The following is a 72,089-nucleotide window of genomic DNA, read 5'->3' on the forward strand; positions in this document are numbered from 1 at the left end:
GTGGTAAGTTCTCCCATCCTCATTTGTTCAATTTTAATTAACTACCATGTAAGTGACTTAGTCCTCTCTTAGGAAATACTGAATTGCTTTTTGGAGGGATTTTTAAATAAACTATCAAGGTTTCAGACTGAAAACTAGAAGATATCCACCCAGAATGTAAAGAGGTGAGTATAACGTCAAAGACTTCAGCAACCTTTCCCAACAACTACTGAAATTTACACAGATGTTTGCGTGTAATGGGTATACCACTGAAGAGTTTGAAAAGATACCCCATGAAACAGTTTACCATAATTGACCTTTTATTTAAAAAATTACAGGGAGCAATTTCCAGCATATTTTATAAAAGTACTGCCTGTATCAAACATTTTATATCATTATTAATTCCATTGAAGAGCTGCCTTTTTCTCTTAAGGTACTAATTCCAATTGATGGGATACATGCCCTTAAAATAGAAAGTTTCCATTATTTATTCAAATGTCAAAATTGAGACTATTGAGAAGTTTATTGCTTTATGGCTGGGTAAGATGCTAGTAGCACATTTTAGATAAATAATAGTCTTTATTAAAAACTATGAGGTCATTCTGTTTAAAACTTTCAGGATAATTCACAGAAAATAGATACATTTATTCAAATTACACATTAAAGGGCTGGGCTATTAGCTATAGACATTTATATGTGAAGCAGCTCTTTAAAGATATAAGATGCACATATAGGTCTATCTTGGTATAACATACATAATTGAAATTAATAAACCTGTAAGACCAATACTGTAATACTACATTCTGTTAGAGTCCTTAAAAAAAAATATCACACATTTAGTAGTCCATATGTGCTTGAAATATTCATATGCATGAAAAGCCTAAAGAAAAATTGCCTCTGTACATGATGATCAAAAGAAAGTAATAAATTTTTTGAAATTGCACTGTTATTTAAAACACTTTAGTACAGTCAGACCCTCCTTTGCAGCTGGCACAGTTTTTCAGGTCTAATTGGCAACCTGGGGAGGTCCCTCTGGTATCAGCGAAGTAAAGAAGGTGGTGATAAAAGACCAAGCTGATGCCATTAATCCAGGCCTTTGAATCACACTGGCATCTTCACCTGCATCTTCTCCACTGTCATCTTCAAGCCCATCATCCATCAGACGCTCCTTTCAAACAAAACAAGAAACACACTCCTAAATGACTTGAGTAGCTAGCACCAACTTGTCACAGAAAAGGAGACAGTTAAATTTTTCCCTATAGAAAGAAGGAATATGGACATGTAATAAGGAAGTGGTACATATCTGGTAAATTGAAATCTTGGTTAAGTCCAAAATGGATAAATTCCTTGGCGTTCAGGTTCAAAGGGCTAACTGCCAATTTAATACAATAAATTCTCACCATGCGCATGATTATCTTTCTAGACTCTTTTCAGGAAGAATGTTAGTTCTTCTCAATTAATTCTCAAATATGACTGACTCAGTATTATATCCTAAATTCTCCCAAATGAAACCACACCATTTATATGTCAACTTTTAGTCATGCACATTTCCACAAATTACTTATGGAACACCCCAAGATTCCTCCATCATGTAGTCCTCTTAGGGTGCTGAGGAAACATCTATATTTAAAGTATACAAAAACCTCATTAGCATACCATTTCTTCAAGTTCTAGGTTGTTTACGTTTTGCCCATCATTGTTAACTTCAGCATTATTATTGGGAGCTTGTTGCTGGCCTCCTTCTTGCCTAAAAGGAAACCATCCAGCTTGATGTCTGTTTGGTAAAGTAAGGAGAAAAGAAAAGTCACAAATACTTTTGTTTGTAACACTATAAAACATTAGTGTCCTACAAGAGAAAAATGATGAGAGCTGTAATAAATGAAAAGACCCAGTTTCTCACTTCTGGCCAAGAGCTTTCTTCTCAAAGGAATGACAGCAGAACAGGAATCAATTTAAGTCCACCATGGGCTTAACTGGCTCTATGCTAGATGTCAAGACATATCAGGTGTCATAAAATTTCTTTTTATCTTTCAAAATGAAATTCAACTATATATTTGCCTCTTAGGGAAGAAGTGGACAAGAGAAAGTTACACCACTTGTGAAAAGAAACTGACCTATACCTATAGGACTTAAAAATAAACATCCTTATGCAAGAGTATACTTGCTCAAGTTCTAAATAACTGATAGAGCATATCTAACTGAATTAACAATTTTTATAAAAAACAGTAGAGGAAAAATCTGATTTTGAACAAATCTGGTACACGTTCTTACTCAGCATAACCTGCTCTGCTTTGGGGGCCAGGTGTCTAACACCCAAGATTCACATTCTTTCACTCAACATTCACTACAGACTACCACATGCCAGATTCTGTGCTAAACAGTTTCAGAGAGTAATTAAAGGAAACCACAAAAAATTAATGAACATCACTCACAAATAAACTAGAACCATGGCTCCCATGACCATGATAAAGCGACTAAAAGAAGAATAGAAGTATACAATGCTAAGAAGAATTGCAGCTCGTGAGAACGTGTACATCCAGTCCAGCCAGTCTCGGTTGAAGTCCTCTTCATTTAGCAGTGGACCTCCCTGTGCATTCATTTGAACATTCTCATTCATGGGTTGGTTTTCTTGGGCCACTAGGTTTGGGGCTGCTTGGGGTTCTTCTCCAGGAGCATGTGCCAAATTTAGAGGCTGTGAAGCAGCAGGCTGGTCTGAGTTGGCATTTGATGTGGCCTGAGCTGAAACTGCAGCTTGACTGAAATATTCACCAAAATAAAAATTTTTTTAATTTTTATCATACAATATTTTTCAAAACTTCCTGAGGAGTCATATATAGTCTTCATAAACCTAACATGGAATATCACAATTCCTTTACCACATTTTTTAGATAAGCACAAATCCCAGTGGAAAAGTGGAGCCAAGACTGATGGTAGGAGTGGCTCTGGAAAGGCTGTGGTCTTAGCCTTGTAGTCTAAGATGTTAAGGGAGAGGTGGAAGAGACAGGAACAGCCATGGTAATCACTATCTTTTCTCTTTCACTCAATTATAAGGTAATGACCAAAATCTTTCCCCAAGCCTTTTCACTAATGGCCCCTTTTGTTATACTACATGGGGATTCCACACCCACCACCTCTCTCTTAGACCCATGTTTTGAAAAGATTTGTCTAAAAATGTACATTAATTATTACCCTGTATATCTAGTCAGTGGTAAGTGACTTGGATTAGTATTTTAAATTATTATCTAGATTCCAGATAACAACCACTCAACCCCAACCCCGACTTTTAGAAATTTCATATGTAGAACACAGGTATAGGTCCTTGTCAACTTATAAATAATTGTGCTCCTGAAGTTTGCTTATAATTTGACTGACTGAAAGATTGAATAAATGTTCTTGTAAAAAACTCCAGGTAAAATGATAATATATTTGAGATTTGCTTTACATTATCCAACAATGAATTAATAAATGTTGCAGTTGGGTGATGAGTACACAGGGATTCATTTTATTATCCTCTTTTTCATATGTTGAAATTTTTCTATAATAAAAAGTTTAAAAATCAAGATAGCAAAATAAAATAGAAGTTTCCCAGGCTACAAAAGCCTATTTAAGACAGTATGCTAATACCTTATCTCAGTTTAGGCCTTGTTAGCTTCCAAATACTTCCTACCTCATGGATATTCTAATTCAAAGGTGAGTTATTTCATCAAGGGTAAACGGTGTACCTTAGTATATTGATGACTAACAAAAGCTGCAATAAGCCCCACTTATCTTACATGGTACTTGTGAGGCTACACATGAGGCAAGGGGCATTAAGCATCTGGTAGAGTAATAAGCTCAAAGCAGTCACTTAAATTTTAACTATTACCATGGCAACAGATAAGATACAATCAGATGGCCTGGAGCCAAGGGGTTAAGCAAGAGAACATTAGGATATGAAGCTTGTAAAGCAGGTTAGTTTTATGGGGTAAGGTCTGGGGTAAGGATAAGGATACAGACTTCACACTGTTGGAAGAAAGCCATCAGATATTTCAGTGAACGACTGACTCAATTATTATGTGTTAAGCAAGGTAAACCATCAGTAGTATGATGATATACAGTAAAGAACCTAAAAGGAGAAAGAACAATTGCAGTAAAGTGAGTATAAAATAAGAAAAGATCTGGGCAAAGTACTGCAAGTAAAACAGGGTACATAAGATATAGAAGCTAGAAAACAACTCATTAACTCATCTTGGTAACTGTGAGGTGCAGGGATTAACAGATGCTGGAATCACAGCTGATGAAGGTGAAGAGCTTGAAAATGACTAAGAGGCAGTATCACTGACAATTTGGGAAGGAGAAGGCATTTAGGAGGGTGGGTATTTGGACAAGGCAAACTTCGCTACAGAAATCTTCCAACAATTAAGCGGAGATACAGGATGAAGCACAGGAGATGGTCCACAGAGAGCTAACAACTAAAGCCACAGAAGAAATCCAAGAGGACTGGCCCAGGACTGAATCCTGTCTTCCCTACCAGGCTACCACTAGGTACATGGTAAGTACACAAACACCTAACTGAACAAGGAATGTTACAATTTTTAGAAGAAGGGGAAAAATGGGCTATCAAAGAACACAAAATGAATGATCAGAAAAATAAAAGAATGAGGAGGATAACAGAATCACAGAAGCAAGGGGAGAATATTAAAGAGAAGCTAGAAATGTGAATGCACAGCAAGTCCAGAAAAATGAAGGTGGAAAAACTGTACTCGGCGCTAAGATTGCTCCATGCTGACCAGATGCAAGACTTACTAAAATACTGACAGTCCCAAAGCCTATGAGCCACAACTGAGTCCTACTTCACTATGAGCCTCCCTGACATACAATTCCTTTTATTTCCTTTTTCATTCAGCTTCCTATCTCTTCATATAGATTTGTTGCCTTCAAGTGTAACTTCCCTAAGTTTTCCCCTCTTAAACAGGTAAAATGTTAAAGAAAGGACCTGAGTTCCACTATGTATAACTGTGGGAAAGAGGAAGACAAAGACTGCTGGTTTAGCAGATGTCAACTGGATGTGAACTCTTTGTCCTTTAGTCAGTAATTTAAAATAAAGTTATCTTCTGAGATGTTTGAAAATTCCTTCTCACAATAATTTTTAAAACCCAAGGATATACACGTCAGTAAATGAAACCTCACATCAGTTTACTTCAGAAGAAAAGGAAAACACAAGCAAGTAACTTACTAGTGCAGGTAATAGTGATGGGCATACACCTGCTGCCACCACAGCATCTGCAGGGGGCTGAACACAGGGTACACTGGGAAGCCGACAGGGGCCGCCTGCCCTGGAAGCTGGCTGTCTACATTTCTGCAATAAAAGGATAAAGAAGAGTCTTTTAATGCTCCAGATGCTGAAACCATTTCTCCGACTTTTCATTTCTGAATTACAAGTCATCCACTGACAAAATGTATTTAAATCTTACTGAAAAGAAAACCACCTATTACAATGTTCTTCAAATAAGGCATGGCTTATATAAAATGACCCTGACTCCAAGAACACAGAACTAACATTTCAGCCCAATTTTAATGGGAAAACAGAGCAAATCAAATAAAGCACACAAAATGTGTGTCATGCGGAACATTTGCTATCTTCTGATTTCAGCCCAAAAATACTTACATTTTGAGTAAGTACGTTCTCCCTAAGAACCAAAGCGCTAAAATAAACTTCATGATAAAATATTTGAGGAATGGGGAAACTAACTGAATATTTTACACTGGTAATAAGACATAGCTGCTATCAGCTATAAAATAAAAAGTTAGCATAAAATATGTAAAATATTTTTAAAGAATGAAGCTCAGTGGAACATATGTATACATGCATTCTTAAAGCACATTAAACTTATATTAATTCAGTAAAATTTGTGGAAGTTCACATTTAACTTCTCTACTCAATTTCCTCATCTCTGAAATGAGGCTAATAATAGAATCTTCCTCATAGGGTTGTTAGTTTGTACTCGGTGAATTATTTTTATTTTTACGCTCCCCTACCCCTAACTCTGAACACAACTCCAAAGTGTATGATGTGAGATTTGTAGAGATGCACATACATCAATACTATAGGGATAAACATATAACTAAATGCAGAATTTGTCAATTTTCTAACTCTCCTTTTCTTATTATCTGAATTTTACCTTTAGCTGATATTAGTTGGGTCTATTCTCAGTGAGACAAGAATAATTAACAAATTCATGAACTTTAATTTTATATTCAAATGACTGTTAACATACAACTGGTAATAACTGCTTATAGAAACCTAATTTAGAAGCATTTGGGACATTAAAACTTGGAAACAGACTGTACTTTAGGCCACTTTGTGCTAGGTAACTTGGTGTATCAACTCCCCTCCACAACCTGAACTTTCCCCATCCTTGGAGGAATAACATGGTTCCCCTCCTCAGATGTTCCTTCTACCTCATGACTATAGCCTTACCACTACTCCCTAAGCTTTCCCACATCTTGAATTAAGAAGAAAAAGCAAAGAAGCCTCCATGAGAGTTCCTCCCAGCTCTTGATGAACAAATCCTGGGAGAAAAAACCTTAACCCAGCTATTCCTTTATAAAAAGATGTCAATTAGTGATCAAGCCTGGAGAGAAAGCCATGCTACTGGAGCACAGAATTATCATAAAATATTTGTATAAAGATCTTGGCATTTCCACCAGTAAACTAATACATGTGAGTGAATCTGAAAACTACCTAAATAGTATGAGCAAAAATATTAATTCATAGCCAGGTATATATTTTAACTGTTCTTAATATTCCCAACTAAGAAAAAAACCATCACTCTGAAAGTAGGGCTCCACCAATCTCTACCACTAAGAATAAATATAACCTCACACAAACCACACTTCAACTATAAAATGGGAAGACTGGACTTAGTTTTTAAAGGTCAAGGGAAGAAAAGCCTACTAACAATCACTTACAAAAAATTACTATAGCTTCCCACTTACTGCAGCCAAAAACATAAGGTGATTATCAAAAATATGTTGCCCCCCCCCAAAATTAGTAAATTCCCCTAGATGATTCCAGTATGCTTCCTCTCCCTTTCTCTCCAATAAGTTAAAGACTACAGAACTATGTAATTGCTAAGATAGATTCCAGGCCCATTCAGTTGTATAAATTATCTTTCAGACAAGATGTTATGCATTTGGCACTATCCAGAAAACAAGAAATAAAGGATTTCTTTGACACAAAATTATTAAGCTATTATTCAAATATTATGTAAGAAACATATTACATAGAAATTTAATGTATGCAGAGGATGAATCATTAAACATTATAGAGAATTATTATTTGGGCCTGGGAAAAATAATTACTAAATTAGTGATAGGGGGAAGGGAGTTTAAAGCTTCACCTTATTCTAAATATTCAAATAAGTTTCAAATGGACTAAAATAAAGAGCTAAGAGTTAAAACACAAAATCTAGAAAAAATTAGAATTGATTATTTACCAAAGCTTTGGAGGAAAAAGGACTTTCCTAACTTATAAACTGCAGAAGCAAGCATAAAAAAAGCAATCAACATATTTGACATAAAATTTAAAGAGACAGAGCTTAGAAAAAAATGTTTGCAATAAACAGTAGCATCCAGTGAAATAAGCCAGGCAGAGAAAGACAAGTATCAAATGATTTCACTCATCTGTGGAGTATAAGAACAAAGAAAAAACTGAAGGAACAAAACAGCAGCAGACTCACAGAACCCAAGAATGGACTAAAACCAAAGGAAAAGGGACTGGGGAGGATGGGTGGAAAGGGAGGGACAAGGGGAAAAAGGTGCATTATGATTAGCACATATAATGTAGTGCAGGGGTGCATGGGGAAGGCAGTACAGCACAGAGAAGATAAGTAGTGATTCTATAGCATCTTACTACACTGATGGACAGTGACTGTAATGGGGTATGTGGTAGAGACTTGATAATGGGGGGAATCTAGTAACCACAATGTTGTTCATGTAAGTGTATATTAGTGACATAAATAAATAAATAATCCAAGCACACACACACAATAAATAAACAGTAGCACCTTTTTTTATACAAAGAACTCACAGACATGGAAACAATCATTAGGACATCAAATAAATGCAAATTAAAGATAGCTTTTTTTAGTCCAGTATTGTCAAAAGGTACAAGAGCAACCCAACTCTTCCACTGCTAGCACGATAAATTAGAATAAGCCTTTAAAAAAGCAACTTTACAAGATGGCGGCATGAATAGGTAGATGAAATCTCCTCCCAAAACCATACATATTTTTGAAAATACAACACATACAACTACGCCTAACAGAGAGACCAGAGGATACAGTACAAAAGCCAGGTTACATCTACATCTGCGAGAACTTGGCATCTCACAAAGGGGTTAAGATACAAGCCACGACCCAGTGGGACCCAAGCACTCCCCCCACCCCAGCTCAGTGGCAGGAGGAGAGGAGTTGGAGAAGGGAGGGAGTGGAAGCCCAGGACTGCTGAATAACCAGCCCTAGTGGTCCGCACCTGGAGCGCAGACACACAGTGCATGGTGTGCTGGATATTAGGGAAATGGAAAAGTAAAATCTGCGAGCGGGTTCCCGCAGCCAGCTCCTCTGGAACAAAATAAAAGCAAGCACTTTTTGAAAGTCTTAGAGGGACAGGGGCCTCACAGCTGGACCGAAGCATCCTGGCACACTCAGCCCAGCAGCTGGGAATCCCAGGGAACTTCAGTTGCCCTAAACCCCTGGGTGGCAGTGCAGCTCTGAAGCCCCTTACAGCGATAAACAGCCTGCCGTTCATTCCTCCTCCCAAGTGGCCCCAGCAGAGAAGCCTGGGAGCGGCCCCGCCCACAGCAGCCACCTAGAGCCTCCTCCCCACACGCAGCAGCCTGGGCCAGGCCCGGGGCCACCACCAGCGAGCAGCTGCCCAGCACAAGCAGAGGCACGAAGGGGCACCGTTCTCACAGGAGAGCACACCTAGCGTGCTGGCCTCTCCCAGCAGGGCTCTGGGCTGCCCCGCCTGCCGCAGCTCAGGGTATTAACCCAGAGCCTGCTCCAGGTGTGCGGGTAACCAGCACGGGCAGCTGAGAAGGGCAAGGCAACCAGCAAGCAGGAAGGAACTTTGTTCTCCCAGCTGACACACGTGCTACCTGCCCACGACTACCTCTATCCCCATGAAAAGGCAGAAGAATTTGGTCCAGTCCAGAATCATCCAGACACAACCCCAGAGAGAGGGCCTAGGGAGATAAATATAACTAATCTTCCTGAAAAATAATTCAAAATAAAGGTTATAACCATGCTGATGGAGCTGCAGAGAAATATGCAACAGCTAACAGATAAGGTTGGGAGGGAGAATACAGAAATAAAACAATCTCTGGAAGGACTTAAGAGCAGACTGGATGAGGTGCAAGAGGCCGTTAATGGAATAGAAATCAGAGAACAGGAATACAGAGAAGCTGATGCAGAGAGAGATAAAAGGATCTCCAGGAATGAAAGAATATTAAGAGAACTGTGTGACCAATCCAAATGCAACAATATTCACATTATGGGGTTACCAGAAGAAGAAGAAGAGAGAAAAAGAGATAGAAAGTGTCTTTGAAGAAATAATTGCTGAAAACTTCCCCAAACTGGGGGAGGAAATAGTCTCTCAGACCATGGAAGACCACAGATCTCCCAACACAAAGGACCCAAGGAAGACAACAGCAAGACATACAATAATTAAACTGGCAAAGATCAAAGACAAAGACAGAGTACTAAAGGCAGCCAGAGAGAGAAAAAAGGTCACCTACAAAGGAAAACCCATCAGGCTATCATCAGACTTCTCAACAGAAACCTTACAGGACAGAAGAGAATGGCATGATATATTTAATGCAATGAAACAGAAGGGCCTTGAACCAAGAATACTGTATCCAACATGACTATCATTTAAATATGAAGGAGGAATTAACTCCCAGACAAGCAAAAATTGAGGGAATTTGCCTCCCACAAACCACCTCTACAGGATATTTTAAAGGGACTGCTCTAGATGAAAGCACTCCTAAGGCTAAAGAGATATCACCAGAGAAAATAAAATCACACCAAAGAAAGCAGACCAACCAAGTACTAACTAAAGGCAAACAATAAAATCAACTATTCACAAAAGCAGTCAAAGGAAACACAAAAGAGTACAGAATAAAACACCTAACGTATAAAGAAAGGAGGAGGAATAAATAAGAAGGGAGAGAAATACAGAATCATCAGACTGTGTTTATAATAGCTTAATAAGAGAGTTAAGTTAGACAGTTAGATAGTAAAGAAGCTACCCTTGAACCTTTGGTAACCGCAAATCTAAAGACTGCAATGGCAATAAGTACATATCTTTCAATGGACTGAATGTACCAATCAAAAGACACAGAGTAATAGAATGGATAAAAAAGCAAGACCCATCTATATGCTGCTTACAAGAGACTCACCTCAAACCCAAAGACATACACAGACTAAAAGTCAAGGGATGGAAAAAGATATTTCATGCAAATAGTAGCGAGAAAAAAGCAGGTGCTGCAGTAACTTGTATCAAAATAGACTTCAAAACAAAGAAGGTAACGAGATAAAGAAGGACATTACATAATGATAAAGGGGTCAGTCCAACAAGAGGATATAACCATTATAAATATATATGCACCCAATACAGGAGCACCAACATATGTGAAACAAATACTAACAGAATTAAAGGAGGACATAGAATGCAATACATTAGTTCTAGGAGACTTCAACACACCAATCACTCCAAAGGACAAATCCACCAGACAGAAAATAAGTAAGGACACAGAGGGACTGAACAACACACTAGAACAGATGGACCTAACAGACATCTGCAGAACTCTACACCCAAAAGCAGCAGGATACACATTCTTCTCAAGGGCACATGGAACATTTTCCAGAATAGACCACACACTAGGTCACAAAAAGAGCCTCCGTAAATTCAAAAAGATTGAAATTCTACCAACCAACTTCTCAGACCACAAAGGTATAAAACTAGAAATAAATTGTACAAAGAAAACAAAAAGGCTCACAAACACATGGAGGCTTAACAACATCCTCCTAAATAATCAATGGACCAATGACCAAATTAAAATAGAGATCAAGCAATCGATGGAGACAAATGACAACAACAGCACAAAGCCCCAACTTCTGTGGGACACAGCAAAGGCAGTCTAAAAGGAAAGTATATAGTAATCCAGACCTATTTAAAGAAGGAAGAACAATCCCAAATGCATAGTCTAAAGTCACAATTATTCAAAGTGGAAAAAGAACAAATGAGGCCCAAAGTCAGGAGAAGGAGGGACATAATAAAGATCAGAGAAGAAATACATAAAATTGAGAAGAATAAAACAATAGAAAAAATCAATAAAACAAAGAGTTGGCTCTTTGAGAAAATAACAAAATAGATAAGCCCCTAGCCAGACTTATTAAGAGAAAAAGAGAATCTACACACATCAACAGAATCAGAAATGTAAAAGGAAAAATCAAGATGGACCCCACAGAAATACAAAGAATTATTAGAGAATATATGAGAATCTATATGCTAACAAGCTGGAAAACCTAGAAGAAATGGACAACTTCCTAGAAAAATACAACCTTCCAAGACTGACCAAGGAAGAAACAGAAAATCTAAACAGACCAATTACCAGCAACGAAATTGAATCAGTAATCAAAAAACTACCCAAGAACAAAACCCCCAGTCCAGATGGACTCACCGTTGAATTTTATCAGACATATAGAGAAGATATAATACCCATTCTCCTTAAAGTTTTCCAAAAAATAGAAGAGAAGGGAATACTTCCAAACTCATTCTATGAAGCCAGCATCATTCTAATACCAAAACCAGGCAAAGACCCCACAAAAAAATAAAATTACAGACCAATATCCCTGATAAACACACATGCAAAAATAATCAACAAAATAATTAGCAAACCAAATTCAAAAATACATCAAGAGGATCATACACCATGATCAAGTGGGATTCATCTCAGGGATGCAAAGATGGTACAATATTCGAAAATTCATCAACATCATCCACCACATCAACAAAAAGAAGGACAAAAATCACATGATCATCTCCATAGAAGCTGAAAAAGCATTTGACAAAATTCAACATCCACTCATGGTAAAAACTCTAAACAAAATGGATATAGAGGGCAAGTACCTCAACATAATAAAGGCCATATATGACAAGCCCACAGCCAACATCATACTTAACAGTGAGAAGCTGAAAGCTTTTCCTATAAGATTGGGAACAAGACAAGGATGCCCACTCCACCCACAGTTATTCAACATAGTACTGGAGGTCCTAGCCATGGCAATCAGGCAAAACAAAGAAATACAAGGCATCCAGATTGGTCAAGAAGAAGTCAAACTGTCACTATCTGCAGATGACATGATATTGTACATAAAAACCCTAAAGAATCCACTCCAAAACTACTAGAACTAATATCGGAATTCAGCAAAGTTGCAGGATACAAAATTAATACACAGAAATCATTGCATTCCTATACACTAATGATGAACTAGCAGAAAGAGAAATCAGGAAAACAATTCCATTCACAATTGCATCAAAAAGAATAAAATACCTAGGAATAAACCTTACCAAGGAAGTGAAAGATGTATACCCTGAAAACTACAAGACACTCTAAAGAGAAATTAAACAGGACACTAAACAAATGGAAACTCATCCCATGCTCTTGGCTAGGAAGAATTAATATTGTCAAAATGGCCATCCTGCCTAAAGCAATCTACAGATTCAATGCAATCCCTTTCAAAATACCAACAGCATTCTTCAATGAACTGGAACAAATAGTTTTAAAATTCATATGGAACCACAAAAGACCCCGAAGAGCCAAAGCAATCCTGAGAAGGAAGAATAAAGCAGGGGGGATCTCGCTTCCCAATTTCAAGTTCTACCACAAAGCCACAGTAATTAAGACAATTTGATACTGGTACAAGAACAGACCCACAGACCAGTGGAACAGAATACAGAATCCAGATATTAACCCAAACATATATGGTCAATTAATATATGATAAAGGAGCCATGGACATACAATGGGGAAATGACAGCCTCTTCAACAGCTGGTGTTGGCAAAACTGGACAGCTACATGTAAGAAAATGAAACTGGATCATTGCCTAACCCTATACACAAAAGTAAATTCAAAATGGATCAAAGACCTGAATGTAAGTCATGAAACCATAAAACTCTTAGAAAAAAACATAGGCAAAAATCTCATGGACATAAACATGAGTGACTTCTTCATGAACATATCTCCCCGGGCAAGGGAAACAAAAGCAAAAATGAACAGGTGGGACTATATCAAGCTGAAAAGCTTCTGTACAGCAAAGGACACCACCAACAGAACAAAAAGGCATACTACAGTATGGGAGAATATATTCATAAATGACTGATCCGATAAAGGGTTGACATCCAAAATACATAAATAGCTCATGCACCTCAACAAACAAAATGCAAATAATCCAATTTAAAAATGGGCAGAGGAGGTGAACAGTTTTCCAAAGAAGAAATTCAGATGGCTAACAGACACATGAAAAGATGCTCCACATCGCTAGTCATCAGAGAAATGCAAATTAAGACCACAATGAGATATCACCACACACCAGTAAGGATTGCCACCATCCAAAATACAAACAACAACAAATGTTGGCGAGGTTGTGGAGAAAGGGAAACCCTCCTACACTGCTGGTGGGGAAGTAAATTAGTTCAACCATTGTAGAAAGCAGTATGGAGGTTCCTCAAAATGCTCAAAATAGAAATACCATTTGACCCAGGAATTCCACTTCTAGGAATTTAACCTAAGAATGCAACAGCCCAGTTTGAAAAAGAGATAGGCACCCCTATGTTTATCACAGCACTGTTTACAATAGCTAAGAAATGGAAGCAACCTAAGTGTCCATCAGTAGATGAATGGATAAAGAAGATATGGTACATATACACAATGGAATATTATTCAGCCATAAGAAGAAAACAAATCCTACCATTTGCAACAACATGGATGGAGCTAGAGGGTATTATGCTCAGTGAAATAAGCCAGGCGGAGAAAGACAAGTATCAAATGATTTCACTCATCTGTGTAGTATAAGTATTACACTACCATTCAGGAGTCCTAGCCATTTATCTAGTCTCACCATCATGGATCTGGAGCCTTGCCAAACACTGCAGTCCCATAACATGATATGCTTTATTCATGTTTCCTTTACTTCAGAAGTAACAAATCATAGTACCCTGGTACTCTATCTTTAGAGACAACGCAGGTCCAAACTGTATTATTCAAGATCCTACTCTCCCAGATGTGTGAAAGATACGCTGTGGCGCTGACTGCATTTGCCCCTGGAACTGCCTAACCCAAAAGGCCTGCTGTAATTGCTAAATATAAGGTAGCCATAGCAAGTGTTTTCAGTAACCTCCTCTAACACTCTAATTAACATGCAATGGTTAGCATATCTTCGTAACACATTACAGCTTCACTTTATCTCAGTGGTTACCAAGCCAGGCTGATCAGAAATTCCTGTAGAATTTTTTAAAAACTACTTACTAGACCCTATACTCTTTCAAGAACACCCCAGAAGACTAATCTGAGTAGATCTATAGGAAGACTGAGAAAAAAAAAATTTAAGTTACTTAGATCCTTCATATTCAAAGTGTGGCCTAAGCATTAGAAAGTATTAGCATCCCGGAGAGATTGTTGGAAATGTAGAATCTCAGGTCCCATGGGACCTAGTAAATCAGACCCTGCATAGTAACAAGATCCCCAGGTGATCAGCAGGAAGATTAAAGACTGAAAAGCACTACCCTAGGTGATTCTGATGTGTGACTAGCTTTCAAAAGCAGTGCTCTATAAACCCTCTTATTTCCAAAATATATAATCAGGTATATGAATAAAATTCAAATGTACTTTGACTAGTGTAGGGGGGCTACTATGGAAGTCAGGAGTAACAGATTTTGAAGAGGCCCACAGCTACCACAGTTTCACTCACCCTTGCATTACATATGGGAACTGATGACTTTGTGCTGGGTCGGTTTGTGCCTGCAGAAGGGTACGTTGCCTCAATCCTTCGGAGGAAGAACTGGCAGCTAAAGACAAGGTTTCCTGACTGGACGATGGAGTTGTTGATCCTGACTGATCTGAACTCTACAAATAAAAATGTCGTTATTTCTTCAAAGAGATCTAATTCATCACAATCATGTGATTATAGACATATTGCTAAAAAGGTATTTATGAAATCCCTCTGCAAAGACTGAATTTTAGAAATATACTGAATTGAATCTCTGCTCAGCATAATAGACATTTTCATTCTGATGAGTTTAAAAGTTTAAGCATTCAGAAAATCAAAATTGATTACTTATACAACAGTCCATTTCTCAGCTAGAAAAGGTAAGACATAGTGTAACTGAACACAAAAAACAGCACACAAAATTGTGAAGATTAAATTAATACATACAAAGCTCTTTTCACGATTCCTAACACATAGGAAGTGATCAAAAATGGCACTAATTACTGGTTCTTTTAAATAATTACTATGTGCCAGATACTGTATAACATGCAATTGATAATACAATGTCATAAACAATAAGAATCATGCTAGGAAACAGAAGATCTAGAATCTGTTATCTGGTTTCTGACATTAACAAGAAACTTAACCTTTAACTTTCACTTAGCCTCTGAGCCTCAGCTTTCCTACAAAAGAAACAAGATTACACTACATTGTCAAGATTCCTTTCAGTTATAAAATTCTACTAAGTTTATAGATACCACCACAAATGTTTTTAACAAAATAAATAAGATATCAATCAGAATTTTAAAATTCTCATGCTCTAATGATGTGAGAAACTTACAGGTTATGTAACTTTAAACAAAGACCACCCCAATTTGTTGTAGTTTGAAAAAATTTGTCAAGTGTTTTATGTAAATTTAAAGCACAATTATATTTTACATAGATCATAGTTCTCCCACTCTAAAGCTCTGGATACAACATAATTTTAAAATCCTTCCAAGTTTGTTAAAATTGCATTTTACTGTATGTCTTCCTATTGACAGGATGTCTTTCTGCATGTCTACCTTCCTAACTTCTGCTGTAGAAAAAGTCCCAAAGACACTGGTCTTTTGCAAAACTAAAAAACCTTTCTGTAAGATGTTACTCCACACAAAATAAACACCAACTATCTTATTAGGGAGTCTGACTCTTGGGGACATAAACTGGGAAAGGCTTCTTTTTTGAAAGCAAGATTCCTCACTAAATGGACCATTATAATATGGTATTCATTAAAAACTTAACAGAAGAAAGGCCTAGTCATTTGGGAGCACAGCCTAATTTCTCTAGAACTAATGATTTCTGACCTTATTAGATAATTCTTTCATGATTACATTTTTAAGACATTTTTAAATTCCACTGGAATTTCTCAGCCATAAAAAATTAAGAATTCAACTTAATTTCCCTTTGACACTTAGATTTTCATACACAAAAACGGAATATATATGCTAATGACATGAAATCATGGCTGAGGAACCACTAGACAAGTCAGATGGTTCTTTCCTCAACAAAAAGCAAACAAAGCAACAAAGACTATACACAGAACTCTGTCAGTGCCATTGTTTTGTCCATTCTTATGCAAGGAAGGAAACATATAAAGACCCTTGGGTTTACTGATAAAAGATACTTCAGTTTAATGTAAGCTAAATTCCCATGGCTGACACAAGAAAATATTTAACATTGAGACCATACTAATTACATATAGCAACAGGAGGATCTAGTTTCTTAAGTAGTTAACTAATATCTACTTGAAAATCTTTCAGCTAGTTGTCACCTCTGCCAATCATCCCTCCTTAAAGATTTGGCTAAATTTTTGTCAAGAAGGAAAGATTTAACAGTATACAAGTTCTCCACCCGAGAAGTTTAAAGCAAGCTTTCACTCATCCAATCCTTTTCTCTCACCTTCAAAGGTGTCATACAAACTTTTTATGGGAAAACAAAAACAACTTAACATGAAAGGATTTGGGACAGTGTCTTCAAACCTTGTAAAGAATGTCTATATTGAAAAGTTCAGCTATTAAAAAAAATTCCAAAACAATTTCAGACAGATGGAAAAATAAGAAGGGAGAAATAAACAACCAAGTGTCAAAGAGCTGAGTCGTTTATGTAATTTTTCCTCCAGCAACTGGAATTGACCAAGCAATCTATTTTAAGATTTGACATACTTAAAATTTAAATACTTTAATCCACCTTACATTAAAATATACTGTATTAAGTACTTTAAATATTTTTGAAACTTTACTGGCCCTAGATTTTAAATTATATACCAAATAATAATTCTGTTTTCTGTGAATCTCAATATTTAAACCCTGAAGATCGGATCTATTACTGACCTGCTATAGAGCAAATTATAACTCATGGGGAATTAGCTTCAAGGGATAACAGTGTGTACTGATCTCTAAAACGAAGTTTAAATGCCTCATTTGAGCTGTTCACAACACAAAAACCTCACAATCCAGAAGCTCCAATTGTTCTGTTTTTCACTTAGTTTTTAGGGGCAAAAACGGGTAACCGGAAAACTTAAAACATTTTATTGCTCCCAAGCCAACTCACAGAATTGCTGCTGGATGCCAATGCTTCATGATTTTCTCTACTGGTGCTGGATTTTGGAGAACTGGGAGGAGTCCGAGAAGTACATACTAGATGAACCATATGATACTCATCTTGCTAAAATTAAAAAAAAGATTATATTTAAAGGGTAGTACTGGAAAATATGCAGTTCAAAAAGTCAGTAATTAAGCTGAAATACTTAACTCAAAACTTCAGTTCCTTTCGAGCATAGCCATTTTATTTGTGATAAATTGTTATCATTTCAAAGTAAATTTACCTTTTTAGTATTTGAGGTTATTTTGAATTCAACATTTTTTCCATGCTTAAATAATAGTTTAAATACTCAGTAATTGCTATATGAAAAAATAATTACTTTGTATACCAAGGAGTCTTGAAGCAAATAGTGCTATAAAATTATGTCAATGCAATCTATTACTTCAATATAAAGACATTTAGCACCTTAAAATCAAAACTGTAATAGCCACATTGAGGCTTAGGCTTACAAACTTTGAGTAGTGAAAATATTTCCATTACTTGAGAATTTGAAGCTATAATAAAGAAACTAAAAATAACTTCATCATTATCTCATTTGCCTTAATTTTAGCAAGGTGATGTATAGTTTTTATTTTTTTTAAGTCAAAAACTTGTTTCATCTGTAAAACTTACACACAGATGAAGAGTGTATATTTGAACTAGATTCTGTATATACTCCATGCATTTCCACAAGGCTACAACTATGACTAAAGGCAAATAGTCCAATAATGATTAGGATGGCATTTTAGCTTAGTGATCTCATGAGTATATTCAAACTTAGGCATAAAGCAAGAAATAAAATAGAGAAATAAAAAATAAAGGCAGGATGGCAGAAAAGTACAAAGGATGGCTCAGTCACTTAAAAAAAAAAAGAAAAGAAAAGGAATAAAAGAATTATAAAGAAGAGGAGGTGGGAAGAAAAGAAAGATGCCAGGTTGTAAGAAAGAAAAACAAAGCTAGGAGAAACAGAATTTTTTGACTGCCTCCTAATCAACCTAGAATTGTGCTTAATTCTGAGGTGAATCCAAGAAAGGATATAAGAGCCAGCTCCACCCCTAAAGAGGCTCATGATATTGTTAAAAGATCAGACCATCTCACTAGAGTATGATTGGAGAAATAAATAAAAGTCTTTTGTACAAAACTGCAAAGCACAACTACTGCTTTAGGAGTTTAGAAAAAGAAGTTAATAGGGTTAGGATAGTAAGGAAAGGCATTCCCAGAGATAGGATGACATGAGATATGCCTAGCAAGGTAGGTAGGGGGCACCCCTGATTTACAACATCCCCTTAGCTTTGGAATACAGAATATTAAAAAGCATCCAAGAATAAGATGTTTGCCCTTAGGAATCTAGTTTCAAAGATCATATTACTCACAACTAACTCAGTATTCATTCACTTTTGGGGGATGTTTCCATAAAACATTTTACAACTGAACAGGTAAAGGTGATAGCAGCACTTGACTGAGTAAAGGGATACACTGACTTTAACAAGCACAGTTCAAAGATCTATTCAAAATGTAAACATATTGTTCAAAATGTTTTATAGAAGAGCCACAACAGTCCTTTGACTGAAGTATTTTAAGTCTTCTGGTCCAAAACCATTTTTGGCAGCACAAACCTTTTAAAAAGTATTCATGTACAAACTACCTTGAATTAAAATAATAAATAATCTATACTTTGAAGAGCATCTAGCACAAAGGTTAAGCATAAAAACAGGGTGGAAAGTGAACAGGTGGGACACAGAGGATCATTAGAGCAGTAAAACTATTCTGTCTGACACAATAATACAGGATACACGGCATTAAACATTTGTCAAAACCTACAGAATGCACAACCCCAAGAGTGGACCCTAATGTAAACTATGGGCTTTTGGGTGTCAGTACAGGTTCACCAGCTGTAACAAACGTCCCACTATGGTGTGGAATGTTAGTGAAGGAAGCTGTACATGTGTGGAGTCAGAAGTATCTGGGAACTCTATGTACCTTCCACTCAATTTTGCTGTGAACCTAAAACTTCTCTAAAAAAATAAAGCCTATTAAAAAAAAAGAGGGAAGAAAAATCTGCTGCAAATTCCACTATTTTTGAGAAAGAGATTTTTAAACCATTTTGGCAAACTGAAACTATATAATTAAAATGAAAATGGGAGCAAGTCACACTTGCAAAGCTAAAATGTCAACTGTCTAAACAGAAGGAATACACTGGTATAAGATTTTTTAAGTTTCCCACAGGTGATGATAAACATGCAGGAGAAAGTACAGATCTAAATCAGATTAGAGATATCCAGGACAACATTAGGAGTTATATCAAATACCTAAGGCAAAACATAAAAGCTATGTATTCAATTCTGCCACATCTCAAATGCAGAAAAGTTCTAAAAGTATAAATTCCACCAATGAACATGAGCTAAGAGCTGCCATTAAAATACCTAGCATTCAAGCTGATTATCCAAAAACCATACTGAAATATATTTCAGCTTTGTACACCAGCAATCAAGGTTCAATAACTAATGGACTGACTGGGCCTCCTTCTATTTCCTGTCCTGAAATTAAATTCCAAAGCCAAGTAACTTGTATTAAAACATCATGTAGTTTGGTCAAAAGGGGATTTAAGAGAGGACATTGTTATCAATGAAAATCCTTCCCCACTACTTGACCACTCTACTCCTGCACTAGTTATGTAAATAGTGCTTTCTTACAAATAATGACAAATTCCTAAACACAAATATATAATCCTATTTCAGATTTAACTATCAGATGGATACACAAAACTGTTACCTAAACTAATCAGAATCTATTGTGATGTTCTTTACTTTGTTTCATGTTTACCTGTTTTGTTCCCCAAAATGGTTGATTTTAAGTCTCTAAAAAATGAACTGTTAGATATCAATAAAACTTCCTAACTCCTTTCACACTTGAGTGTATCTGGTACTAAACAGTGGTAGAAAAGCTTACTTTTCTGAGAATATCTTTCAGCTGCAGATGATCAGGAAGCAGTCTGCCCGAATACACCAATCTCTGATCCTTCGTCAACTAAGAAATGGGACAAAGAAAGATTTCAACTTCTTCTAATTATACAAATTGAAGGTTGGGAATAACATGCCTAAATACGGGTAAAGTAAAACTCCCTTTAGGCACAGGTAAGCAGAAACTGACATAATTCAATAATTTTGTTTTTCCAAATTCCTCTTAAGACATTAAGAGCTCAACAAATGATAGCTTATCTGTTGTAGATATAATATAGATAATAAATTTTTTTATTTAAAAAGGAAAAATGTAAGTTGGAAGTTTGTCTTTTCAGCCATAATGCAATGCCTGTGTGACTATCATTAAAAACCTTCAAGACTGTAAATGAAAAGGTGGCTGGCCTTCCAGTAGTAACAGTCAATGATGGAATAAAATTTCAAAGTCACCAGACTTTTTTGCATTGTTTTCTGAGTACTTTTAATTTAAAAGCATGCATAAGGTTCTTCTTTATAATATGCAGAACATTTACTGGTTTAATGTGAAAGCTATTTAGATTTAGTTAACAGCTTTAGGTAATTATTCTAGTTTTTATTCTTCTTGCCACTCACAAATACCTCTGTACATTTATCAAAAACACAAAATTAAAGAAAAATCCATTCAAGTTCATGGAGATTCAGTTGCTATCCCTATAGAAACCCAAAATAGGAAACATGTTCTGGTTATCTCTGCCCTATTTTGTACTTAATGATAAATCTGCTAAGTGCTCACGCTACTAACATTAAAGTATTTGAAATTAAAGTATTAATGTATAGCCCCCATAGAACCTCCTATTTCATAACTGAGAAACAGGCAGATGATTAAAACAACCAAATATTAGCTGTGTCAACAACTGATAAATATGCCAAATCCAAACAAGAACTGTAACAGTTTTCAAACAGACTATATATTCAACATGGCTACTAAAAATGGGTCTTACTATTAAAAAGAACCTAATAATAAAAAATAAGTAAATAAATAAAGAAGAACCTAATAGAAATTGTTATACTGAATAAGATCAGTGGGTCAGGTGTCCTTAGGTACCAAAAATCAAGAGAAAGGTATGGTTGTCTTTCTAAGGTACTTAGCTATTAGGCATTAACCTTGCTTCTTCTTGGAAATACTTTTGAGTATGCAATTACTAAAACGTGCATGTTCAAATTCCTATATATAAACAACCAAATGAAAAAGAAGTATTTACCAGCTACTTCTAAATATAAGAATTCTATATATTATCCTCTTTCTACATGGGTAATCTCCATTTCACTATTAAACTGTAATGTTAATGGAATCAATCATATGCTTTACATAAATATCACTTTTTAACAAGATGTGAAATAAAAATATGCTAGAAAACCCAGAATTTTGGACTATTGATAAAAATATTCAAAAATTAAGCACATTGGGAGGGGCGGAAGATGGCATGAGTAGAGGAGCAGAAATCTCCTCCCAAAACAACATAGATCTATGAAAATATAACAAAGACAACCCTTCCTAGAATAAAGACCAGAGGACACAGGACAATATCCAGACCACATCCGCACCTGAGAGAACCCAGCGCCTCGCGAAGGGGGTAAGATACAAGCCCCGGCCCGGCGGAAGCCGAGCGCCCCTCCCCCCAGCTCCCGGCGGGAGAAGAATAGGCAGAGCGGGAGGGAGACGGAGCCCAGGACTACCGAACAACCAGCCCCAGCCATCCGGACCAGAGTGCAGACACAGTACGTGCCCAGGGGGCCCTGGATACTAGGGAAACAGGGCAGCAAGAACAGTGAGCGGGCACCCGAGGCTGGGTGCCGGAGGACATAAGAAAAGCGCGACCATTTTTTTTTTTTTTTTTGCTTTTTTGCTGTTTTGTTTTGGCGAGCGCTTTTTGGAAGTCTTAAAGGGATAGGGACCCCAATACTAGGGAAACAGGGCAGCAAGACTGGTGAGCAGAGGCCTGAGGCTGGCACCAGAGAATAAAGAAAAACGAGCGACCACCTTTTTTTTTTAATTAAAAAAAAATTTTTTTTTTTTTTTGGGTGGTCGTTGTTTTGTTTTGGCAGGTGCTTTTTGGAAGTCTTAAAGGGGCAGGGCGGGACACTTAATCCAGAGGTAGGGAATCCGGGATCTCTTGGCACCCTAACCCCTGGGCTGCAGGGAGCAGGGAGGCCCCTTACGGAGATAAATAGCCTCCCAGCCGCTCCTGCTCCAACGCGACTCCACCACTTTGGAGTAGCTGCCCGAGCCAGGCCACACCCACAGCAACAGCGGAGATTAACCCCATAGCAGCCGGGCAGGAAGCAGAAACCCTGTCTGCGCACAGCTACGCAGCACAAGCCACTAGAGGTCGCTGTTCTCCCAGGAGAGGAGGGCCACAGACCAACAAGAAGGGAAGTTCTTCCAGCAGTCACTCGTCCCAGCTCTGCAAACTATTCCAATCACCATGAAAAGGCAAAGCTACAGGCAGACAAAGATCACAGAGACAACACCAGAGAAGGAGACAGACCTAACCAGTCTTCCTGAAAAAGAATTCAAAATAAGAATCATAAACATGCTGACAGAGATAAAGAGAAATACGCAAGAGAAATGGGATGAAGTCCGGAGGGAGATCACAGATGCCAGAAAGGAGATCGCACAAATGAAACAAACTCTGGAAAGGTTTATAAGCAGAATGGACAGAATGCAAGAGGCCATTGATGGAATTGAAATCAGAGAACAGGAACGCATAGAAGCTGACATAGAGAGAGACAAAAGGATCTCCAGGAATGAAACAATATTAAGAGAACTGTGTGACCAATCCAAAAGGAACAATACCCGTATTATAGGGGTCCCAGAAGAAGAAGAGAGAGGAAAAGGGATAGAAAGTATCTTAAAAGAAATAATTGCTGAAAACTTCCCCAAAATGGGGGAGGAAATAATCGAACAGACCACGGAAATACACAGAACCCCCAACAGAAAGGATCCAAGAAGGACAACACCAAGACACATAATAATTAAAATGGCAAATATCAAGGACAAGGAAAGAGTGTTAAAGGCAGCTAGAGAGAAAAAGGTCATCTATAAAGGGAAACCCATCAGGCTAACATCAGATTTCTCAACAGAAACCCTACAGGCCAGAAGAGAATGGCATGATATATTTAATACAATGAAACAGAAGGGCCTTGAACCAAGGATACTGTATCCAGCACGACTATCATTCAAATATGATGGTGGGATTAAACAATTCCCAGACAAACAAAAGCTGAGGGAATTTGCTTTCCACAAACCACCTCTACAGAACATCTTACAGGGACTGCTCTAGATGGGAGCACTCCTAGAAAGAGCACAGCACAAAACACCCAACATATGAAGACTCGAGGAGGAGGAACAAGAAGGGAGAGAAGAAAAGAATCTCCAGACAGTGTATATAACAGTTCAATAAGCGAGCTAAGTTAGGCAGTAAGATACTAAAGAGGCTAACCTTGAACCTTTGGTAACCACGAATTTAAAGCCTGCAACGGCAATAAGTACATATCTTTCAATAGTCACCCTAAATGTTAATGGGTTGAATGCACCAATCAAAAGACACAGAGTAACAGAATGGATAAAAAAGCAAGACCCATCTATATGCTGCTTACAAGAAACTCACCTCAAACCCAAAGACATGTACAGACTAAAAGTCAAGGGATGGAAAAACATATTTCAAGCAAACAACAGTGAGAAGAAAGCAGGGGTTGCAGTACTACTATCAGACAAAATAGACTTCAAAACAAAGAAAGTAACAAGAGATAAAGAAGGACACTACATAATGATAAAGGGCTCAGTCAAACAAGAGGATATAACCATTCTAAATATATATGCACACAACACAGGAGCACCAGCATATGTGAAACAAATACTAACAGAACTAAAGGGGGAAATAGACTGCAATGCATTCATTCTAGGAGACTTCAACACACCACTCACCCCAAAGGATAGATCCATTGGGCAGAAAATAAGTAAGGACACGGAAGCACTGAACAACACAGTAGAGCAGATGGACCTAATAGACATCTATAGAACTCTACATCCAAAAGCAACAGGATATACATTCTTCTCAAGTGCACATGGAACATTCTCCAGAATAGACCACATACTAGGCCACAAAAAGAGCCTCAGAAAATTCCAAAAGATTGAAATCCTACCAACCAACTTTTCAGACCACAAAGGCATAAAACTAGAAATAAACTGTAAAAGAAAGCAAAGAGGCTCACAAACACATGGAGGCTAAACAACACGCTCCTAAATAATCAATGGATCAATGACCAAATCAAAATGGAGATCCAGCAATATATGGAAACAAATGACAACAACAACACTAAGCCCCAACTTCTATGGGACACAGCAAAAGCAGTCTTAAGAGGGAAGTATATAGCAATCCAAGCATATTTAAAAAAGGAAGAGCAAACCCAAATGAACGGTCTAATGTCACAATTATCGAAATTGGAAAAAGAAGAACAGATGAGGCCTAAGGTCAGCAGAAGGAGGGACATAATAAAGATCAGAGAAGAAATAAATAAAATTGAGAAGTATAAAACAATAGCAAAAATCAATGAAACCAAGAGCTGGTTCTTCGAGAAAATAAACAAAATAGATAAGCCTCTAGCCAGACTTATTAAGAGGAAAAGAGAGTCAACACAAATCAACAGTATCAGAAACAAGAAAGGAAAAATCATGACGGACCCCACAGAAATACAAAGAATTATTAGAGACTACTATGAAAACCTATATGCTAACAAGCTGGGAAACCTAGGAGAAATGGACAACTTCCTAAAAAAATACAACCTTCCAAGACTGACCCAAAAAGAAACAGAAAATCTAAACAGACCAATTACCAGCAACGAAATTGAAGCGGTAATCAAAAAACTACCAAAGAACAAAACCCCCGGGCCAGATGGATTTACCTCGGAATTTTATCAGACATACAGGGAAGACATAATACCCATTCTCCTTAAAGTTTTCCAAGAAATAGAAGAGGAGGGGATACTCCCAAACTCATTCTATGAAGCTAACATCACCCTAATACAAAACCAGGCAAAGACCCCACCAAAAAAGAAAACTACAGACCAATATCCCTGATGAACGTAGACGCAAAAATACCCAACATAATTTTAGCAAACCGAATTCAAAAATACATCAAAACCATCGTACACCATGACCAAGTGGGATTCATCCCAGGGATGCAAGGATGGTACAACATTCGAAAGTCCATCAACATCATCCACCACATCAACAAAAAGAAAGACAAAAACCACATGATCATCTCCATAGATGCTGAAAAAGCATTTGACAAAGTTCAACATCCATTCATGATAAAAACTCTCAGCAAAATGGGAATAGAGGGCAAGTACCTCAACATAATAAAGGCCATCTATGAAAAACCCACAGCCAACATTATATTGAACAGCGAGAAGCTGAAAGCATTTCCGCTGAGATCGGGAACTAGACGGGGATGCCCACTCTCCCCACTGTTATTTAACATAGTACTGGAGGTCCTAGCCACGGCAATCAGACAAAACAAAAAAATACAAGGAATCCAGATTGGCAAAGAAGAAGTTAAACTGTCACTATTTGCAGATGACATGATACTGTACATAAAAAACCCTAAAGACTCCACCCCAGAACTACTAGAACTGATACTGGAATACAGCAAAGTTGCAAGATACAAAATCAACACACAGAAATCTGTGGCTTTCCTGTATACCAACAATGCACCAACAGAAAGAGAAATCAGGAAAACAACTCCATTCACAATTGCATCAAAAAAAATAAAATACCTAGGAATAAACCTAACCAAAGAAGTGAAAGACTTATACTCTGAAAACTACAAGTCACTCTTAAAAGAAATTAAAGGGGACACTAACAGATGGAAACGCATCCCACGCTCGTGGCTAGGAAGAATTAATATCGTCAAAATGGCCATCCTGCCCAAAGCAATATACAGATTTGATGCAATCCCTATGAAACTACCAGCAACATTCTTCAATGAACAGGAACAAATAATTCAAAAATTCATATGGAAACACCAAAGACCCCGAATAGCCAAAGCAATCCTGAGAAAGAAGAATAAAGTAGGGGGGATCTCACTCCCCAACTTCAAGCTCTATTATAAAGCCATAGTAATCAAGACAATTTGGTACTGGCACAAGAACAGAGCCACAGACCAATGGAACAGACTAGACAATCCAGACATTAACTCAGACATATATGGTCAATTAATATTTGATAAAGGAGCCATGGACATACAATGGCGAAATGACAGTCTCTTCAACAGATGGTGCTGGCAAAACTGGACAGCTACATGTAGGAGAATGAAACTGGACCACTGTCTAACCCCATATACAAAAGTAAACTCAAAATGGATCAAAGACCTGAATGTAAATCACGAAACCATTAAACTCTTGGAAGAAAACAGGCAAAAACCTCTTAGACATAAACATGAGTGACCTCTTCTTGAACATATCTCCCCGGGCAAGGAAAACAACAGCAAAAATGAACAAGTGGGACTATATTAAGCTGAAAAGCTTCTGTACAGCAAAAGACACCATCAATAGAACAAAAAGGAACCCTACAGTATGGGAGAATATATTTGAAAATGACACATCCGATAAAGGCTTGACGTCCAGAATATATAAACAGCTCACACGCCTCAACAAACAAAAAACAAATAACCCAATTAAAAAATGGGCAAAGGAACTGAACAGACGGTTCTCCAAAAAAGAAATACAGATGGCCAACAGACACATGAAAAGATGCTCCACATCGCTAATTATCAGAGAAATGCAAATTAAAACTACAATGAGGTATCACCTCACACCAGTAAGGATGGCTACCATCCAGAGGACAAACAACAACAAGTGTTGGCGAGGCTGTGGAGAAAGGGGAACCCTCCTACACTGCTGGTGGGAATGTAAACTTGTTCAACCATTGTGGAAAGCAGTATGGAGGTACATCAAAATGCTCAAAACAGACATACCATTTGACCCAGGAATTGCACTCCTAGGAATTTACCCTAAGAATGCAGCAATCAAGTATGAGAAAGACCAATGTACCCCTATGTTTATCGCAGCACTATTTACAATAGCCAAGAATTGGAAGCAACCTAAATGTCCATCGATAGATGAATGGATAAAGAAGATGTGGTACATATACACAATGGAATACTACTCAGCCATAAGAAAAGGGCAAATCGAACCATTTGCAGCAACATGGATGGAGCTGGAGGGTATTATGCTCAGTGAAACAAGCCAAGCAGAGAAAGAGAAATACCAAATGATTTCACTCATCTGTGGAATATAAGAACAAAGGAAAAACTGAAGGAACAAAAGAGCAGCAGAATCACAGAACTCAAGAATGGACTAACAGGTACCAAAGGGAAAGGAACTGGGGAGGATGGGTGGGTAGGGAGGGATAAGGGGGGGCAGAAAAAGAGGGGTATTAAGATTAGCATCCATAGCGGGGTGGGAGAAAGGGGAGGGCTGTACAACACAGAGAAGACAAGTAGTGATTCTACAACATTTTGCTACGCTGATGGACAGTGACTGTAAAGGAGTATATAGGGGGGACCTGGTATAGGGGAGAGCCTAGTAACCAAAGTATTCGTCATGTAAGTGTAGATTAATGATTAAAAAAAAAAAAAAGCAGTTCCTATGTGGTGACCTCCAATGAGTTCTACACAATGATATAAAGGGCATATAAAAGTGTAGGCAAAGGGTCTGTTTGTGTTTATACAGAGGATCAAAGCCTAATTTGGCTACCCCGAAAATGAACTAAGATACGATATGAAAAAGAACTTCCAACATCAGCACTCTCGGGAAGACTCATGACAGAAGATGATCAGCAAAAAAAAAAAACTCCAACAAAGACCCACGCACTGCCACAGGTGTAGATGCACTCATCCCACCAGTTCCTGGACTTGCCATGGGAATGATGAAGGAGATATCTAAGCTGGCCTGTGCATACAGTAAAACAACAAATTGGACTGGATCTATACTGTTGGAACTCAACCAAGAATTAGGAGAAGTGCAAATTGTAGCACTCCAAAATCTTACAACCACAGACTATTTATTGTTAAAAGAACATATGGGATATGAACAGTCCCCAGGAATGGGTTGTTCTAATTTATCTGAATTCTCTCAGACTGTTTAAGTTCAGTTGGACAATATCCACCATATCATAGATAAGTTTTCACAAATGCCTAAGGTGCCTAACTGGTTATCTTGGTTTCACTGGAGATGGCTGGTGATTACAGGTATGCTTTGGTTAGGTAACTATATTCCTATTATGTTAATGTGTGTGCACAATTTAATTAGTAGTTTAAAACCTATCCATGCTGAAGTTACTCTACAAGAAGATATGTCAAAGAAATAATCAATCTTCCCAGGTTTTCTTCTGCCTGCTACTTCTATAGCTTTTCTTCTTCCTTCCTAATCACAACCTTTAAATAGAACTCGTGCCACATGGCGAATTTACCGAGTATCATAATTCTTCCAAGTGGTAAAGATACCTCAAGACAAATGCTGGGCATAGAAGCCACAGGGCATAAATATGCAAAGAAGTAAAAAGCTAACCTTTTCAAACGATAAGGCTTCTCTCTCACTTACCAACTTAACATTTCCCTGTATGGCCCCGGAAGATGACTGGTTAGCCAGAGACGGGTAAGATTCCTCAAGGGAGGAACAACCTAAGACAGGCACAGTCGCAGGGGGCCATCTGGGGAGAAAATGGGGAGCAGCAGAGGTGAGGCTTAGAACCTCCCCCCTCATGTTCTGAGAGAAATCTTCTGCATACATGGATGTTTATTGCCCTCGTCTAGCTCGGATTAACACATAGTCTACAGGCACACACCTGATCATCTACATTTGCTCTCTTACAACACTAAACTATGTTTTCTACCTTTATCTCGTACCTACCTACCACTTCAGCATTTTATTAAAAATAATAATAATAGAGAAATGTGGTATCCACATATAAATCAAGTTTAAAAATCAAATGAATATTCATATTTGAACTGTTTATAGTTCATAATGCATGAACAAAACCGAAAGCTTCTGTGATGACTGCCCTTGCACTGTTCACCATGTAACTTATTCACTATGTAAGAATTTGTACTCCATGTAAGAATTTGTTCGTTATGCATCAGAAGATTGGAGACTGACGAAAATTAGGCTTGGGGTGGATTAATGATTGTGCATTGAGCATTGACTCCCCTATACAGAATTTTATTGTTGTTAACAACTATTTGAACAATAAATATGAGAGATGCCCTCACAAAAAAAAAATATATATATATATATATATATAAACACACTTCCAATTGTAAAATAAATAAGTAACCGGGATGTAATGTATAGCATAAGGAATATAGTCAAAATATTGTAACAACTTGGTATGGTGATAGCTGGTACCTAGAATTATCATGTATATAAATGTTGAATCACTGTGTTGTACACCTGAAACTAATGTAATGTAATACTGTTGTCAACTACCCCTCAATAAAAAAAAAAAAAAAGAAAAAAGAAATATCAAATGATTTCACTTATCTGTGGAATATAAGAACAAAGGAAAAACTGAAGGAACAAAACAGCACCAGAATCACAGAACTCAAGAATGGACTAACAGGTACCAAAGGGAAAGGGACTGGGGAGGATGGGTGGGTAGGGAGGGATAAGGGGGGGGGGAGAAGTAGGGGGGTATTAAGATTAACATGCATGGGGGGGTAGGAGAAAAGGGAGGGCTGTACAACACAGAGAAGGCAAGTAGTGATTCTACAACATTTTGCTATGCTGATGGACAGTGACTGTAAAGGGGTTTATAGGGGATACCTGGTATAGGGGAGAGCCTAGTAAACATAATATTTGTCATGTAAGTGTAGATTAGTGATACCAAAAACAAAACAAAACAAAACAAAAAAAAAAAAAAGGGCAGTTCCTGTGTGGTAACCTCCAATGAGTTCTACACAAGGGTATAAAGGGCATATAAAAGTGTAGGCAAAGGGTCTGTTTGCGTTTATACAGAAGATCAAAGCCTAAGTGGGCTACCCCGAAAATGAACTAAGATACGATATGAAAGAGAACTTCCAACATCAGCACTCTCTGGAAGACTCATGCCAGAAGATGATCATCAAAAAACCCCAACAAAGATCCACGCACTGCTACAGCTGTAGATGCACTCATCCCACCAGCTCCTGGACTTGCCATGGGAATGAAGGAGATATCTAAGCTGACCTGTGCATACAGTAAAACAACAAATTTGACTGGATCTATACTGTTGGAACTCAACCAAGAATTAGGAGAAGTGCAAATTGTAGCGCTCAAAAATCTTACAACTACAAACTATTTACTGTTAAAAGAACATAAGGGATGTGAACATTCCCCAGGAATGGGTTGTTTTAATTTGTCTGATTTCTCTCAGACTGTTCAAGTTCAGTTGGACAATATCCACCATATCATAGATAAGTTTTCACAAATGCCTAAGGTGCCTAACTGGTTTTCTTGGTTTCACTGGAGATGGCTGGTAATTACAGATATGCTTTGGTTATGTAACTATACTCCTATTATGTTCATGTGTGTGCGCAATTTAAGTAGTAGCTTAAAACCTATATATGCTGAAGTTACTCTACAAGAAGATATGTCAAAGAAATAATCAATCTTCCCATGTTTTCTTCCGCCTGCTACTTCTATAGCTTTTCTTCTTCCTTCCTAATTACAACCCTTAAATAGAATTCGTGCCTCATATCAAATTTACCGAGTATCATAATTCTTCCAAGTGGTAAAGATACCTCAAGACAAATGCTGGGCATAGAAGCCACAGGGCATAAATCTGCAAAGAAGTAAAAAGCTAACCTTTTCAAACAATAAGGCTTCTCTCTCACTTACCAACTTTACATTTCCCTGTATGGCCCCGGAAGATGACTGGTTAGCCAGAGACGGGTAAGATTCCTCAAGGGAGGAACAACCTAAGACAGGCACAGTCGCAGGGGGGTCATCAGGTGAGAAACTGGGGATCAACAGAGGTGAGGCTTAGAACCTTACCCCCCCGTTCTGAGAGAAATCTTCTGCATACGTGGATGTTTTATTGCCCTTGTCTAGCTTGGATTAACACATAATCTACAGGCACACACCTGATCATCTACATTTGCTCTCTTACAACACTAAACTATGTTTTCTACCTTTATCTTGTATCTACCTACCACTTCAGCATTTTATTAAAAATAATAATAATAAAGAGAGAAATGTGGTATCCACATATAAATCAAGTATAAAAACCAAATGAGTATTCATATTTGAACTGACTGTTTATAGTTCATAATGCATGAGCAAAACTGAAAGTTTCTGTGATGACTGCCCTTGTACTGTTCACTATGTAACTTATTCATTATGTAAGAATTTGTTCTCCATGTAAGAACTTGTTTGTTATGCCTCAGAAGATTGGAGACTGACGAAAATTAGGCTTGGGGTGGATTAATGATTGTGCATTGAGCATTGACTCCCCTATACAGAATTTTATTGTCGTTAACAACCATTTGATCAATAAATATGAGAGATGCCCTCACAAAAAAAAAAAAAAAAAAGGACAGACTTCCAATGGTAAAATAAATAAGTAACCGGGATGTAATGTATAGCATAAGGAATATAGTCAAGATATTGTAACAGCTTGGTAGGGTGATAGCTGGAACCTAGAATTATGTGTATAAATGTTTTATCACTGTGTTGTACACTTGAAACTAATGTAATGTAATACTGTGTGTCAACTACCCTTTAATAAAAAGTAATTATCTAAAAAAAAAAAAAATTAAGCACATTGGCAATCCAACTTTACTCCCATAATTCTCATGCTTTCATAACTTCCATAATTAGACACTTTACTCCCATAATTCTTAAGTGGATAGGTTTAAAACAGTTTTTCACAGAAACAATACAGATCACTGTCAATCAGAGACTTCACAGACTCCAGAAGCCCATGCTTGAAAAACTCTTGCCATACAAATTAAAACACATTTAGGATGATCACTTAGTTAAACACACAGGTACTAAAATCTCATGAGAGTCTGCTATAAAGTGACCATCCAGATTATATGTGATGAAAATTTTTGGATCAAGATAAAAAAACAAAAATTAAAGATTTTGAGAACTCTTAGCCCCAAAACTATGAGTCCCAGTTTGAGAAGTACATACAAATAATCATCAAGTTTTTAAACTTAATAGCACATAACCTATTTAATGCAAATATATCTGACTGAAATAACATCACTAGAATCCCAAGACTAGTAATCTCTTATCCCCAAATCCTGCATTGTTAAAACCTATACCCACCTAACAGAAAGGCTGGGCAATGACTAAGCAAGTCCCTTAGCAAGACAGAGACCCAACAGCACCCAGTGAAAGGTTCTGGCATTTGCAAGAATAAGAAACCACAATCTTCACCATTTGCACCTCTGGAAGAGGGATCAGGTTGAGAAAACCCGGTAAGAGGGATGTAAACATTTCATTCATATCACTGGTTGTTGTCCCTGAAGGGTCTTTTGCTATATTTTCCATACAATTCTAAAAACTCGCATTTCTTCAGATGAATTGCAAATTTCTCTTTCTCTCCCTCTCAGACCTAGATCCATATACCCAACTGCTTAGCAGGCATTTTGACACCTTCAGATGTCTTAACAGGCAAGTCAAAGTCAAATTATCTACAATGAAATGATTCTCAATTCCCAATTCCCCAGATTTTTCCTCCTCCTTTTTCTCTATCCCATAACAACTTGCCACAAGTTAAGCCAGAAACCTGTACATTACCCTCAATTTTTTTCTCTCACCCTGCCCCCGTATCTAACCATCAGCAAATCCTTATGGCCTCTATCTCCGAAAGTCCCTCTCAGATCAGTCCATTTCCTTCCATCTTCACTGCCATTACCCTAATCTAAACCATCATCTCTTGCCTAATCTTCTGCAATAGCTTCTTAACTGGTCTTCACACTTCAATTCTATAGTCAGTAGCTACAGTGATCTTTTAAAAATGTATCAATCCTGTCACTCTCTGATGGATTCCCACCAGACTTAATTCTAATTCCTTACCGTAAAACCAGAGGTCCCACGGATCTGGCTTCTCTCTCTCCAAGCTTCTCTGATCATGTTTTTCCCTCTTCACTCACTAGCCAAACTGGCATCCACTTAAATCCCCATATATGCCAAACTCTTTCCCAAATCAGACACTCTACTTGCAATTCTTTCTCCCAGCTCTTGTATGGCTACCTCTTAAACATTTTTTAGGTCTTAGCTTTAAAAGGGCATCCCCAGAGAGATCTGCCCTGATTTATAAACCTAAAATAGAGTATTCCCTTCCACATGCTGTTTGTTTTCTTTCATAACACAACCCACAATCTGTAATTATGGTCACGTTTCTTTAGCTAAGTGGAGTATGAGTGCCAAGCACACAGAGTCTATGTCTGTTTAGTTCATCACTTTGTTCCCAGAGCCTAGCACTGTGCCTGACAGAGTAGATGTTAAATTTCAATTTGTTAAATGAAATGTCATGAATCCAAAACTGTTTACACAGTTTGGAAGACAACTCATTAGTAGTTCAATGTATCAGTTATTTTACATATAATCATTAAGAATGGAAATGAAATATTCAGTCCACAAATCACAATGTTAATTTAAAACACCTGCTAGTGTTAAATTCACGTGGTTCATTTCTGATGGTACTGCTATTTGCAGATTACTATAAAGGTGCAATCATGTGTCTGTATATTAGTATTAACTTTTTCCTAAATTAGTAGTCAACTCCAAATAAATTTTTTTATCTTTCCACAGCAAGGAACCTCAATTTTCAAAAAAGCAGAATACAATAATATAACAAAATTACATAGTACCTCACCTCCCAAATACATGAAGCAAAAACAAGTATGGATGAGAACGTGGAGAATTTAGAACCATCGTACATTGCTGGTGGGAATGTAAAATGGAATGGTCTCAGTGGAAAGTTTAGCAGTTCCTCAAAAAGTTAAACAGAGTTATTCTACAACTCAGTTTATACCTGATTCCATTCCTAGGTATACACCAAAGAGAACTGAAAACATCTGACCACGCAAAAACTTGTACAAGAGTGTTCATAATAGCCAAAAAGTAGAAACAACCCAAATGTCTATCAACTGATGAATGGACAAAATATTATATATACATACAACGGTATATTATTCAGCCATAAAAAGTAGTGAAGAACTGATACATGCTATAAGATGGATGAACCTGGTAAACACTGTGCTAAGAGAAAGGAGCCAAACACAAAAGTTTACATCTACTATGATTCCACTTATACTAAATTCTCAGATTAGGCAAGTCCATAAAAACAGAAAGTAGATTAGAGGTTTCCAAGAACTGGGCTAGCAGAGAATGGGGAAAGGCTGCTAGTGGGTATGGGGTTTCTTTTGGGGATGATTAAAATATTCTGGAATTAGACAGTGACAATGATTACACAACTCTGTGAACTACTAAAAACCACTGACTTACTTTACACATAAGAAGAAGCAAACTCTGTAGTATTTGAGTTATTCTATTACAACAAATGAAGCAATAATTTAAAAATTTTAAGTTTCTACCATTAAAATATTGGCTGCACAGATTAACTTATAAATATACTTGACCATCTCTTTTACAACACCTCCATTCTTCCTGCTGCTCACACCCTACATGCAACAGTCATCAAATTCTATTAGGCATATTCTCTTTAAGGCCTCCACTGCTCTACCATAGACAAAGCCCAGTCACATGAAGAGCAGAGGCAGCTGAAGTACCAAGTTGGCAAAACCCTGATGGTGCTCTGAGCAGCCCAGACACAGAACTACACCACTCCAAATAAACAGCTGATTAATCAGCTGGCCCAAAAAACTCTGCTACTCACATAACACACATTTCTAAAAACCAAGGTAAGGAAAGTTTACCTGCTAATATAATAGCAAAAATAAATCCTAAACTTGGGAAAGATTTTTTTCTTTCTAAAAGGTTTACCTATGTTAGTATCTAAAGTTCTGACTTCTTAATGTTTAAATAGGTATCAAAAATGGTAAACTACTATGCATTCCTAATGCATTTAAACTATTCACAAGAGTATGATAGATGAGTTTACAAAGCTAAAAATTCTTTTGGTATCAACTATGAAATATGAAAGACTAAAATTTTTATGTGAAGGATTAAACAGGTCTCTCATTTTGCAGGGCTTAAAAAAAATTATTTTCTTTGAAGTATTCAACTTCAAAATATTCAAATGCTCAGTAAAAACAATCTCCAACTTAAAGGCTAGTTCAAAAAACTACTATCCAAATCCTCTGAAAGTAGTAACTATGAACATTTCAGTACTTACATATAGTTCAGTCACAAGTGTCAAATAGCTCTGAAGAGCTGGTTCCCAAGATAGGGTTAAGGCTGTTATCCAACTCATCTGTAGCCTTTAAATGACTATCTACATATGTACATCTTTTTTAATAGTTCACTTCTTTTTAATTCGCAAGTACATAACTGAGATGGCCAAGTCCTTAAATGCCTTTTTGATCTTATTATATGTAACCATCATATATAATGTGAACTGTAATGGTTGAGTTGAGGCTAGCACATCAGACCAACGAGGGTTCAAATTCCAATACCACTACTTAGAGTTTTATGACCTTAGGCAAAAATTCACTAAGCCTCATTTCTTTATATGTGGAACAGAGTTAGTAATAAAATTTCATCATAAGGTATCTATTATGAACAAATGTGATAAAACATATAGAGTACTCAGGAGAATGCCTGGTACAAATGGCAACCACTTAGTAAATGCCAGTTTAAAATTAGACCACCAAATACAAGTTAAACAAAAGCATTTGAAACGATCAAATCAGTATTCATTACGTGAAGGAGAGAAACAAACTAAATGCTCTAGAAAAATCCTATTTGACAAAGCATTGATGCATGCATGATTAAACAAAACCTCAAAAATGAGTACCTTCACAGTACTCATTACTTTCCAAGAAAGACAAGGCTACAAGGAGTTAAAACAAATTCTAGTCAGCACTCATTCAAAACTTTTAACTCTTCATCAACCTTCACACTCAATTTAATATCCTTAATACAAAGGGAGTTTTAAAAATTTGAACTGTATTGCTAGGTGATATGAAACCCTCTTAAATTTATGTACTAAAATTTTATAATACTCTTACAAAACAAAAATTATTTGTGAGGTGGATAGGTGCGCAAGTTTTTAATGACCTGCTTAAAAGTAAGGTAATAGGGAATTACAAAAATCAAACAGACATAACCTCCAATTATATTATACAAGATATTCTTCTGGTAAGGAAAATAGGACAAACAGCTGAACTATAGGCAATCTGGTTAAATAATGTTGTTCTCAGAATACTTGTTTCTTTAATTCTAACAGAATCTCAGCGCAAAAGAACAATGTGAAAAGGCAACACAAACTTCCCTAGCTGAGCAGGAGAGCTAGAAGACCTAAGTAATGGAATTGACCACTTAACAGTTTTAACAGTATAAGCACCAAGACAAAGAAAATCTAGCCAGAACTGAGGGATGCTGTCTTGCCAATGGGTTTCAGCCCTGGGCAAGTTCGCTATGGATTCAGTGTGACCAAACAAACTGACAGCAAAACGTTCTTGGGGGTGAAAGGGTTATACTCAACTTTATTTCCAGGTGGCAGATCAGTCACTAAAATCCCATTCACACAGAGTGAGTCTACATGCAGCAAGTCGGTCTCTGCCTCTGGGCCCCTCTGTGCACAGCTGTCCTCTGGGCCCCTCTGTCTGCACAGCTGTCCTCTAGGCCTCTGTCCTCAGCACTGCCACCACTCCAGCCTCTGCTCTGCTCTTCTGCAGCCTTGCAGTGGTGCCACCATGTCGTGCCCAGAGCACTGGGCGGGGCTCTTTATGTAGAGTCAACAGCCATGTATTGCCCACAGGTGTGCAGTGAACTAGTCAACCAGGGCCAGGTGAGAATCCTAGCCACAGGAACTCTCATTTTATCCACAGACACTTACAATAGGGTTTAAGACTGAAAAATGGGGAGCCAAGGTATACAAGCCCCACAGAAGTTGACCTCAAAATCGAATTCAGGATAAGTCAGGTCCATCTTAGTTACTGTTTATGTATGAGAATAAAAACTAAGAAAGAAGAGAGAATGACAAAGATGCCTAATGGGACTTAGAGATTCTTATTTTTTAAGTTTCCTCTAGGATAGTCCATTCTACTGGATAACATTAAGTTCATTTTGACATTCTGACATAGACATTGTAACACTAATCATTTTGATATTTACATCTCTAGTTTATTGACTTGGACTTATTTGTCTAAGCTAAACTGAAGTCTGAAACTGCTCAAGTTAAAATGGCCTTCATGATAGGTATCTTCATGCCCTTGTAGAAATATCTACATTTCAGAATAGTTATCTCACACTAAAGGACAATGTCAGGATCTAAAATCTGAAGTTATGAAGTGGTGACAAATGTCATATTAAAATACGACTCACAATTATCTATATACACTATCAACATGAACTGTTACACTTCCCCATTCCTAAACCAAGTCCTAAACCAATCATCAATACCATTAGAAGTTAAAACTCCAAGCTCAATTCCACATGTTTTTAATGACTGTATAAACATGTCATAAATATGGCATAATATGGCATACTGCCTTTGCTTCTTAATTGGAAAACACTTTCCCTTCATAGTTCATTATGGATCTACAATCTTTTTATGTAGCACTGAATTACTAGGTAATACAGTAATATAAACCATTTAGAATCATCAATCACAGCTCTGGAAGAATAGTAAAAAAAAAGAAAAAAAAAAGAAACTATTATCTTGTCTGATTAAAACTGTTACTAACTTTTAAAAAAAACTGTTCCTGTGAACTTGAAAACAGCTATACATTTCTTTTCCCCAACCAGAGTTGACCATTCCCTGTGTTACAACAGCACTCAGTATATCCCTCCTGTGTAACACTGGTCACACAACAAACAATACATTTACTTACATGTCTGTACCCCCTGATAGACCTAAGCTTCATGAAAGCAAAGGACTCTTATCATCACCTTCATGTCTAACATACAGACATTCAAATGTCAAGTCACTAAAATCCTAATTAATCAAATAAGCCCAAGAAAGTGTGCTTTGAGGGTTGGGGTATACTGCTGTAGGTTTACTGAGTGAATTCTAAATATCCACGTGGAGATTATCTATGATTAAGTCAAGTCCATACAGCTAGAAACTTAAGATTTTTACACACAGAGTTTAGCCAGAATTCCATTAACAGCATGCAAATACATGACCTATCCTTGCAGAGATCCTAAAAGGATAAGTTCAAACCTCCATCCTTCTCCCTCCAGCAGTTCCCATTTGTTTTCTTAGAAGCCTTTGCCCACAGGGACCAAGGCCCTCCACCTACCCCTGACCTATCACACTCAATTAGAGCACTGCTGACCAAAGCCATCATCTTTTCTACTTCTTACTGGGAAACACCTGTTTCTACAAGAGACTGGATGGAACCCTACTCTGCTTCTAAATCACCACCTCCACAAGGCAGATGTGCAAGGAATCAGTCATAAAAAATGATCTGTTAAAACACCAAATCACACTTAAAACAACACAGAATCAATGTTAAGTAGCCATGGTGACCAATCATAAGAACCTAAGCTTCCTCTATATTATTAATAACACAATATTGCTTACATTGCAAAATGTTGTCTGGTCTAAATAACAACCTTACAGAGTTACCCTTGAGGACTCCAATTCCTGAAATAAGGACTACCTATGGCTTTGGGATACCATTAAACAATTCATCTGTTCAACAGCTATGATATTTTAAATCAATTCTTATGTATAAATGAGTTAGAATATAAGTATGTCAAATCTAGTAACCATCCAAAGTTTTTAGTGAAGTTCAATAACAACAAACAAATGTATCCTACCCCCAGGTCCACCCACTCTCATTAAGCTGGTAATAAACTTCTGATAGTACAATTTACTTGGAGAAGACTTGCTGGAAGAGAAGAGTCAGGTCTGCCATTAAGGTTGGGTAATTAACAGGCTGCATGTTACTTAGTACAGCCTCCAAAAATGCCTACAGTATATACAAGCAACAGGCAGGTTAGGAGGTCAGGGTGTAGAGAAGTCTGTCTCTCTCTCTCCTTCAGAGCTGACTGCTCCCCATGGGCACCTACAGCCCTCCACTGGGGATTAACACCAAAGGGCAGAACTCTCTCGCAAAAGCAGGCTTCTCTCAAGTACTGGTAAGGCAAATGGGTTTCACATTCCTAAGATATATTTTTTTTAATAGTTAAGTTTTAAAAAAGGCTTAACTCATGGTCTAACAGTGCAAACCAAGTTCCTTTTGATTTAATGGTACAATATCAAGATCCTCAGTAAGTAGATTCTTGAATACATGTACTTAGATATATGCTCAAAAAATATACAGGAAAGGAATTTGGGTTATGTCATGAATAGTACCATGACAGTCTCTGACTATCAACTCTATTCTGAAAAGTTGTGTCCACTTTAGGGGTCATATGCAACAGAAAATATTTTGTAAAGCAGAAATTTTTCAAAACAAATTGCTACCATCTGTGGAAATCTTGACTTTCAAATGAAAGATTTGAATAAATGAGAATTCCAGCTAGTTTACTGCAAGTACTTAAATACCTCAGGGTTATTTCCCCTAATAAAAATATTTGTATCATGAAGTACTGACAAACACAGCTAATGCCAACTGAGTTATTTTTCTAAACCTCCTGTTTTTGCAATAACTGCCCTATTTTCTCCAGTCACAAGTCTAAACACCTAACTAAACAATGTCATAACATTGAAACATTTCCTAATTCATTAATATCTTAATATTAGGTAAAGATAGTACTCTTACTTTGTGCATAAAACTAGTGTTCAGTAAAGCATAGAAAGCAGTTGCCTTCCAACAGATCCCTGCTGCCAGATTAAATTTGTCAGATGCCAAAAATATTTCTCACAAGAAAATCTAAGCCTCTTTGTCAATTAAACAAAAGGTTTAGTAATCACTGAACACTACTTATTCAGGAATGAAGATTTTATACAATGGAGAATGTGAAAAGCCTTACTTTCATATACTCTACATTAAACTTTTCTGAAGTATTTCAAGACTTCTTAATTACAAACTATGCCCTTTCAGATCTAACTTTGGGGACAGATGGAGCTGTACTGTCTGTATTTATTACCTTTGCAATATCCAGATATGATTCAGAACAGAAAACACTGCCACATTGATTTACAAATGGCCACATGAAGGGAAAGATGTATCAAATGGTGGGGGGGTGGAAGGGCTGTTTTCTTCAAAACTAATGAAATTTCCATGTGTCCTCCACAGAAGAAATATGAGGGTCAAAAGAAAGTGAATCTAAAACATATAACTTTTTGCTTCTTAATACATATATACTAATCCTCAAAGTATAGTGTTTATAGGGGTCATTCACTTATTTCCAAGAAAAAAGGCTCAACAGTGAACAAATTTGTGGGCCCTGTGTTGTTAAGTAAAAAGGAGCATATTTAGTCTAATAAGCAATAAAAGCTTAAATATAGATTGTCATGCTTCTTTATCTTTTTTTTAAAGGCTGCATCTGTCATACTCATTATTAGGCTAAAGACTTTAAGTCCAACAAAACTGGGTGTTTTTTACGCCCGCAATCTTATGTCCCTTGATATTTCTGTATATTCTCACTAATTAACTAAGCCTCATCAGGAAGATATTAACGATGGTTCGGACACTCTAGAGACGCACACAACCTTGGAACTCAAAATACTTTGCAGTCTACCAAGAGACCTATTTGATTCAAGCGGAGAGGGGATGAGCATGGAGTACATGACACGAAAAGCTGCTGGCCAGAGCAGCTGCACCCAGCTTTTAGACACTTACTGGCTTGCTAGGGTACACGTTAGATAGATGAGTTTTTAGTTTCCCCACGGTCCAGTTTAAGAAGCAGCTAATAGTCTGGTCACTGTATTTCTGGTTCGGTGCTTTAATGATGAGGGTCACAGGAATCTCCATTCCATTTTGGTCCATGATGCCCCCAAAATCGAAAAGTTAAAAGGGGCAACAGTTAAGCCCTAAAGAGCCGAGGTGGTTACTGACTGCGCGACTTGGGATGCGGACGGCAGCGCGTGGACTCTCAATATCCCGCGTCCAACTCGGTCACAAGCGCATCGGACGATACAAAGGCCATTGCCGGTACCAAAGACGACGGACCGCGGTGGTGGCAGGGTCCGCGGTGGTGGCAGGGTCCGCGGTGGAGGCAGGGTCCGCGGGCCCGGCCGTGGGCGCAGCTTTCCCCGCCAGGTCCGGGCTCTGCCGGGCTCCGGACTGCGGAGAAGACCGGAGAGAGAGAGAGGGAGCGGTGAGAAGGCGGAGGGCGGCGGAGGGCGCGACGCCCCGAGGCCCCGCCCTGCCCCCGCCGCGGCCCCCGCGCTCAAACGTAACAAGGCCCCTACACCGCGGCGCCGCCACGGGGACCGGCAGGGCCGGAATGCTCAGGGCGGCCGGCCGGGACAGGGGTACCTGAGAGGCGGCCGCGGAGCCCGCCACCGCCTCCCTCCGCGCCAGAGCAGGGCCGCCGTCCGCAGCGGCCGCTTCCTTCCTGCTGCTCGGCTACGGCCACGGGCCGGCCCCGGGTCTCGCGAGGCGACACGGGGTCAGCGGGAGGAGTTGGCCGGAGGGCGCGGCCCGCTCTCCGCCGGACCCCTAGGTCAGTGCCGCGGGGCGCGGGACCGGGCGCGGCTGAGGCGGCGGCAGGTGGCAGGAGGGCGGGGACTGGAGCTGAAGCTCCGGCCGCGAGCGCGCTGGTATTGTTGTTGTGAGGCAGATCTTAGTCCCCTTTAAGCCGCAAACGCAGGGCGGAAGTGCGTCACGCGCGGCCCTGCCCCTCACGCGGCCCTCGAGGCTCCGCCGCCGCCGCGAGCCGTGCCCTGTGCGCCCCCTGGACACACCGGGCAGCAATCCCAGGAGCTCCGAGGTCGCCCCGCGCTCCGCAGCTAGCCTGGCCTGCCCTTCCGTTCGGCCCCCGGCGGCTCTCGGGCCTCACCGCTAGCTTAGCTGGCGCTAGTGCAGCCCGCTTTGGCCTCACCCTGAAGATCTGGGACGTGTTCCTCCATCCTAAGAATTGTCTCTACCAAAGTTAATCGCCTTTCAGATACTGAGTCAAAATTCCACTCAAAATGTCTTGTGTCGACTGTCTGCAAAGCAGGATACGAGGAGTTTGGCAGAGGAGAAACCGAGGAGAGCACTGCGTAAGAAGCAAAGGCTTTCAAGTTAAACCTTAAGTCTACCTCTTTGCCGTGTGAACCTGGCTAACCGGAACCTCAGTTTATTTCTCTAAATGGGGACGGTACTTCCTAATCTAACTGCGTGCTGAAGAATAAACGATCTATATATGTAAACCACGGAGCACGGTTCTGGCACACAGCAGCCTTTCAGAAGTTAATTTCCATCTTTTTCCTCTTAGTCTTCACAAAAAATAACATGTTTACTGAGTACCTACTGTGTGTTTAGTGCATCGGGAGATGAAGAAGGATGGCAGTGGTATTTTTCTGTTTTTTGGCTTACACATTGTAAGGCAGAGCTTAAGTCCAGAGTCAGGTCAGTAAGTTAAAGTTAGATGTGCATTTTTCACAACTCTAGGCTTCCACGTAAGGAAAATGCAAGGAGATAATACAGGGAGCGTTGGGGAGCTACTCTCTTTCCCTCTTAGCATCAGAAGGGTTAGTGACCACGGGAAAACTTCCTCTCAATAGCTAATGCAGGAGGATCCCTTATACCCTCTTCTCCACCTTGGTCTTTGTAGTAGAACACCTCCCGTATCTTAGGGTCTCTCAGTGCTCTTCTGAAATAAGAGTGAGTTTCCCTTTTATTTCTTTGGAATGGGTACAGTGTGCTACGACTCCTATTTTCTGTATCAGACGCGGGTACTTTTCTACCAAGTATCTAGTCATCCTAATGGAACCTTAACTTAATTCTAGCTTTTCAGATTCCCTTACATCCAGGGACAGCCATCTGACACAGTTCTAGCTAATGAAACAAAAGTTGCTACTGTGGCTTTCAGAAAAGCTTTCAGCTGGACGTGTTCTACAGACCAGAGCTCATCCTTGCCCCACACCCGTCCTTGTTCCTAGAGGAATGTAATGGTTGGGGGGCAGCAGCCATAGTTCAGTCATGAAGCAACAAGAACAAAGGCTACATTCCTAAGATCCCAAAGGAGAAAAATTGAAAGAGGCTGGGTCCTTCGAGGCATCCTTGTAAGTCCTAACTGCCTGCCCTAAGACTTCTTTTTTTATCCAGTTCCTGTAAAAGCCCAGAAATCTCCCCAACCACAACGACCGCCAACCCAACCCTGCAGCTGTTGTCAATGCTTGTGCCTCAGACTTCCAGGAATCCTTCAGAGTACTGTGATCATCTCACTTGGCACTGTGAAATGTACATTATTGAAATTACATTAATAATCATTAAGACAGTATGCATTTCACTGTGATAAGCACTATTTAAAATCACAGTCCAAGAAAGGTTTACTAGCATATGTACAAAAACATTTAAAAATGTAATAAACATTCAAAAGATTGAAATATATGGTTATAAAAATGATAACTACCTAACAAATTTTTTTTTTACTCTACAGCTACCTAATTATGCAGCTAAACATGGCTTTGATGCTGTTCAACTAGGCTACAATAAAAACTACGTAAATATCCCATTTTTGTTAAACTTAACGATTATATATGCGTATAGAACAACATAGGAAAGGATGGTCCCCAAAATATTGATAGTGCTTAACTTGGAACTTGGGTTAGGAAAAATAGCACTGAGGGAATGTAAGACAGCGGTTACTCAGGCTGTTAGGAGCATTGAGCTGCCTATCTAAATTGTACATGTTGCAGATAAGAAATGGACATGTGAAAGAACAATTGTGTATTTCAGTTAACATTTATTATTTAAAGACAGCCTGTAATGGGAATGCTTAAGAGTACAATGCCAATAATAAAGGATTTGTGATTGTTAAGACTAAATCTCCTTTAACAATATTAGCTCTTCTGTACACAGAATCTAAGTAGCTAGTTCAGTAATTCAGGTGATTTTTGCCTATGGTGTAGCTTTCTTTGTTAAAAAAAATTAAGCAGATTTAAATAAAATAGTTTGTAATAAAAATTGATTTCCAGTATTTGTGGGATGTTTATTTTCAATTCTTTTACTCACTATGGTGGGAATGAGGACAGCTAAAAAAGCATATCTTGACTCATCTGTGAGTTTCCAGTTTCTTTTAAAAATTAAAAATAAAGTATTTGTTACTGAGCTTTTCTTACTGAAATTTGGAATAGCTCCCAGGAAGGTAAAATACTCTGATGCTGAATAATATAGTTTGCAATGTTGTTTCTTGGTTTTGTTTTTGATAACTGTCTTAGGAGGAAAGCCTTTAGTCAAGTGATGATCTTGCAGTTGCAAATTTCAAAGATGATACTGGACATCTGGCTTCTGATTCCTTCTATTTCTACTTAAGCCAAACTTGTCTTTTTTATTTTTTTAAGTTTCTTTGCTACAAAGCATCTAATCAAATCTTAATCAAGTTTATTCTTTAAAAATAAAAGAAATCCTACACTTGAAGCCTAGAAAAATTACCCTATTTTAACATTGCACTTTCAAAATCTTAATTGGTCCCAGATGTTTGATTTATAAACCATACTGTAGAAAATAGAAGGAAGAAAACCACATATGCATTAAGTGCCAAATTGGTGATTTGAATGATATGCCAACTAATGAATTCTCAGAGAACAGCCCTGAGAGTTAGAACAATGTAGCTTGGAAAAGCTAAGTGTCTTGCTCTAAGTTACACAACTAGTAACTCCCAAATATAGTTCTAATTCCTCCATAATGCAGTCTTCCCACAACACTGAACTTTCTTACTTAAAGATACTTGTGCATAACAAGATACATTCTGGAGGAAAAGGCTTTCAAAACAACATCTGAGAGGCCACCTAGGTCAGTACTCCAAGTACTACCAGAATCACTCTTAACCACATCTCTGAAAGGCAATCAGCTAATTTTGACTTAAACTCTTCCAGGGAGAAGACATGCCATAGTTTTCACTGGAGTGTGACCTGTTGTTAAACAGCCCTGGTTGTTACAAGTGAATTAAAATCTGCATTCCTGTAACTTGTCATTAGGCCACTTTTCTCCTCTTGGTAAATCCAAAATACGTTTTCTCTCATTCCACATGCCAGCCCTTCAAGTAGATAACTGCTGAATGCTCTCTGTCTTTTCCAGACATAACAGCCCTAGATATTTCAACCATCCTTAAGAAGAGTTTCCAGATCACTCAGAATACTGACCTTTGGACGCTAGTTTGTATATCCCCCATCAATTATGGTGATCACAATAAGCATTTAGACATGTTGTGATTTCCCTAGTAGTCTTCATAAGGACACTTCTGTATTAATAGAAATCTTCATGAGCTGGTTAGTAGTTGAATTTCCTGCTTTTCAGAAAGAATATGTCTAGTCAATACTTAGAGTGACCTGGCTAAGACAGAAGTCTCTAATTTCTCTGATGACTCAATCTAGTAACTTCTTTGTAATAATGCTTAGAGAAAATTGTAGCTAAATAGTGTCTCAGTGATTTGTTTAGGTAATAAAAGAAGGAGGGAATGAGCAAATCCCCTACATTTTCAGCCTGTAAAGAATTTTAACCTAAATGTATCAATTATCTATTGCTACAAAACAATTACACCCAAAACTGTGCAGTCAGAATTTTGGGAGTAGCTTAGCAGTGCTTCTGGGTTGAGTCATGAAATTGTAGCCAAGATTCAGCAGTCATTCAGTTATCTGAAGATTGGGACTAGAGATTCTGTTTCCAAGGTGGCTCACTCAGAAGGCTGTTAAATTGGGCTGATTATTGGTGTGAAGTCTCAGTTTCTTCCCACGAGGGTCTCTGCATAGGACTGCTTGAGTGTCTTCACAGCATGGCAGCTGGATTCTCCCAGAATGAGTGATCCAAGAGACTAAGAAGCTGCAGTGCCTTTCATGGCTTATCCTCAGAAATCATCCACTGTCACCTCTTGGTACTCTCCTGGTCACAAAGAGTCGGTGTGAAAGGAGGGTATGTAAGAGCATGAATACCAGGAGGTAGGAGCCATCAGTCACATATTGGAACCCAGCTACTATAATGTAACTTTGCAAAGCAAAGCAGGTCCTAAGAGATACCCCATTCCTTCTGTAACCAACCAACCAGGTCCAAATGCCAGTAATAGCCTTGCAGCGTTCCACAACTGCTTGCCCTGCCTCTAGCTTTCAGCCTCTCTCTTCTCAGAGATCTTTCACCAATTTCCTCCCCACGAAATTAGAACTATTTAACACTATTGGCTGTATTTCTCAAATGTTTGTAAATGTTCATCTTTGTTGCTAAAAGCCAATATAGTTTAGTTGAGTTTGGGGATTTGCTATTCTATAGTCAAATAACATTGAAAGTAATCACTAAATTGAATCTGGAAAACAGACATTGACCTAACCAGGAGTTCTTAATCTGGCTTTGGAGATATATCCTGAATCATCTACTGTGTACATATGTACACATGTGCATTTATATAGAGGGAGAATCCACAGTTTTTATCAGTTCCTCCAAGGGGCCAATTTTAACACCTTTCAGAGCCACCAATAAAATCCAATCCTCATTGTCAGGTTTTTCCAGTTTAGAAAAAGGTTATTGAGCCAATTACTAAGTTATTGTCTCAAGGGTCCAAAAACATCTTCATTGCCTGTAAATATTTCTCCTTGTCCAGGTGTCATGAAATTAAGCTTTGTCAGTAGAGGGCACTGGAGGGACACTAGAGGAAGAAGTGTCTCTACCTGTGTAGTACAGTGTGCTCCTTTCGGCAGGCTCTTCCAGCACATGTGGCTTCTGCAGCTCCCAGTCCCAGCAGTGCCCAGTAGCCAGCAATGTGTAACACCTCCCGTGAACAACCTCTCCAGAACCCTCTCAGGCAACTTTGCAGGCAAATCCTATGATCAGCTTTCCTTGGAACCCCTCAAATGGCTTCACAGGGGAGTACCTGCAGTGCAATACCCTCCATGAACAGCTTCCCCTCACACCGCTTAGGCAGCTTTGTACCCTGAGTGAACTTCTCTGACATCAAATGAACCAAAGCCACTTCTTCAATGAGAGTCTATCTCAGCCCTAACAGCAGTAGATGATACTGATATCTGATTCTCCTATATTCTTTAGAATTTTTTTTGCACTTTGCTAGCCACCTTCTTCTCACTCCAACTCTGTTATAAATAGTAATCCTTTATGTTTAACCTTGCGTTCCACAACGCTGATATCCATCTCTTGATTGGACCCTGAATAATACAGAATTGGTATTCAGTAGGGTCCCAGGAGATAGACACAAAAAAAATTCAGGAAGCTTTGGCTGAGCTCCTACCCAGTGGGAAATGAAATGAGGCCTTGCATTAGTCAAACAATCATCTGTGGTTGACTGTGGTCACATGCCAGCTAAAGCAAGGGACTGCCTGAGTGTGGCTGCTCTTGGCCACTATGGCAGTTGAGATGTCTATAAGGACAGTGATATGGGATGGGTTCTTCTGAGTGCACATTAGCACTTACAGAAAGAAAATGACAAGCTCAAGTCTTTCATCTCTCAGCTCAAGTCACAGCCTAAGATCAGAATGCTTCCATGACAGCTATAAAAGGATCTTTCAGTGATTACAGACACAGGGATGACACTGTTGAAGATCAAGCACAAAATTTTATGGGTTGCTGAATTACAGCAGTAATTGAATCACAGTTTCATCATACTTTTCACACGAAAGTTAGGGCATTGAATGAGAAAAAATGGGATGCTGAGACCTGGAATGGAGTCATCTGCATGGACCCAGATGAAACTGACAAAACTACAAATCTCTCTAAGCCTCCTCTATTGGTGAAAGTAGCTTGCCCTGAGACTGACTGGCTTTCCTTTGCTTAAAAACTGTGATAACCTCACCTAGGACAGATTTCTTCAAAGGGGATGTTCATTCTTCTCAAGACCCACCGTAACCACCTACTAATGTCACTAGACCTACAACTAGGTTAAATCTCACCCTGATTCACAGAGACAGGTACACATTGTGAGAGCCACCTTCATGAAGCTGAAGATGGCTCTCACAATTTATTGATTGATTGACAAAAACCTGGACTCAACTATGGCCTACATACTGCTGAGATACCAGAGCTTTCCTGATGTAATGTAGATAAAGGAATCCAAGGGCCTAGGGAGACAGAAATGTTGAACTGTGCCATGTGTTACGTGCACACCCGCCCATCTCACATTCCATGAGAAGGCCCAGAAGACACCACTTCACTAAGGCATTGGGAAATACATTAGTGGGGGAGTACCCACATCCTCATAAAGCTCTGTGGTTGCTCTCATTTGTAGACCAGGTATGGCTGAAGGGGAGGCAGCCAGTGAGATAAACTCCACAGTCACAGTGTCATTGGCAGGCAGCACCTGAAAGGATGGGAGTTTGTATATGCAGTATATGCTTTGAATCAGAGACCATTACATACAGAGAGGCACATGCATTCTTAGCTCAACTACAAAAGTACTTAATGTCCACCACTTACATTAATATTTGTGCTAGTCACTGTTACAGAGGACACAAAGAATAGTAAGATGTACTTGCTTTCAAGGAATATGCAATTTAGGAGGAGAAAATAAGAAGCACACAAGTGACTATAAGACAAAATAGAGTAAGGGAAGTGCCCCAGGCCTGTCTGCAACCCAGCTAGTTTATGTCTCAGCAAAAAGTAGAAGAGGGAAGTGAGGGAACACATGTGACTGGCTATATCAAAGTGGGCCAGGTACAATTTGCAGAAAGCAAACAGTAATTTGCCATGATTCTTCTTTTCCTCAGCCTTTTCCAACTATTCCTCACGTTCCCCAAGATATGTTCATTAAAACCATCCACTGCCTTTCCTAAGGCACAGCTGACACTCTTTCCTTTTAGCCACCAGTGAGAGGCCCAGCTGTGCTGCAGGGGGCAAGGATAAGGATGGACCCCACAATTCCAGGCATGTATTTCTGTCTCCCCCTTATCAATGACTGTTTCTCACTGTGCCATTCTGAAGGGCAACCTCATCCTTTTTCATCACACCATCCACCATCCCTCTCATTCCACTTCCAGTAAAATACAGTTATTTCATTATATTGGTATGGCTTCCTAATTAATTGTGTTAAGATTCTGAGGCCAGATCTAGGGCCAGGAGAATAATTGATTGGCTTGAATGACAAGAGCAAACCCAGAAGGAATGACAGCTAAGTTGAGTACTCCAAATACTGTATGCTAGAAACCTGTTTCATTCATTCATTCTAAACATTTTGCTCTAAAAGATTTTGTACTTTTTATATTATCTTGAAAAGTATTTCCAAAAACATGCATAATAATTTTTAAATAATTACATAACTGTTAAAGAGAAAAGACCAAAATACTTGGCTAAGTTCACATTTTTTCCCCTTTGTAGTTTCTTTCTTTGTGTATTACTCTTCTTGACTCTCTGGGGTTTGTAAACTAGGTTGAGTAGTTGAAATACCAAGCTATCTTTGAGTAAGAAAACTTGTTAAATTACAGGCTTTAGAGAGTAACAGGACAGCTTCTTGAGCATAGTCTTTGTAACACTCATTCTTAAAGAATGCAGGATTTTTATGTCCCTGAAGGGAATTATGTTTCCCAACTTTGATGTTGCCTAGTGCAAAATACTCAGTTCTCTTGAAAAAATTTGTAACCAAGATCACTCCAGAATGAAGACAGAGCAACTTAATGTTAGTGGAGTGCCTATTACAGATGTGAAGTGTGCTAGGTGCTTTTATATATGATCTCTTTGAATCTCTTCAAGATTAACCCTGAGCCCCACTTTCAAACTTAGCTTATCCCATCCTTAGATGCTTTCTCTATGCTTCCATGTGAAATATGCTATTGCCTTTATCACATATGATTATCTTGTGATAAGTCTGCCTCCCTAGGCTGTGAGCTCCCTATCGCTAATCACTATTGCCCAGCACAATCCCCATTGCATAATAACACTAAATATTATCAACTAAATGATAATACTCATTGTACAGAGGAGGGGAATGAGCTGTAGAGAAATTAAGTAATTTGCCCAAGTTAATAATTGATGGAGCTGTTAATACAAAAGCCCATGAATTTTATGGCATCTCCCATTTGTTTCTATTTAGCACCACTTTTAGCTTCCACTTCTATAGGATTTTGGGATGACCATCTATGTTCTTTTCATGTGTGCCATAATAGACTACAGTAAAGTGTCTGGGAGAACTACAGGATAGAAATCTGGGCCATATTGAGGAGATATACCATGAGGATGGCAAAAAGATTACATAATTGTCACAAGGACAAAGTTCAGAAGTGATGAGGGATGTCACTCATCAAACCTCTGCTAGGAATCTCAGGTAGCTAAAAGCAGCATCCCTGATAACTATAAACTTGTTTGTTATCTACTCAGAAAAACAACCACAGGAATTTTGACAATCTACCTAATTCTTACTTTTATGCACTTTCTGTTGTCATTTAATGATTGGCCATGCCACGGGCATTCTCCTTCTAACTCCTCTGCCAAACTCAGTATTTTAATCTATTATTTGTTATTGCATATATGTGTGGAATCTCCTACAATTATTGTATGCATGTAGCTTTTTATTTTGTATCTATGAAAGTCTTTCTTTGGTTAACATGACCATCTTTTATGCACTGTCCCGCCACATTGCAGCTAATACCATAACACTTCAGGAAGGGGAAATTTTGAGGCAATCTCCTATAAACCCATTTGCATTTGTGAGGATGCCAAAAAACCTGTGAAAGTAAATGAACTTAAAGAAGGAAAAGAAAGTTCAGCATAAATTGGTACTTTTTCTCAGATTCATACTGGAGAAGATTTTCTTTGTTCCCCACCATTTATATATTGGTTCTCCAGTTCTTCTCAAAATTCCTGTAGAAATTGCTATTTTGGATAGGGGTCTCATTTTATTTATCAACAAAATATTTTTTGAGTGTTATTTCATAGGATTTTTAAAAATCAGCTATGATTTTCTTTTATTAAAAACTTACTTTTTTAACTTAATAAAAATTTTAATCTTTTTATAATCTTGCCATCTTAAATCAGCAACTATCATTTTTCATGTCTTCCAATTTTCATTATATATGTATGCATATTTATGAGTTTATGTATGTATATAGTTTTATAAAGTTGTAACAATAGCATGCATACACAGTTTTAGAAATTCCTTTTTTCACTTATAAGCATTTCTGTAAATTCTTTTTTATTTCTATCTGATTACTTTTTAATTCCTACATAGTCATATTTACCAAATGGAGTTTCAAAATATAATACTATATCAACATGCCATAATTTTATGTTTCTCAAGGGTTAGATATGTGAATTTACAATTTTCCATTATTAAAAATAATGCTCCAATAAATATCTTGGTATGCTTAGCCCTTATTCTTAAAATATATTTCCAGGAGAATTATTAATCATAAGTCAAAGGGGTGAACATTTTGTCATTATTGATATACACTGACCATTATTTTTTTTAATCAGTTGACAATAAGTTAGATTTGGTATTATTCATTTTAACTTGCTTTAGTCCACCTATTAATATAAAATATGTGGTCATGCAGTTTTAAATTTGCTGTATGTCATTCAGTTCATTTTGTTTCAACTCACAGTAAACTATCAAAAAGTCATGGCTGGATTAGGGGCAACCAGTTCTTTTAATAAGCCCTTATATTTTGAAGTAGTAGTGTAATTTGAGTGGAGTTGGAAAGACATGTTCAGACTTTAAATTAATGTTTGAGGTTTTAATCTCTATAAAGAATCTTAATCTTACCTGAAATGAAAATTAGGCCTAAAAAAAGGAACCTACTTTCATGTTTTAAAAATACATGAAATTTAAATGTATTTTATTTAAAAATAAAATCAAAAATATAATTTTTAAAACTAATTCAAACAGAATTGAGTATTTTTCTTTCTGTTTTTAAAAGTTGCTTGCTAACAAATTCTTCAGTTTTTTAGAAGACCTAATTTGAGAGTGATAATCAAGTTATGGATTTCATATTTATTATTATATTATTAAGTTTCTCCCTAGAGATACTTAGTGTCATATTTTCAAGAGGAAATACACTCATTTGCAAAACAGGAAACAAGAAATATGCCAAGAAATGCACCATTGCTGCAGTTAAGCACATTAGCCACTTGGTGGCTCTACTGATTCACTACGTTCCCTGTGATGTAAGTTTCCAGTGAAAACAGATGAAGAGCAAGGCTTTATTTACAGAATGCTTAATTGGAAACTGATGCAGCATTTACATTCTGGACATTTTATTTAGAAACAGTTCTGCTCATGTGTGTAATATTTTCTTATGTTTTTAGCTAACTGGGCATTTGATTTGTCGTAGAGAGAAGGGAGAAAGCTTTTTTTCCTTAACATTTCATCTTTTATTCCAGTTTTTAATCAGAACCAAAAATTCTAAAGAAGATAACCAGAAATTCTTCATTTGTGACATGCTGGTTACTTCATAGCTTCCACTTTCAGAGTCCTGTAATGAAATAATTGAAGTAAAAACCAGAAAATTTACTGCTAGACAAGAATATCCGAAATTTTAGAAAGGTAGAAAGCTACATTGCTGGTAGTTTCTACCTCTAACAGATGTGACTGGTAAGACTCTTGTATAGAAGAAAAAGACAAAAATAACCCATAACTATGTAGAGCTGGCCCCTGGATAAGGGATCTTTAAAGCTAATGCTCTCCTCCCTGGGATCAAAGATCTACTCCTTTGGGACTGACCGTAATTTAGAAACTTGACCCCATTTTGTATTTCCAGATGACAGTTGCATTTTGTCTTTTATGATTAACTTTTCTGCATCCTGCCTTCTTTAAGTCTAATTTTTCTACCCCAATTCTGCCATTTTCTTCTGTGTTCTATTCCTTTTTCAATCTCCTATCCCCATTTTTATCTTTTTTTGCTGTCTCTTTTCTTTTGGTAGGTTGAGTATATAATTTTTTAATGAGAATAATTGTTTTAAGAATTCTCCTTTACCCCTGAATCATTCCATCAGAGGAAAGGAATTTCAGTGGTTCCAAGTCTGAGGTGCCCCTGAATGTGGATACAATTAAACACTTGAGTGAGTAATCACTATTATTTAATAAATTAGCTGTATAACATTTACTAATCCATTTGGGGAAACTAATGAATGGTGGAATTACAGGAAAAATATTTGAATTCAAACAGCGGTGAAATTAGAGAACATATTTTTTATTCTATAAACTATAAATAGAGCAACTAAAAACAGGCCTTCGTGTAGACAACAAAACTTCAAATGAGAAAGTAGAATTTAAATATCAAGTTCACCTTATCAGGAAAAATATAGTCATGAGTTGGAAAATACATCATTTAAAATATATTCAAATAGATGAGGAAGAAGAAGGAAGGGTCTTGGATTTCAGGTTTGGGAATGATTAGTCTCATGTAATTCATAGAGTTCTCTGCAGAAAGCGAGAGAAGTGAGGAATCTGATTGATGATTAGGGAGAGAAGGTGAATTTCAGGTATCATCCTACCAAGAGGAGGTAAATTCACTCAAAATCCCAAAAGCCCAGTCATGTCATATATCCTTACGGTGGGTCAAATCCTTTTTCTGGCTATCATATATGTTAACAGTACTATCTCCCCTGTCAAAAGCAAGGGTATTTCCAAAGTGTGGGAGCCAAATGGCACCAGTTGCATCCACCCCACAGGCTTCATTTTCTCTCAGGGATGCTGAAATTAGATATGTTTTTTTGAATGAGATTCTGCAGTGCCTGGACCCCATAAGACACCAGTTTATATCTGAGTTACATAACTCTTAAATGAGCCTAAATCTACATTCTTAAGTAGACTTATATTGATAAAGATTTAAATAAAAAATGTATTTAAATATTCCTAAATGTCTTATGTATTTGTGCAAATATGCAGTCCTCTCTTGTTGCAGTTTGAGTCCACTGTTCTTTCTATTTTAATAAGGAGGTGTTTCCAGAATACAGACAACTATAAAGAATCATACAATGAACTTACAGGTACCTATCATCCAGCCAAGTCAAATTTTAACATTTTTCCTTATTTGCCCAAGCACTTTGCTTAGAATTTTTTTAAAGCAATTAAAGTATTTTCAGATACAGATGAAATCCCTTGTACCATCTCTCCCAACTCCACTCCACATCATCCTTCCGTAGAAATAACCTCTATCGTGACTTTGGTGATTATCATTCATGCATATTTTTATAGTTTGACAACATATGTATGTATTTCTAAATACAATACATATAAATGAATGTTTTAACCTTTGATAAAAATAGCATCATACTGTATATAGTCTTCTGCAATTTGCTTTTTTTTACTTGAACATTGTATTTTTATGTATTATCCATTTTGCTATATTCACCATCAGTCTTAATTTTTCTTTAGATCTGCACCTCAGCTTTCTCTGCCTTTGCTTATTCATTCTGCAGGTTAGCCATACAAAAGTTTACTGTCTAATGGAGAGAATGAGGAATTGCAGACAATTTTTTGAAAAGTAACCATGATTTTAATTCCTTCTGTTATCACAGAGAAATTAAGAAAAAAGGTATATTTTTAGACTTTCTCCCATAGCTTTCGAAGATGACCTTAGCATTCAAGTAGTTTCCCAAAAGTGCTTCTACATCTTTTGAAGACCTGTAAACGCATCCCTGAGCTTGTTGGCTGCAAGATTGGCAGAGAGGTCTTATTCTAGGAATAGTGATCTTACAGTCTAGTCCTTACTCTGCTGTCTTTGGTAATTTATTTAATTTCTCTGGGCTCTCACTTTTCTCATCTATAAACCGAATCAGTTGGACTGGGTCCCCTTAATGCTAATTTTTTCAATGATCTGTAAAATATTTAAGTAAAAATTATAAAAACTTAAATTTAAGTCACATGCTTTAGTAGAATTTCATTTTCTGCACAAAATCAATTTTTATCACACTACTTGGATAAAGAAAGTGCATAATGCATGAACATCCATTATTTTTAGGACATAGAGTATATCTAAGTATTTAAATTAGTATATAGATGTATAGTTATAATTTTGTCTTCATCACACATTTTGTTCACATCTATAACCTATTTACTTCTGTGCCCTTGAGTGATAGGTCCCTGCCCCAACTGTGACATTGCTTTTATGGGGAAATAGAACCCACTTCCATGATCCATTTCGTCATGCAGGTTCAGGGGCATTCTGTAGGGATTCCACATTGGCAAATTGTGAGGACTGTGGACGTGAACATATGGCATTAGAATCACCTGCAGATTATTTGGCAGTTTCAGTTACTGTTCCTAGGCCCTTCAGATATAAGGATAGGTCTCTTTTATTTGAGAATCCTGCAGAATCCTCCCTCACCCTTTTATCAGACTATTTAAATTTTGGAGGATTTTTGAATTCCTCATTGCAGATATAAATAATAACTAAGTATGGAAAATAGCTGAGTGTAATCAAATATGTAATCTTCCTTAGAACAGTGAAAGGTTTATAGTAACACAAAAATGCTGCCCCTTCTACCTCCTTCATCCTGTCAATCCTACAAACTCCTGTCCACAACTTCAAAAGAATCAATAGGAAATACTTCTGAACCATCATTCACCTTGAAGTAAATTTAAAAGTGTTATCAGGGGTAGAAACAACATAAGTGCAAAAGCTGTGAAAATAACTTTGATAATTGTCCAATTATCTAATAACTCTTTGGCCAATATGCTGTTGTAGTTTTTTTTAAATATAAATTTCTATGAATAATGGATTACTATGATGATTTGCCTTTGAACAGTCTGTTTTTTCCAACTTTTAGTGGAGGAACAATTATAATTATTGCTATGGGGAATTGCTCTATTTTGTCCTATTTTATGTAGAACCATCTATTTTTCTGGAAAACCATCCTCATCATGTAACCTTTTAGTCCATTGTTTCTCAAGATTTTTGCACCCATGGACACTAATTATATCATCTCTTGGGGAAATAAAATTATGCTAAAAATTCACGTTAAAGCTATAGTTTTACTGCTTTATGTAATAGCCTTACCTCTGTAGCCTTAGCAAATTGCATTTAAGGAATCAGAGAACTTTTTGTTAATTTTATTCTCAATAATTCTTCTAGGGTATTTATTCATTAAATCAGATGGGTTGTTAAACTGTGTCCATTAAGTGTATAGGATATATTACTGATTAAATAGGCTCTGAGTAGATAGGATTCATGGACAAGTACAGCTCACTTAATAATCACAATCTCATTCTCATACTTTCCTCACCAAACTCTTTCATGTCACTCCTATTCATTCTCACTTCTACTAACAACTCCTCTGATATTCTCTTATCCCACCTCCTTTCCCAGAACTCTTTCCTCACAGTAAGCATCATTTTTCCCACTTATAGTTAGCCACATCTGCACTGATCTGTAGGCATATAAACCCTAAGCAGGTAAACAGAGGCAGTACTATCAACATGTACAGAACGTCCTGCAATAGAGGAGGGTAGATAAGCAGGTGGTAACAAGAGCAGTCAAGTGAATCTGGGCCAGACCTGGAGACCTGCTGAGCTGGCCCAGCTCAAGGCAACACAAAGCAGGAGACATCACCATTAATGTAAATTCTGAGAGCAAATGAAGAAGGTGCACTCACCGAGGCAGCAGGGGGAAAGAATTCTCAAAGAAAAAGTAGAAAGCCAAGACTGGAATCCCAGGAAGACCAAGTGCCAGTGTCATGTCCAAAGGCCCTGAGGAAGGACCAGAGTCAGTGTGGTAGGGCCAAGGGTTTACCTTGTGGTTGGCTTTATCAGTATGTGGGTGCATGCAAGTGCCAGCAGCTGAGCCAAAAATCAAGGGTGTCAAAGAAATGTGATGGCAGAAGAGGACGCTATAGGAGTTGTTGAGGCATGGATTATGAAGTGGACAGCAAAACTGGCAGAGGCTGCTGGGCCTGATCAGGCACCAGGAATGACAGAGAAGCTGGCACAGGTGAGTGGCAGCTGCTGGGCAGGACAGACCAGACTGGTCAGTATCACAGCTGAGGCCCTGTTGGGCTTTAACTCAGGGAGGCAATTTGACTTGAGACAATCGTGAGACACTAGGTAAACCAAGGTAATGAGAGCCCATCACAGAGAGAGACGGGGCAGGCCAGATGGCTGTTACTGTGCGTCCAGCTTCAAGTTGCAATCAAATAACCAAATTAAAATATAAGTCAGTGTAAGCCAAGGTCAATTTTAATTCTATGCTTTGCTGGTGATACAGGATCATTTACTGTATCAATAATGCCCATGTAAACCCATTCTGAAATGGGGGCAATTGGATCTCTTATTATTGGTCTGGATATGTTCAACAAAAAGGAAAGGATGAAGGCAAAACCACACAACTATTTTTTTAAGCCTGATAGACATTAATAAGTTCTAGGGAATCTTGAGTAGATGTAACTGACAGTGTTGATATTCACAAAACTTTATGCTGAGATTTCATCTTCCAGGAATTGATTTCAATTAGTCACATTTTTATCTTCTATCAAAGTGTAGATTTAATTTAGTGTAAAATAACTACCACATTTGAATACTAACAGTCTTTTTCTGTAGACAAAAAAATAAAGAAGATTGTTTATGTATGTGTACATATATGTCAAGATTAAAAATTAAACATAGGTTAAAAAACAACAGGCAAATTCACAATTTAAATTTATAGTTCCATTGTGAAGCTGACGAACTTGTTAGTGTAAATAAGATTGTCCGCATATGAACAAGGTAATCCTGTCTCGCTTGTAGCTATAGATTGCATATCTTGTACCAGTTCAAATTTTTGCCAGCAGATGCTATTGACTTCACTGAAAGCAGAAGATATGTACAATGGAAATGGAAATGGAAATGCAACCTAGTTGATTAATATACTCATTGTACTTCCTATTATGATACGAGCAAATATTCAGTGTTTAAGTTGATCGGTGATATCTTCAACAGTATCACCAGATCATAATTTTTTAAATGATTTGTCTGAAGTTTCTATCAACCCATCCTAGCAACAGAGCCAAGTGTTAAGAGTTATTGATGCCTAAGTTAACAGCAGCTGCCCTGGAAATCTTGCCCAAACAGCAACTTAACTGCTATTCACAGTAATATCTGGTCTTTCCACCCCCAAACATACTCAAAAGATTTTTGTCATTCTTGGCATTGGGCAATAGAAGTAGCAAGACATGCCATCAGAACTCTAAAGGCAGAATGTCCTTCCACCTGTTTTATGCTGTAAGACAGACTTCCAAGCGCGAGGCGGTGTGGAGGGCTGTTTCTCTGAATGGCAGCTGAATGTGCCAACAGGATCCTTGGCAGCAGTAACCAGGCACTGAAGCTGGGCATTCAGGAGAGCTAAATGGAGAAAAGAAACTTGAGCAAACTGCTTCCCAGAACACTGAGAATCTGAATGAGAAAATAAGAAGTACCAGATTCTCTCCATTCTAACACCAGCCAAGGTCAGATTTCCAAGCTCCTATTTATTCTAATTTTTCCCAAAAAAGTGCTACGGTGATTAATGAAGGTAATAAAAATTCCCTTATTTTCTTTTAGAAAAAGTATTACCACTTTATTATGCTCTTGCTTGAGAATTTTTTCCCCATCCTAAAGTAACAACTTCATACCACAAATCAAACAAAAATATGGTGAAGATGCTCATCTACAGAGACAAGTGGCTTATTCTACATCTTAAAGGACAGCTCCTCAGGTGAGAGGCTTAGATATGCCAGTTTGTTTGTTGAAAAATTCTCTTGTGACATCATGTTAACAGAAAGCTGGGGTTAAAGTCTGGCCTCTGCCTGCTCGGCAGACAAAAATCTCATCTCTCAGCAGGACACCTAGACAGAGAGAACTGGAGGCAGGAATAACTGCCACATAGAGTACTTATTCAAGAGGGTAAATTAATAGCAGAAGATCTAGGAGAAGTCACAGGCTTTTGTTAATCTTGTGCTACGGGCCTGGTGCCCTCTGGAATGCTAATTTCAAACCTAGAAGCCCAGTAGCTTAGGAAAGTAATAACCACTGCCTGAGAGGGCAGAGGAGAAATCCTCTAGCTATTTTCAGTTTTTAGGAAGCTTTAAAGTAATTTTTTGTTTACTCAAAGCCTCAGGATGACTTTTAGAAAAAAATTTGGACTTCTTGGTTTCCTCTTGGGAAGATAAATTCATTAATATTTGACAAATGTGTTTGTTTAGAAACAAAATCTTTCAAAACAGGGATTCTGGGGAGGTTGGGGGGTCGGCAAATGATCCTTAAAGGGTTTTTCAGAGGGGAAGAGATTAGAAAATACTGTCCTAGAGACAATTGTTTAAGGGATGTAATTTTTCAAATTGTTTTCATAAAAAATTTACCAAAAGTAGCTAACTTCCCATTATACTTTGCATCTAATTCAATCAAAGTACTGAATATTTAAAAAACTTGTTAGAGGAGCGGCTGTGGGAAATTCCAGAGCTGCTGCCTGCAGAGACTTCCTTTACTAAGTGTCTCAGACCAGACAATGCCTTATTTGCCAGAACTGCAAGGAAATGGTAGAAATTCAGTAGAAGTGGCACTTGCCTGAGCCAGGGAGCCTTCTCGTAGAGTTGTGGAGTCTTCAGAAAGGTTTTACGAAAGTAGAGGCAGAGCCTACATACAGACTTTCATGGATTCAAGAAATGTAAGCAACATTTATTATTAGCCTTACTCTCATTTCATCAGCAAGAACAAAATCATTTTTTTTCTACTGGCACAGAAGTACATCTGTTCATTAAATCATTAGGTGTGCTCGTATACCTATCAGATGCCAGGCTCTGTGCTAATTGCTGGAAATATAAACATGAATAAGACTTGTGGGGCCACAACCAAGATTGTGTAAAACTGACCTAGATAGCTCATTCTGGGTTGCCTGGACAACAAGCGACTGGGGTCTGAGTTTCTCACCTCCTCCCCATAGAAATAGCTGCACCCAAATTTCTCATGGGACTTGTTTCTCCATTCCATCGAACCCAAGGTCCTCAGGTGCTGGACAACTGGCTCTGCCAGGCCACTCCTGTGAAGAGTGAGTATCTAACCCCAGACTGGATACCCAAGAAGTCTGATTATCCTCCCCCCAACTAGACCCTTGTCACTCTTGTCCAATAAGGAGAGCAGCAAGGGGGCAAGTTCCCTTCCTTGAAATATCCACCTATGGTGTGTCCAGCAGAAAACATTGGACCATTTGTCCTCTTTTCTTGTTCATTTTTGCCTTGTAAATTTCCCCAATAAAGCCAATGAGATTCCATGGAATTCATCACAATCCTTGTTGCATGCCAAGTGATGAGCACGAAATAATCCATCTTATACAACAAGGCTTTCCCACCTCTGTAATACTACTAGGCACAATGCTGAAGTCACCTGTTCTAGAACAAATCCTGTCCTTCAAAAAAAGTTTTTAATTTTCAGTTCTGGTGGCTGAGGGACAGAGTGGGACACATGTCAGAGAGCTTGCAGCCCCTCCCATAGGAACGCAGAGGTTGTGCGCTGGAGCCCAGGGTTCCTTCTCTAACAGCTCAGCGACTCTGGGGCCATACCTGTCTTAAACTGCCCTCAACTACTGATCATATGGGTGTTTCATTTTTTCATTAATTCAGTCACGTAATCAGCTGTTTACAAATTAAGAGAGATAGATAATGGACTGGAAAGTACCTTGAAAAAGTGTAATCCTCCATCCAAGTAACATTATTTGAATATGAAGAGTATATTTATTATAGATTATCAATTGTTTTCTTTTTTTGCTTTTAAACTAAGAACTTATTCTCAAGATGAAGGCTTATTATGAAACCCAAAATATAAAATACGTATACATGAACCTGCTCCAGCTGAAGTGAGGTGGAGGAGTGGAACTCTAAGGATTCCATGGAGAACAATTTGAAAAGCATAGCAAGAGATGCCAAAAGGGCAAAGAGTTTAGAAGTGTAAATCCCATCTATTCTGCAATGTGACCATGGTGGTGAATACACAAACCCACACGTGATAAAACTGGGTAGAATAAAATACACTCAGATGCAAGCAATATGTGTAGAACTGGTGAGATCTGAATAAGATCAATGGATTATATCAGTGTCAATCTTCTGGTTGTGATATTTTACTATTATTTTGCAAGATATTACAACTGGGGAAAATGGGGTGAAGAGTACACAGGACCTCTGTGTTATTTCTTCCAACTGCATGTAAATCTACAATGATCTTAAAATAAAAAGCTTCATTATAAATAAATAGGTAAATAAATCCACAGTATAAATTTCTTCTCCTGTCATTTTGCTCCTCCAGAAATCACAGAATGGCAAACAAAAACCAACCTATGACGACCAGCTGAAATTCTTTGGCATCCATGTTAATGGACATGGACAAGTGTATCAGGAAGCCTTCAGGTCTAAGTAACAGAAAATGCTGACCTGACTGACTTAAGCAATAAGGAAAATGTGGTATAGTACATGCTGAGAAGTCTTGAGGAGGCTAGTCCCATGGTGAGTAGATTCATCATCATCAAGGAATCACATTCATTCCATCTTCCTACCCTGCCATCTGCAGCATGTTAATTTTGACCTCAGGCAAACTCTGTTACCAAGATGGCTATTATCAAGCTATGTTCCACATGCAGATGCAAAAATTATTTCTTTTTGGCCATCACGTTCTAAGAGCAAGGAAACATTTGCAGGTCTTCCTGCTACTCTCTTTACCCACTTATTTTTATTGACTAGGGTCAAATCATAAGCACTTCCCTCCATAGATCACTGGCCTGGGGGATGGGATTGCTATGGTCTTTAGGCAGAGCACCTGGGATAGGAGATGGTTACATGTGAATAAGAGCCAAGGATGGATGGGGCAATGAATAAGCAAGCAATACCAAAGAGCAATAGTAGTGTGGGATGGGAGTTGTCCTAGAAAATTTCTTTAAAAAGTAAAGCCATCAAGTCTCCCAGGAAGTTTCAAAGCAAGCTCAGAAGGTGCTAAAAATGGAGTAGGCACCAAAGCACCAAGACCAACCTAAAGGAACACGCTTCTACAGTCAGTTCCTGACTCCACGTCATGGAGAACAATGGGTCCAGTTGCCTGAATGGGCCTGGGGAGCTTGGAGATAGAAGAAAAGCAAAAGCAAGGGAAAGAGGTTGCCATAGAAGAAACCCAGAGAAAGAACTGCCTCCCAGGAGCCTGCAAGGCTGTCCCTGTTATAAAAGGTCCTGTCCTGGGTTTAAAGGTGAGCAAACTTTCTTGCTTTGTTTTGTTTTGCTTGCATGAGGGTTGGGTTGAAGTGAACTAATGTATAGGGTTTTTTTTTTAAGTAAAACTCTTTAAAAGTGAGGAAATGCAACAGTTATTATTTTATTTCTTGGCCATCAGATTTTTTTGTTCATTTACCTCAAATTTCTGATCTGCAGGCACAGCATCCAGTGCAGTAGTTGTCACTGATTCTGAGTAGGTAGATAGCTAGACATAAGCAGGTAGAGGGAGGCAGACTTCAGTTAAATGCTTGCTTATATTCTACACATTCTGTACAAGCTGTTTCCGTGGGTTGGGGAGGGAAGGAATTGATAAGAGACCAGCCAAAACTGGCTAGTTCCAACATGGAGGGGAAGTTGACCCTGACTTCACCTCCAAACATATTATACACTCATTAACAGAGTAAAAATCACGCCTTCCTGTACAATGACAGTTCGGAGGAGAATGAAATATAGTCAAAAACCCTCCCACGTCCCACATGAGGGAGAGGCAAGCCCATATTCCATGAAGACTCCACTTGTTCCCTTTGAAACCTGACCCCACTTAATGAATATTTATCTTCCTTGACACAAAAAAGGCTCCCAATGTTCCCTGGGAGCGACTCCTCTGGGTCTTCCCATGCCCAACCCTCAGGTGTGTATTGTTGTCTTTTTCTGAATTTTATTCTCTAAATGAACTCTTAATACTTAACAACTTTTCTGCATGCATTCTAGAATTCTTTCTCCCAGTGAGACCAAGGACTCCTCTCCAGTAACAATTCCTTGCTTAATTGTTGTGTAAGATAAAACCCCTTCGTACGGAAGGCAGGCTTTGAAGGATTTGAAGAGCAGACCTGGGATAAGGAAAGCCTCTTGCTCACTGGAGTTGGTGCCAGGGGAGGAAGTGTCCTGGGGGGAACAGGAGTCAGAGTGTGTTACTGGAATATGTGACATATTTGGTGTGGGTGGAGAGGTACAAACTATGGTGCAAGTAAGGGACTTCTACTGTATTCCCCAATGCAATGCCAACCTCAAGGAGGCAGGGACTCTGACATTTTCCCCAATGCCTATCTGTATTCCCAGTGTCTATCACACAGTGCAAGTAAATATTGATTTATAATGAAGATTTTCCTTCTCTACTTCCAAGTTATAAAAACCTAGAAGGGTATGTTCTAGCTGGACCATAACCTCAAGAAGAAAGTAAGGAAGCTGAAGATACCTCTCTCATTTTCTGTGTCTGTCATACTCCCAACATGTACAGTTCTCTATTAAGAACTAAACCCTGTGGAGATAGTACCTTGCAAAACTCCAGGCCTGGGCCAGTAAATGCTGGACAAGATGCAATCACCCAGCTCAGGAAAGCCTTTCTCCATTCATGTACTTTTGTAAGGGGTGGGAGTGTGGGAGGGATTCACCTCACCTAAATCTTAACTGCTAAAATTAGACAGGAGTACTACATTTCCAAACTTGGAGGATCTGGTGTCCTGCAGGCCAAAAGTTGTTTTTGGGGGGTCTGGTCCTGGAAGCTATGTGAACTGATTAATGAGCTCATCTAAATGTCAAAAGGATGGAGAAGACTTGTTCCTCGCCCCTGGAGGAACTTTACAAATGACCTTGACAAATAGCCCCCTTTTGTCACTTTATCTTTCTCTCCTGCTTCCCTGTCTCTTCTCTCCTTCCCTGTAAAGGTGATACTTTGTAACTGAAAGTATATTTTAATATTTATTGGAAAAAATTGTTTCTTCTCCATAAAGTTCTCTGACTGTTCATAGAAAATGATTCTTCTATACTAAGTTGGCTTCCACAATAATACCTGAAAACTAAAACATAATGCAAACTTAGTACATTAACAGGAAAAAATCATTTAAAGACCAACATTTAAACATTTTGGCCTCTCTATTTAGTTAGAGTTTTACTTGATGTCATTCATATTGGAATTTCTAAAATTACAACTATCATCTATGTTTTAGAGGCTTCCTTTATCTATACAGACATTTCCTGTTTCATTTCTCTTTCCCCGCAGCCCCATAACAACTTACTTATTGTTGGTTTGGGGTTTTATTTGAGAAGGGGAGGGGAGAGAAGACTTTTCAAACTAACATGCTTTTTAAACTAAACTTTTGGGAAGTAGAAGAAGGCATATTGGCTCTAATCTAGGCTGCATGTTTGCTTTGGCCTAAATTCACTTTAGAATGTAAATGTCTTTCCACTAAATTTAAAATTTGTATCTTACCAACACAAAGAGATAAAAGACATCCAAATTGGTAAGGAAGAAATTAAACTATTACTATTTGCAGATGACACGATATTGTATATAGAAAACCCCAAAGAATCTACCAAAAAACTATTAGAACTAATAACTGAATTCAGCAAAGTTGCAGGATACAAAATTAATACACAGAAATCTGTTGTCTTCCTATATACTAACAACAAAGTAGCAGACAGAGAAATTAGGAAAACAACTCCATTTATAACTGCATCAAAAAAATAAAATACTAGGAATAAGCCTAACCAAGGAGGTTAAAGACCTTTCCTTTTAAAACTATAAGATACTCATGAGAAAAATAAAGAAGACAACAATAAATGGAAATCTATCCCATGCTCATGGATAGGAAGAACTAATATTGTTGAAATGGCCATCCTGCCTAAAGCAATTTACAGATTCAATGCAATCTCTATCAAAATACCAACAGCATTCTTCAGTAAACTAGAACAAATAGTTCTAAAATTCATATGGAACCACAAAAAACCCCAAATAGCCAAAGCAATCCTCAGAAAAAAGAACAAAGCTGGGGGGATTACCCTCCCTGACTTCAAGCTTTACTACAAAGCCACAGTAATCAAAACAGTTTGGTACTGGCACAAGAACAGACTCATAGATCAATGGAACAGAATAGAGAGCCCAGATATAAACTCATGCATATAAGGCCAATTAATATATGATAAAGGAGCCATGAATATACAATGGGGAAAAGACAGCCTCTTCAACAACTGGTGTTGGGAAAACTGGACAACTATATGTAAGAAAATGAAACTGGATTATTGTCTAACTCCATACGCAAAAGTAAACTCAAAATGGATCAAAGACCTGAATGTAGGTCATGAAACCATAAAACTCTTAGAAGAAAACATAGGCAAAAATCTCTTGAATATAAACATGAGCAGTTTTTTCTTGGATACATCTCCTTGGGCAAGGGAAACAAAAAATGAACAAGTGGGACTATATCAAACTAAAAAGCCTCTGTACAGCAAAGGACACCATCAAGAGAACAAAAAGAAACCCTACAGTGTGGGAGAATATGTTCATAAATGACTCCTGATAAGAGGTTAACATCCAAAATAAATAAAGAACTCATATGCTCCAACACCCGTGAAACAAATAACCTGATTAAGAAATGGATGGAGGACCTGAACAGACACTTCTCCAAAGAAGAAATACAAATGGCCAACAGGCACATGAAAAGATGCTCCACATCACTAATCATGAGGGAAATGCAAATTAAAACCACAATGAAATACCACCTCACACCACTTAGGATGGCCAGTATCCATAAGACGAAATAACAAATGCTGGTGATGATGCGGAGAAATGAGAACTGTCCTACACTGTTGGTGGGAATGTAAATTGGTACAACTGTTGTGGAAAGCAATATGGAGGTTCCTCAAAAAACTAAAAATAGAAATACCATTTAACCCAGTAATTCCACTCCTAGGAATTTAACAACAACAACAAATTCCTGGTTTGAAAAGACACATGCACCCCTATGTTTATCACTGCACTATTTGCAGTAGACAAGGTATGGAAGCAACTTGAGTGTCCATCAATAGATGAATGGCTAGAAAAGATATGGTACATATACACAATGGAATACTATTCAGCCATAAAAAGAAAATAAATCCTCCCATTAGCAACATGGATGGAGCCAGAGGGTATTAAGCTCAGTAAAATAACCCAGGTGGAGAAAGACAAGTACCAAATGATCTCACTTATTTATGAACTAGAAAAACAAAGCAAAGCAGAAGGAACAAAATAGCAGTAGACTCATAGACACTGAGAAGGGACTAGTGATTACCAAGGGGGAGGGGTTGGGGTGGATGTGGGGGGGGAGGGGGAAGGAGTTAAAGGGGCACAATAATTCACAACTGCAATATAAGTTGGTCAAGGGGACGGTAGTACAGCACAAAGAATACAGTTAATGATTCTGTAACATCTTACTACATCAATAGATAGTGAGCATACTAGAAGGGGTGAGGATTTAATAATATGGGTAACTGTTGAACCACTGTGTTATATAATTGAAACCAACATAAGATTGTATATCAGTGATACTTTAATAAAATTAATTAATTAATTAATTTGGTATCTTGAAAATTTTTTTCAGAACTCAGTGTGTCCATGTACAATTATGTACACCACATTGACAGACAGCATCACTGGTTCTCAAAACCCAAGTCCACAGATCTGAGGTCATTAATGTCAGCTAACTCTTCTACAGGGCTTCCCCTGTGCCAGGCACTTTGCAAAGCTCTTCAAATGTATTGGCTCATTTAATCCTTCAACAACCTTACAAGGTAGGTGTCTTATTCTCCTCAGGGTGCTATAACAACATACCATAAAATGGTGATTTAAACAATAGACATTTGTTTTCTCACAGTTCTAGAGACTGGAAGTCCAAAGATCAAGGTGCCACCAGCAGGGTTGATGTCTGGCAAGGGCTTTCCCCTTGGGTAGCAGATGGCTGCCTTCTCACTGTGTGCTCACATGGCCACCTTCTGTGCTCATGTAGAGATAGAAAGTGAGCAAGCTCTGGTGTGTATAAGGACACTAATCCTATAGGGCCAGGGCCCACCCTTAGGACCTCAGTTAACCTTAATTACTTCTTTAGAATCTTTCTGTCTAAAACATCCACCTGCTGGGGTTGAGAACTTCAACATATAAATTTTGGAGGAACACAAACATCCAAGTCATAACAGTAGGTAATGCTGTTCTTTCCATTTTTCAGATTATGAAACTGAGGTCCAGACATGTTGAGTAATTTGCCCAAGGCTACAGACCCTAGTAAGTGGAAATACTGGGATCTGAACTCCACTATCATGCTCTTGCTAACCACTATGCTGTGCTATCTCTCAACACCTAGCATGAATCTTACAATAATATCTAACATCAACACCATCAACTCCTAACAACCTCAACCCTAGCAGAAATTTAAACCTGTGCTAATATTATCAGGGCTTTATCATGCTTTTTTTTTCTAAGATTCTCTGCAGGGAAATAATCCCTCATTGTGATTAATATTTTAATAACTATTAGAAATAGATTTCTACATTATCAAATCTAGAGAAATAATATATAGTTACTACAATCTATCTCTTAAAATTCTTGTACATCTTAAGGATGTAGTGGAAACTTGCTCTATTTCTAAGTCCCTATAATATTTTACTCTAATTGTTATAACCAATAATAATAATTTAAAGGATTCCACATATAAGTGAACTTACACAGTATTTATCTTTCTCTGTCTTATTCCACTTAGCAGAACACCCTCAAAAAAATCAGTTTTTTAAAAATTGTGAACTTCTAAAGAAAATGTTTTGTACTTTCTTAAAAATCCCCCAAAGTCCCTAACAGGAGGGGATGCAGTGAGTGTTAAATGAAGGGTAATAAATGTCTTGAGAGATCAGTGTCCCACCCTAACCCATTCTCAGTATTACTAGCATCGCCTGAAAACAGTGGAAGCTCTATCTTGAGGTAAAACAGGGCCTCACACAGGCAAGAGCATTGCTAGACCGCAAGCCTTGCTCTTAAACCACAGCTGCACACCTCAGCCTTAAAGAGGTGAGAATTTGGGGAAGAACTCTTGCTTGGTTCCTATGGTAAACTCTCACCTGTCCAGTTCTTGTGAATTTTTTATGTAAATATGCATGCATATTCAGTCTTTTTTGGTAAAGACTGTGATACAGGGTATTTTTCTTCAGAATCTATTTGAAACTTGGTATATCAGTTATTGGAGTAAAATAAAATTATGAAGTACTATGTAAAATATATCTTGGTCAACTGAGCCTAATTTTAGACTATTAGATAGGCATCCATCAACACAACTACTGCCAGCACAGACACTAAAGCATCTGTTTGCCTCTGTTGACGTGGTTGGGAACTTTTGTTTTGTGACTTGGAGAGCAGATCCAAGTGTGGTTGCTGGGATGATGGAGAACCAAGATGGTGTGAGGGATGGCTTCGCTTCTCTCCCCACCTAGCTTTTTGGACTTGGTTTTAAGCCCCAATGATTAGATGGGTGAGGTTCGAGAAGTAGGGAAGCTATTCATAAGAAACCTTTCTGATTCTCAGTCCCCAGCACCATTGTTTCAGATACCAGGTGACAAAGTGTAGTGCAGGTCCGGGAGCAAGAGGCCATTTTTCCTGCTTGCTCATGAAACCCTGCTCTGCTCTGACAACCTGCGGGCTGGTGGGCCTGGTGGCACTGGAATAGGCTGTGGACTTGGCACCATCAGCTCTGCTTTCATGATGGGCAGTGACAGCACTGGCACTTTCCAAGTGACCCTGCAGGAGGCAGACCTGGAGGAGCCAGAGCAGGAGAGAAGGCACCAGGTGGATCTATGTGGTTTCGGCAGCTGGCTTGTAAGCACGAATGACAAATCCTGTTGGTGACGCCCAGAAATAGCTGGAGAACACTGAGGTCAAGCTAAGATCCTGTTGTTACCTTTGCAGGTCAGACATCAAAAGGAAATGTAACCTGATTTTACATAGTCTGGGAAGTCTGGACATGTTCTAACTAAACTGTAATTGCAATTAATGGGCTACTTTATAAGTGACCTAATTTCACAGAATAATTGGTGGCTTACAATAAAATGAGATTGTTGACTTAAACAAGGAGATTATAGCCATTGCCAAAATGTCAGTGAATTAAAGACTGAGACATGGGCTAAAAATCTAAATTAGGTTGAGCAAAAAGAAAAATACAGAGCTTAAGAAGAATGAAACTTCCTTCAGGGGTAGCTTTTTACCAAAAGGTCCAGCATGTCTTTTCAAGAGGAGAGCTTAGGAGTGGAAATATAGATAGCAGCCGGATGGAAGGCTTGTCTGGGGCATTTGCGTGCCATTCGACTTAAGACTGATAAAATGGTAGTTGTTCCCATCAAGGGTGAGAGGTTGATGGACATGGGTGCCTTTGGTACCCCTGCCGATCCTACTAAAACCTTAGCTTTTGAGCCATTTCCAGCCTTGTCAACTACCACAAGACACATGCCACTGGCTTCCTCTCCTCCTGGTGAGGGCCAGCTAGGGTGCACACAATGGTCCCAACACGGTGGGAGGCAGAACTACAGCACTAGAAGTCCCCTCCCACAGAATCTCTGCACACTTCCAGTTGAGTGGCACCTCACCATGGGTACTGATGAGAAATACCTTCTAGCAAACTCTCTACTGTTAGAGCAGCTTCCCTGAGAACAGGAGGCAGGGGAGCAATCAGTGGCAGTCCAGCAGGACTATCCTGCTCTGTCTGTTTCTCTCCAGCAGGGAAACTTTATCTGCTCTTCCTCTGGCTCCCGGCTGGTTAGTCACATCCTCTGGAAAGCCTTCCCTGACTAGCTTTGGCCTTTCATTGTCCTCTTTACTTCTTCATAATTAATAAATACTGACATAATTGTGTTTAATTACTGAAGATAATATGGGCAGGGATCATGCCCATATTTTTCACTGATAGACCCTCATGCATGGCACACAGGAAATTAAAAATATTTTTTACATGAATGAATGTTAATGTCACTTATAGATTTTTTCCTCCATGACTTAAGGCTTCAGCTAAAGTACTGGGTGTTATCCCTCATTTGTTCCATCCAGCTATTAATATTTTTAAATTATTTATTATTTAATATTATTTAAGCAATATGTGAGTACATACTCATTGTAAAAAACTCAAACAATACATATACATACACATGAAAGTTATGTTCTTCTATATTTAGATTATGTTACAATAAAGCTATTTTTAAAAAGCTACAGTCCCCCTTGACAATTCTGTACCAGCCCAGCCCCATTTCTTTTCCCAGTCAGAAACCACAATTAACAGTTTATGTGTAAACTTCCAGATATTCTTCTGAGTATTTATTTATATATACATATGTATATCTACATACACATAAATTCATATAAATATTCATATTTTCATACATATATATGATGTATACATACATTTAGAGAGTTTTAGAGTCTGATAAGAAGGCAGAAGCCATGTTAGATATTATTGCAAAGGGAACTCAAAAACAGGTGATGGATGAGTTGAGAGGCCAGGGAGCAGCAGGAAGCTGTGTCAACCCTAGGCTAGAAGGAGAAAGGGAGAAGGACTTACTATTAGAACCCTGGTGCTGGGGCCACCTGGAAGAATTTGGCACCATGACAGCGTTTCCAGGCTAAAGCTGGAACCACAGAGAAAGGGTCATACTGCAGGAACTGGAGAATAGACACCATCTGAAGCAGACAGAAGGGGAGAAATAACCTGGCTTCCCCTCTCACTCTCCAGTGTTCTATCCCTGGCTGTCTTTGGCTGATCTGTAAGGGAGCCTGGGCAAAGTAGTTCCCAGGAATGTAAAGCCCAGGACAGAGAATGGTAGAGAATAGATCTGAAAGCAAACAGACAAAAGACCAGCATATGTAGTTTAAAATAAAAAACATAAATAGTGTCATGGTATATGCAGTGTTCTAAATTTGTCACCTTATTTTTAGAGGGATGAAATCTGGTTCAAGTAGCTTGATCACAGAATCAAGTGCGCAGCAGTAGAGCACAGAGGTAGTCTGCAAAAGACAGATGTGTTGCAGGAGAAATGCACTCCCAGGAAAGGGAGGGCCATATCACAAAAGGCAGGTCGAAGGGACTGTGTGGATGCGGGTATTCTTCCGAGGTAACCAAGCCTGACCTGCTCTGCAGAGAGTAGGAAGAGGACAGGGTTCTGGGATGCTTATTGCGGGTGAGTAGGCTCAGAGACTCAGAGGCTTTAGAGCCTGAGGGGAAGTTAGCTCTCCCATTTCAACTCAAGATTGCTACAGAAAAAGTAACTAAAACACAGAGTAAGTGAAGTGATGGGCAGCCCAAAGGACCTCAGCCTATTTTCTTGTCATT

The 72,089-nt window shown here is 38.2% G+C and overlaps 1 protein-coding gene and 1 long non-coding RNA gene across 6 annotated transcripts; both read right to left on the reverse strand.

Annotated features, from left to right (window-relative positions):
- Window positions 1-281: 281 nt before the first annotated feature.
- Window positions 282-41,781, reverse strand: HERPUD2 (HERPUD family member 2). Of its 5 annotated transcripts, XM_036897428.2 has the most exons (8): window positions 41,545-41,781; window positions 20,580-20,657; window positions 17,601-17,714; window positions 14,994-15,148; window positions 5,195-5,317; window positions 2,412-2,735; window positions 1,636-1,753; window positions 282-1,147 (listed from the first exon to the last, which is right to left on the reverse strand). In XM_036897428.2, exons 1-8 carry the CDS (start codon window positions 41,689-41,691, stop codon window positions 986-988), a joined length of 1,221 nt encoding a protein of 406 aa, XP_036753323.1. In that variant the 5' UTR covers window positions 41,692-41,781; the 3' UTR covers window positions 282-985. The 5 variants fall into 5 exon arrangements, with proteins under 5 accessions (XP_036753323.1, XP_036753326.1, XP_036753327.1 ...); XM_036897431.2 differs by lacking the exon at window positions 17,601-17,714; XM_036897432.2 differs by lacking the exon at window positions 5,195-5,317.
- A 16,152-nt stretch (window positions 41,782-57,933) lies between these two features.
- On the reverse strand, window positions 57,934-59,257 carry LOC118918555 (uncharacterized). The gene is made up of 2 exons (XR_005027178.2): window positions 58,964-59,257; window positions 57,934-58,309 (listed from the first exon to the last, which is right to left on the reverse strand). It is a non-coding gene; the product is annotated as an uncharacterized LOC118918555 (long non-coding RNA).
- Between the last annotated feature and the right edge of the window lie 12,832 nt (window positions 59,258-72,089).

The sequence above is a fragment of the Manis pentadactyla genome, chromosome 7, assembly GCF_030020395.1.
Source record: "Manis pentadactyla isolate mManPen7 chromosome 7, mManPen7.hap1, whole genome shotgun sequence".
In the NCBI taxonomy this organism is placed as follows: Eukaryota; Metazoa; Chordata; class Mammalia; order Pholidota; family Manidae; genus Manis; species Manis pentadactyla.

Excerpts from the sequence above, each read along its gene's own strand:
- HERPUD2 (XM_036897428.2), bottom strand. The coding sequence starts at position 41,691 with ATGGACCAAAATGGAATGGAGATTCCTGTGACCCTCATCATTAAAGCA. Across the intron at positions 1,754-2,411 it reads GCCATGGTTCTAGTTTATTT|ACATCAAGCTGGATGGTTTC; the intron begins GTGAGTGATGTT and ends TTTACCAAACAG. Across the intron at positions 1,148-1,635 it reads ACCTAGAACTTGAAGAAATG|GAGCGTCTGATGGATGATGG; the intron begins GTATGCTAATGA and ends TTTGTTTGAAAG.